The 68223-nt window shown below is 52.8% G+C and overlaps 6 non-coding genes across 6 annotated transcripts; all 6 read left to right on the forward strand.

Annotated features, from left to right (window-relative positions):
* Positions 1-22450: 22450 nt before the first annotated feature.
* On the forward strand, positions 22451-22524 carry TRNAN-GUU (transfer RNA asparagine (anticodon GUU)). Its single transcript has one exon. It is a non-coding gene; the product is annotated as a tRNA-Asn (tRNA).
* A 1107-nt stretch (positions 22525-23631) lies between these two features.
* TRNAN-GUU (transfer RNA asparagine (anticodon GUU)) lies at positions 23632-23708 on the forward strand. Its single transcript has one exon. It is a non-coding gene; the product is annotated as a tRNA-Asn (tRNA).
* A 17908-nt stretch (positions 23709-41616) lies between these two features.
* On the forward strand, positions 41617-41690 carry TRNAN-GUU (transfer RNA asparagine (anticodon GUU)). The gene has a single exon. It is a non-coding gene; the product is annotated as a tRNA-Asn (tRNA).
* An 18128-nt stretch (positions 41691-59818) lies between these two features.
* TRNAN-GUU (transfer RNA asparagine (anticodon GUU)) lies at positions 59819-59892 on the forward strand. The gene has a single exon. It is a non-coding gene; the product is annotated as a tRNA-Asn (tRNA).
* Positions 59893-63050: 3158 nt separating this feature from the next.
* On the forward strand, positions 63051-63124 carry TRNAN-GUU (transfer RNA asparagine (anticodon GUU)). Its single transcript has one exon. It is a non-coding gene; the product is annotated as a tRNA-Asn (tRNA).
* Positions 63125-64227: 1103 nt separating this feature from the next.
* Positions 64228-64301, forward strand: TRNAN-GUU (transfer RNA asparagine (anticodon GUU)). Its single transcript has one exon. It is a non-coding gene; the product is annotated as a tRNA-Asn (tRNA).
* Positions 64302-68223: the final 3922 nt, after the last annotated feature.

The raw sequence follows: 68223 nt of genomic DNA on the forward strand, positions 1-68223 counted from the left end.
AAGTTCGAGCCCACGAGGTGGTGGTGCGGAAATTTTTTTGGGGCCGATAGCTTTGAAGTTATGTTCTGATGGTGGTGAGAGTATAGTAGGACTGTCTCCGTGGAGCAATTTGCTAGCGCTATCGGCTGTTAACCGGAAGGTTGGAGGTTCGAGCCCTCTCGGGAGTGGTGTGTTGCTTTTTTCTTTGCGCTGATAGCTTTGAAGAAATGTTCTGACGGTGGTGAGAGTGGAGCACGACTGTCTCCGTGGCGAAATTGGCTAGCGCGTTCGGTAGTAACCGAATAGTTGGAGGTTCGAGCCCACCCGGTGGTGGTGCGGGCTTTTTTTCTATGGGCTGATAGCTTTGAAGATATGTTCTGATGGTGGTGAGAGAGGAGCAGGACTGTCTCCCTGGCGGAATTGGCTAGCGCGATCGGCTCTTAACCGAAAGGTTGGAGGTTCGAGCCCACCCGGTGGTGGTGCGGCGCTTTTTTTCTTTGGGCTGATAGCTTTGAAGATATGTTCTGATGGTGGTGAGAGTGGAGCAGGGCTGTCTCCGTGGCGCGATTGGCTAGTGCGATCGGCTGTTAACCGAAAGCTTGGAGTTTCGAGCCCACCCGGTAGTGGTGCGGTGCTTTCTTTTCTTTTGGCTGATTGCTTTGAAGATATGTTCTGATGGTGGTGAGAGTGGAGCACGACTGTCTCCGTGGCGCAATTGGCTAGCGCAATCGGCTGTTAACGGAAAGGTTTGAGGTTCGAGCCCTCCCGGGAGTGGTGTGTTGCTTTTTTTTCTTTGGGCTGATAGCTTTGAAGATGCGTTCTCATGGTGGTGAGATTGGAGCAGGACTGTCTCCGTGGCGCATTTGGCTAGCGCGATCGGCTGTTAACCGAAAGCTTGGAGTTTCGAGCCCACCCGGTAGTGGTGCGGCGCTTTTTTTTCTTTGCGCTGATGGCTTTGGAGAAATGTTCTGAAGGTGGTGAGATTGTAGCACGACTGTCTCCGTGGCGCAATTGGCTAGCACGTTCGGCTGTTAACCGAAAAATTGGAGTTTCAAGCCCTCCCGGGATTGGTGTGTTGCTTTTTTCTTTGCACTGATAGCTTTGAAGATATGTTCTGATGGTGGTGAGAGTGGAGCACGACTGTCTCCGTGGCGCAATTGGCTAGCGCGATCGGCTGTTAACCGAAAGGTTGGAGGTTCGAACCACCCGGTGGTGGTGCGGCTTTTTTTTCCTTTGGGCTGATAGCTTTGAAGAAATGTTCTGACGGTGGTGAGAGTGGAGCACGACTGTCTCCGTGGCGCAATTGGCTAGCGCGATCGGATGTTAACCGAAAGCTTGGAGTTTCGAGCCCACCCGGTAGTGGTGCAGCGCTTTTTTTCTTTGGGCTGATAGCTTTGAAGATATGTTCTCATGGTGGTGAGAGTGGAGCAGGACTGTCTCCGTAGCGCAATAGGGTAGCGCGATCGGCTGTTAACCGAAAGGTTGGAGGTTCGCGCCCACCCGGTGGTGGTGCGGCGTTGCTCTGAAGAAATGTTCTGACGGTGGTGAGAGTGGAGCACGACTGTCTCCGTGGCGCAATTGGGTAGCACGTTCGGCTGTTAACCGAAAAATTGGAGTTTCGAGCCCTCGCGGGAGTGGTGTGTTGCTTTTTTCTTTGCGCTGATAGCTTCGAAGATATGTTCTGATGGTGGTGAGAGAGGAGCAGGACTGTCTCCGTGGCGCAATTGGCTAGCGCGATCGGCTCTTAACCGACAGGTTGGAGGTTAGAGCCCACCCGGTGGTGGTGCGGCGCTTTTTTTTCTTTGGGCTGATAGCTTTGAAGATATGTTCTGGTGGTGGTGAGAGTGGAGCAGGACTGTCTCCGTGGCGCAATTGGCTAGCGCGATCGGCTGTTAACCGAAAGCTTAGAGTTTCGAGCCCACCGGGTAGTGGTGTGGCGCTTTTTTTTCTTTTGGCTGATAGCTTTGAAGATATGTTCTGATGGTGGTGAGAGTGGAGCAGGACTGTCTCCGTGGCGCAAGTGGCGAGCGTGATCGGCTGATAACCGAAAGGTTGGAGTTTCGAGCCCACCCGGTGGTGGTGCGGCGCTTTTTTTTCTTCGGGCTGATAGTTTTGAAGATATCTTCTGATGGTGGTGAGAGTGGAGCAGGACTGTCTCCGTGGCGCATTTGGCTAGCGCGATCGGCTGTTAACCGAAAGCTTGGAGTTTCGAGCCCACCCGGTATTGGTTTGTTGCTTTTTTCTTTGCTCTGATAGCTTTGAAGATATGTTCTGATGGTGGTGAGAGTGGAGCGCGACTGTCTCCGTGGCGCAATTGGCTAGCGCGATCGGCTGTTAACCGAAAGGTTGGTGGTTCGAACCACCCGGTGGTGGTGCGGCGCTTTTTTTTCTTTAGGCTGATAGCTTTGAAGATATGTTCTGATGGTGATGAGAGTGGAGCAGGACTGTCTCCGTGGCGCAGTTGGCTAGCGCGAAGGTTGGAGGTTCGCGCCCACCCGGTGGTGGTGCGGCGTTTTTTTTCTTTGGGCTGATAGCTCTGAAGAAATGTTCTGACGGTGGTGAGAGTGGAGCACGACTGTCTCCGTGTCGCAATTGGGTAGCACGTTCGGCTGTTAACCGAAAAATTGGAGTTTCGAGCCCTCGCGGGAGTGGTGTGTTGCTTTTTTCTTTGCGCTGATAGCTTCGAAGATATGTTCTGATGGTGGTGAGAGTGGAGCACGACTGTCTCCGTGGCGCAATTGGTTAGCGCGGTCAGCTGTTAACCGAAAGGTTGGAGGTTCGAGCCCTCCCGGGAGTGGTGTGTCGCGTTTTTCGGTGCGCTGATAGCTTTGAAAATATGTTCTGATGGTGGTGATACTGGAGCACGACTGTCTCCGTGGCGCAATTGGCTAGTGCGGTCTGCTGTTGACCGAAAGGTTGGAGGTTCGAGCCCACACGGTGGTGGTGCGGTGCTTCGTATTCTTTGGGCTGATAGCTCTGAAGGAATGTTCTGACGGTGGTGAGAGTGGAGCACGACTGTCTCCGTGGCGAAATTGGCTAGCGCGATCGGCAGTTAACCGAAAAGTTGGAGGTTCGAGCCCACGAGGTGGTGGTGCGGAAATTTTTTTTGGGCCGATAGCTTTGAAGTTATGTTCTGATGGTGGTGAGAGTATAGTAGGACTGTCTCCGTGGCGCAATTTGCTAGCGCTATCGGCTGTTAACCGGAAGGTTGGAGGTTCGAGCCCTCTCGGGAGTGGTGTGTTGCTTTTTTCTTTGCGCTGATAGCTTTGAAGAAATGTTCTGACGGTGGTGAGAGTGGAGCACGACTGTCTCCGTGGCGAAATTGGCTAGCGCGTTCGGTAGTAACCGAATAGTTGGAGGTTCGAGCCCACCCGGTGGTGGTGCGGGCTTTTTTCCTATGGGCTGATAGCTTTGAAGATATGTTCTGATGGTGGTGAGAGAGGAGCAGGACTGTCTCCGTGGCGCAATTGGCTAGCGCGATTGGCTCTTAACCGACAGGTTGGAGGTTAGAGCCCACCCGGTGGTGGTGCGGCGCTTTTTTTCTTTGGGCTGATAGCTTTGAAGATATGTTCTGGTGGTGGTGAGAGTGGAGCAGGACTGTCTCCGTGGCGCAATTGGCTAGCGCGATCGGCTGTTAACCGAAAGCTTGGAGTTTCGAGCCCACCCGGTAGTGGTGTGGCGCTTTTTTTTCTTTTGGCTGATAGCTTCGAAGATATGTTCTGATGGTGGTGAGAGTGGAGCAGGACTGTCTCCGTGGCGCAAGTGGCGAGCGTGATCGGCTGATAACCGAAAGGTTGTAGTTTCGAGCCCACCCGGTGGTGGTGCGGCGCTTTTTTTTCTTCGGGCTGATAGTTTTGAAGATATCTTCTGATGGTGGTGAGAGTGGAGCAGGACTGTCTCCGTGGCGCATTTGGCTAGCGCGATCGGCTGTTAACCGAAAGCTTGGAGTTTCGAGCCCACCCGGTATTGGTTTGTTGCTTTTTTCTTTGCTCTGATAGCTTTGAAGATATGTTCTGATGGTGGTGAGAGTGGAGCGCGACTGTCTCCGTGGCGCAATTGGCTAGCGCGATCGGCTGTTAACCGAAAGGTTGGTGGTTCGAACCACCCGGTGGTGGTGCGGCGCTTTTTTTTCTTTAGGCTGATAGCTTTGAAGATATGTTCTGATGGTGATGAGAGTGGAGCAGGACTGTCTCCGTGGCGCAGTTGGCTAGCGCGATCGGCTGTTAACCGAAAGATTGGAGGTTCGAGCCCACCCGGTGGTGGTGCGGGGCTTTTTTTCTATGGTCTGATAGCTTTGAAGATATATTCTGATGGTGGTGAGAGTTATGCAGGACTGTCTCCGTGGCGCAATTGGCTAGCGCGATCGACTGTTAACCGAAAGGTTGGAGGTTCGAGCCCACCCGGTGGTGGTGCGGCGCATTTTTTCTTTGGGCTGATAGCTTTGAAGATATGTTCTGATGGTGGTGAGAGTTGAGCACGACTGTCTCCATGGCGCAATTGGCGAGCGCGATCGGCTGTTAACCGAAAGGTTGGTAGTTCGAGCCCACCCGGGGACGGTGTGTCGCTTTTTTTGCTTTGCGCTGATAGCTTTGAAGATATGTTCTGATGGTGGTGAATGTGGAGCACGACTGTCTCCGTGGCGCAATTGGCTAGCGCGATCGGCTGTTAGCCGAAAGGTTGGAGGTTCGAGCCCACCCGGTGGTGGTGCGGCGCTTCTTTTTTTTGGGCTGATAGCTGTGAAGAAATGTTCTGACGGTGGTGAGAGTGGAGCACGACTGTCTCCGTGGCGCAGTTGGCTAGCGCGATTTGCAGTTAACCGAAAAGTTGGAGGTTCGAGCCCACCCGCTGGTGGGGCGGCACTTTTTTTTCTTTGGGCTGATAGCTTTGAAGATATGTTCTGATGGTGGTGAGAGTATATCAGGACTGTCTCCGTGGCGCAATTTGCTAGCGCGATCGGCTGTTAAGCGAAAGGTTGGAGGTTCGAGCCAACTTAGTGGTGGTGCGGCGCTTTTTTTCCTTCTGGGCTGAAAGCTCTGAAGAAATGTTCTGACGGTGGTGAGAGTGGAGCACGACTGTCACCGTGGCGCAATTGGCTAGCGCAATCGGCTGTTAACCGAAAGGTTGGAGGTTCGAGACCTACCCGGAGTGGTGTGTTGCTTTTTTTTCTTTGGGCTGATAGCTTTGAAGATATGTTCTGATGGTGGCTAGAGTGAAGCAGGACTGTCTCCGTGGCGCAATTGGCTAGTGCGTTCGGCCGTTAAACGAAAGGTTGAAGGTTCGAGCCCACCCGGTGGGTGGGCGGGCTTTTTTTTTCTTTGAGCTGATAGCTTTGAAGATATGTTCTTATGGTGGTGAGAGTGGAGCAGGACTGTCTCCGTGGCGCAATTGGCTAGCGCGATTCGGCTGTGAACCGAAAGGTTGGCGGTTCGAACCACCCGGTGGTGGTGCGGCGCTTTTTTTTCTTTAGGCTGATAGCTTTGAAGATATGTTCTGATGGTGGTGAGAGTGGAGCACGACTGTCTCCGTGGCGCGATTGGCTAGCGCGATCGGCTGTTAACCGAAAAGTTGGAGGTTCGAACCATGCGGTGGTGGTGCGGCGCTTTTTTTTCTTTAGGCTGATAGCTTTGAAGATATGTTCTGATGGTGGCGAGAGTGGAGCACGAATGTCTCCGTGGTGCAATTGGCTAGCGCTATATGCTGTTAACCGAAAAGTTGGAGGTTCGAGCCCACCCGGTGGTGGTGCGGCGCTTTTTTTTCTTTGGGCTGATAGCTTTGAAGATATGTTCTGTTGGTGGTGAGAGTGGAGCACGACTCTCTCCGTGGCGCAATTGGCTAGCGCGATCGGCTGTTAACCAAAAGGTTGGAGGTTCGAGCCCACCCGGTGGTGGTGCGGCGCTTTTTTTCCTTTGGGCTTATAGCTCTCAAGAAATGTTCTGACGGGGGTGAGAGTGGAGCACGACTGTCTCCGTGGCGCAGTTGGCTAGCGCAATCGGCTGTTAACCGAAAGGTTGGAGGTTCGAGCCCTCCCGGGAGTGGCGTGTTGCTTTTTTTTCTTTGGGCTGATAGCTTTAAGATATGTTCTGTTGGTGGCTAGAGTTGTGCAGGACTGTCTCCGTGGCGCAATTGGCTAGCGCGTTCGGCCGTTAACCGAAAGGGTAGATGTTCGAGCCCACCCGGTCGTGGTGCGGGCTTTTTTTCTATGGTCTGATAGCTTTGAAGATATGTTCTGATGGTGGTGAGAGTGATGCAGGACTGTCTCCGTGGCGCAATTGGCTAGCGCGATCGACTGTTAACCGAAAAGTTGGAGGTTCGAGACCACCCGGTGGTGGTGCGGCGCTTTTTTTCTTTGGGCTGCTAGCTTTGAAGATATGTTCTGATGGTGGTGAGAGTGGAGCACGGCTGTCTCCATGGCGCAATTGGCGAGCGCGATCGGCTGTTAACCGAAAGGTTGGAGGTTCGAACCCACCCGGGGACAGTGTGTCGCTTTTTTTTGTTTGCGCTGATAGCTTTGAAGAAATGTTCTGATGGTGGTGAATGTGGAGCACGACTGTCTCCGTGGCGCAATTGGCTAGCGCGATCAGCTGTTAGCCGAAAGGTTGGAGGTTTGAGCCCGCCCGGTGGTGGTGCGGCGCTTCTTTTTTTGGGCTGATAGCTGTGAAGAAATGTTCTGACGGTGGTGAGAGTGGAGCACGACTGTCTCCGTGGCGCAGTTGGCTAGCGCGATTTGCAGTTAACCGAAAAATTGGAGGTTCGAGCCCACTCGCTGGTGGTGCGGCACTTTTTTTCTTTGGGCTGATAGCTTTGAAGATATGTTCTGATGGTGGTGCGAGTATATCAGAACTGTCTCCGTGGCGCGATTTGCTAGCGCGATCGGCTGTTAAGCGGAAGGTTGGAGGTTCGAGCCCACCCGGTGGTGGTGCGGCGCTTTTTTTCCTTTGGGCTGATAGCTCTAAAGAAATGTTCTGACGGTGGTGAGAGGGGAGCACGACTGTCACCGTGGCGCAATTGGCTAGTGCTATCGGCTGTTAACCGAAAGGTTGGAGGTTCGAGCCCTCTCGGGAGTGGTGTGTTGCTTTTTTCTTTGCGCTGATAGCTTTGAAGAAATGTTCTGACGGTGGTGAGAATGGAGCACGACTGTCTCCGTGGCGCAATTGGCTAGCGCGATCGGCAGTTAACCGAAAAGTTGGAGGTTCGAGCCCAAGTGGTGGTGGTGGTGCGGAAACTTTTTTTGGGCCGATAGCTTTGAAGATATGTTCTGATGGTTGTGAGAGTGGAGCACGACTGTCTCCGTGGCGCAATTGGCTAGCGCAATCGGCTGTTAACGGAAAGGTTGGAGGTTCGAGCCCTCCCAGGAGTGGTGTGTTGCTTTTTTTTCTTTGGGCTGATAGCTTTGAAGATGTGTTCTCATGGTGGTGAGATTGGAGCAGGACTGTCTTCGTGGCGCAATTGGCTAGCGCGTTCGGCCGTTAACCGAATAGTTGGAGGTTCGAGCCCACCCGGTGGTGGTGCGGGCTTTTTTTCTATGGGCTGATAGCTTTGAAAATATGCTCTGATGGTGGTGAGGGAGGAGCAGGACTGTCTCCGTGGCGCAATTGGCTAGCGCGATCGGCTCTTAACCGAAAGGTTGGAGGTTCGAGCCCACCCGGTGGTGGTGCGGCGCTTTTTTTCTTTGGGCTGATAGCTTTGAAGATATGTTCTGATGGTGGTGAGAGTGGAGCAGGGCTGTCTCCGTGGCGCGATTGGCTAGCGCGATCGGCTGTTAACCGAAAGCTTGGAGTTTCGAGCCCACCCGGTAGTGGTGCGGTGCTTTCTTTTCTTTTGGCTCATTGCTTTGAAGATATGTTCTGATGGTGGTGAGAGTGGAGCACGACTGTCTCCGTGGCGCAATTGGCTAGCGCAATCGGCTGTTAACGGAAAGGTTTGAGGTTCGAGCCCTCCCGGGAGTGGTGTGTTGCTTTTTTTTTCTTTGGGCTGATAGCTTTGAAGATGCGTTCTCATGGTGGTGAGATTGGAGCAGGACTGTCTCCGTGGCGCATTTGGCTAGCGCGATCGGCTGTTAACCGAAAGCTTGGAGTTTCGAGCCCACCCGGTAGTGGTGCGGCGCTTTTTTTTCTTTGCGCTGATGGCTTTGGAGAAATGTTCTGAAGGTGGTGAGATTGTAGCACGACTGTCTCCGTGGCGCAATTGGCTAGCACGTTCGGCTGTTAACCGAAAAATTGGAGTTTCAAGCCCTCCCGGGATTGGAGTGTTGCTTTTTTCTTTGCACTGATAGCTTTGAAGATATGTTCTGATGGTGGTGAGAGTGGAGCACGACTGTCTCCGTGGCGCAATTGGCTAGCGCGATCGGCTGTTAACCGAAAGGTTGGAGGTTCGAACCACCCGGTGGTGGTGCAGCTTTTTTTTCCTTTGGGCTGATAGCTCTGAAGAAATGTTCTGACGGTGGTGAGAGTGGAGCACGACTGTCTCCGTGGCGCAATTGGCTAGCGCACTCAGCTGTTAACCGAAAGGTTGGAGGTTCGAGCCCTCCCGGGAGTGGTGTTGTGCTTTTTTCTTTGCGCTGACAGCTTTGAAGATATGTTCTAATGGTGGTGAGAGTGGAGCACGACTGTCTCCGTGACCCAATTGGCTAGCGCGATCGGATGTTTACCGAAAGCTTGGAGGTTTGAGCCCACCCGGTGTTGGTGCAGCGCTTTTTTTCTTTGGGCTGATAGCTTTGAAGATATGTTCTCATGGTGGTGAGAGTGGAGCAGGACTGTCTCCGTAGCGCAATAGGGTAGCGCGATCGGCTGTTAACCGAAAGGTTGGTGGTTCGAGCCCACCCGGTGGTGGTGCGGTGCTTCGTATTCTTTGGGCTGATAGCTCTGAAGGAATGTTCTGACGGTGGTGAGAGTGGAGCACGACTGTCTCCATGGCGCAGTTGGCTAGCGCTATATGCTGGTAACCGAAAAGTTGGAGGTTCGAGCCCACCCGGTGGTGGTGCGGCGCTTTTTTTTCTTTGGGGTGATAGCTTTGAAGATATGTTCTGCTTGTGGTGAGAGTGGAGCACGACTCTCTCCGTGGCGCAATTGGCTAGCGCGATCGGCTGTTAACCAAAAGGTTGGAGGTTCGAGCCCACCCGGTGGTGGTGCGGCGCTTTTTTTCCTTTGGGCTGATAGCTCTCAAGAAATGTTCTGACGGGGGTGAGAGTGGAGCATGACTGTCTCCGTGGCGCAATTGGCTAGCGCAATCGGCTGTTAACCGAAAGGTTGGAGGTTCGAGCCCTCCCGGGAGTGGCGTGTTGCTTTTTTTTCTTTGGGCTGATAGCTTTAAGATATGTTCTGTTGGTGGCTAGAGTTGTGCAGGACTGTCTCCGTGGCGCAATTGGCTAGCGCGTTCGGCCGTTAACCGAAAGGGTTGATGTTCGAGCCCACCCGGTGGTGGTGCAGAAATTTTTTTTTGGGCCGATAGCTTTGAAGATATGTTCTGATGGTTGTGAGAGTGGAGCACGACTGTCTCCGTGGCGCAATTGGCTAGCGCAATCGGCTGTTAACGGAAAGGTTGGAGGTTCGAGCCCTCCCGGGAGTGGTGTGTTGCTTTTTTTTCTTTGGGCTGATAGCTTTGAAGATGTGTTCTCATGGTGGTGAGATTGGAGCAGGACTGTCTCCGTGGCGCAATTGGCTAGCGCGTTCGGCCGTTAACCGAATAGTTGGAGGTTCGAGCCCACCCGGTGGTGGTGCGGGCTTTTTTTCTATGGGCTGATAGCTTTGAAAATATGCTCTGAAGGTGGTGAGATTGTAGCACGACTGTCTCCGTGGCGCAATTGGCTAGCACGTTCGGCTGTTAACCGAAAATTTGGAGTTTCAAGCCCTCCCGGGTTTGGAGTGTTGCTTTTTTCTTTGCACTGATAGCTTTGAAGATATGTTCTGATGGTGGTGAGACTGGAGCACGACTGTCTCCGTGTCGCAATTGGCTAGCGCGATCGGCTGTTAACCGAAAGGTTGGAGGTTCGAACCACCCGGTGGTGGTGCGGCTCTTTTTTCCTTTGGGCTGATAGCTCTGAAGAAATGTTCTGACGGTGGTGAGAGTGGAGCACGACTGTCTCCGTGGCGCAATTGGCTAGCGCACTCAGCTGTTAACCGAAAGGTTGGAGGTTCGAGCCCTCCCGGGAGTGGTGTTGTGCTTTTTTCTTTGCGCTGACAGCTTTGAAGATATGTTCTAATGGTGGTGAGAGTGGAGCACGACTGTCTCCGTGACCCAATTGGCTAGCGCGATCGGATGTTTACCGAAAGCTTGGAGGTTTGAGTCCACCCGGTGTTGGTGCAGCGCTTTTTTTCTTTGGGCTGATAGCTTTGAAGATATGTTCTCATGGTGGTGAGAGTGGAGCAGGACTGTCTCCGTAGCGCAATAGGGTAGCGCGATCGGCTGTTAACCGAAAGGTTGGAGGTTCGAGCCCACCCGGTGGTGGTGCGGCGTTTTTTTTCTTTGGGCTGATAGCTCTGAAGAAATGTTCTGACGGTGGTGAGAGTGGAGCACGACTGTCTCCGTGGCGCAATTGGCTAGCACGTTCGGCTGTTAACCGAAAAATTGGAGTTTCGAGCCCTCGCGGGAGTGGTGTGTTGCTTTTTTCTTTGCGCTGATAGCTTCGAAGATATGTTCTGATGGTGGTGAGAGTGGAGCACGACTGTCTCCGTGGCGCAATTGGTTAGCGCGGTCAGCTGTTAACCGAAAGGTTAACAGCTGACCGCGCTAACCTCCGTGGCGCAATTGGCTAGTGCGGTCTGCTGTTGACCGAAAGGTTGGAGGTTCGAGCCCACCCGGTGGTGGTGTGGTGCTTCGTATTCTTTGGGCTGATAGCTCTGAATGAATGTTCTGACGGTGGTGAGAGTGGAGCACGACTGTCTCCGTGGCGAAATTGGCTAGCGCGATCGGCAGTTAACCGAAAAGTTGGAGGTTCAAGCCCACGAGGTGGTGGTGCGGAAATTTTTTTTGGGCCGATAGCTTTGAAGTTATGTTCTGATGGTGGTGAGAGTATAGTAGGACTGTCTCCGTGGCGCAATTTGCTAGCGCTATCGGCTGTTAACCGGAAGGTTGGAGGTTCGAGCCCTCTCGGGAGTGGTGTGTTGCTTTTTTCTTTGCGCTGATAGCTTTGAAGAAATGTTCTGACGGTGGTGAGAGTGGAGCACGACTGTCTCCGTGGCGAAATTGGCTAGCGCGTTCGGTAGTAACCGAATATTTGGAGGTTCGAGCCCACCCGGTGGTGGTGCGGGCTTTTTTTCTATGGGCTGATAGCTTTGAAGATGTGTTCTGATGAACGGTGAGAGAGGAGCAGGACTGTCTCCGTGGCGCAATTGGCTAGCGCGATCGGCTCTTAACCGACAGGTTGGAGGTTAGAGCCCCCCCGGTGGTGGTGCGGCGCTTTTTTTTCTTTGGGCTGATAGCTTTGAAGATATGTTCTGATGGTGGTCAGAGTGTAGCAGGACTGTCTCCGTGGCGCAATTGGCGAGCGTGATCGGCTGATAACCGAAAGGTTGGAGTTTCGAGCCCACCCGGTGGTGGTGCGGCGCTTTTTTTTTCTTCGGGCTGATTGTTTTGAAGATATCTTCTGATGGTGGTGAGAGTGGAGCACTACTGTCTCCGTGGCGCAATTGGCTAGCGCGATCGGCTGTTAACCGAAAGGTTGGCGGTTCGAACCACCCGGTGGTGGTGCGGCGCTTTTTTTTCTTTAGACTGATAGTTTGAAGATATGTTCTCATGGTGATGAGAGTGGAGCAGGACTGTCTCCATGGCGCAGTTGGCTAGCGCTATATGCTGGTAACCGAAAAGTTGGAGGTTCGAGCCCACCCGGTGGTCGTGCGGCGCTTTTTTTTCTTTGGGGTGATAGCTTTGAAGATATGTTCTGCTTGTGGTGAGAGTGGAGCACGACTCTCTCCGTGGCGCAATTGGCTAGCGCGATCGGCTGTTAACCAAAAGGTTGGAGGTTCGAGCCCACCCGGTGGTGGTGCGGCGCTTTTTTTCCTTTGGGCTGATAGCTCTCAAGAAATGTTCTGACGGGGGTGAGAGTGGAGCATGACTGTCTCCGTGGCGCAATTGGCTAGCGCAATCGGCTGTTAACCGAAAGGTTGGAGGTTCGAGCCCTCCCGGGAGTGGCGTGTTGCTTTTTTTTCTTTGGGCTGATAGCTTTAAGATATGTTCTGTTGGTGGCTAGAGTTGTGCAGGACTGTCTCCGTGGCGCAATTGGCTAGCGCGTTCGGCCGTTAACCGAAAGGGTTGATGTTCGAGCCCACCCGGTGGTGGTGCGGAAATTTTTTTTTGGGCCGATAGCTTTGAAGATATGTTCTGATGGTTGTGAGAGTGGAGCACGACTGTCTCCGTGGCGCAATTGGCTTGCGCAATCGGCTGTTAACGGAAAGGTTGGAGGTTCGAGCCCTCCCGGGAGTGGTGTGTTGCTTTTTTTTCTTTGGGCTGATAGCTTTGAAGATGTGTTCTCATGGTGGTGAGACTGGAGCGGGACTGTCTCCGTGGCGCAATTGGCTAGCGCGTTCGGCCGTTAACCGAATAGTTGGAGGTTCGAGCCCACCCGGTGGTGGTGCGGGCTTTTTTTCTATGGGCTGATAGCTTTGAAAATATGTTCTGATGGTGGTGAGAGAGGAGCAGGACTGTCTCCGTGGCGCAATTGGCTAGCGCGATCGGCTCTTAACCGAAAGGTTGGAGGTTCGAGCCCACCCGGTGGTGGTGCGGCGCTTTTTTTCTTTGGGCTGATAGCTTTGAAGATATGTTCTGATGGTGGTGAGAGTGGAGCACGACTGTCTCCGTGGCGCAATTGGCTAGCGCAATCGGCTGTTAACGGAAAGGTTTGAGGTTCGAGCCCTCCCGGGAGTGGTATGTTGCTTTTTTTTTCTTTGGGCTGATAGCTTTGAACATGCGTTCTCATGGTGGTGAGATTGGAGCAGGACTGTCTCCGTGGCGCATTTGGCTAGCGCGATCGGCTGTTAACCGAAAGCTTGGAGTTTCGAGCCCACCCGGTAGTGGTGCGGCGCTTTTTTTTCTTTGCGCTGATGGCTTTGGAGAAATGTTCTGAAGGTGGTGAGATTGTAGCACGACTGTCTCCGAGGCGCAATTGGCTAGCACGTTCGGCTGTTAACCTGTTAACCGAAAAATTGGAGTTTCAAGCCCTCCCGGGATTGGAGTGTTGCTTTTTTCTTTGCACTGATAGCTTTGAAGATATGTTCTGATGGTGGTGAGAGTGGAGCACGACTGTCTCCGTGGCGCAATTGGCTAGCGCGATCGGCTGTTAACCGAAAGGTTGGAGGTTCGAACCACCCGGTGGTGGTGCGGCTCTTTTTTCCTTTGGGCTGATAGCTCTGAAGAAATGTTCTGACGGTGGTGAGAGTGGAGCACGACTGTCTCCGTGGCGAAATTGGCTAGCGCGTTCGGTAGTAACCGAATAGTTGGAGGTTCGAGCCCACCCGGTGGTGGTGCGGGCTTTTTTTCTATGGGCTGATAGCTTTGAAGATATGTTCTGATGGTGGTGAGAGAGGAGCAGGACTGTCTCCCTGGCGGAATTGGCTAGCGCGATCGGCTCTTAACCGAAAGGTTGGAGGTTCGAGCCCACCCGGTGGTGGTGCGGCGCTTTTTTTCTTTGGGCTGATAGCTTTGAAGATATGTTCTGATGGTGGTGAGAGTGGAGCAGGGCTGTCTCCGTGGCGCGATTGGCTAGTGCGATCGGCTGTTAACCGAAAGCTTGGAGTTTAGAGCCCACCCGGTAGTGGTGCGGTGCTTTCTTTTCTTTTGGCTGATTGCTTTGAAGATATGTTCTGATGGTGGTGAGAGTGGAGCACGACTGTCTCCGTGGCGCAATTGGCTAGCGCAATCGGCTGTTAACGGAAAGGTTTGAGGTTCGAGCCCTCCCGGGAGTGGTGTGTTGCTTTTTTTTCTTTGGGCTGATAGCTTTGAAGATGCGTTCTCATGGTGGTGAGATTGGAGCAGGACTGTCTCCGTGGCGCATTTGGCTAGCGCGATCGGCTGTTAACCGAAAGCTTGGAGTTTCGAGCCCACCCGGTAGTGGTGCGGCGCTTTTTTTTCTTTGCGCTGATGGCTTTGGAGAAATGTTCTGAAGGTGGTGAGATTGTAGCACGACTGTCTCCGTGGCGCAATTGGCTAGCACGTTCGGCTGTTAACCGAAAAATTGGAGTTTCAAGCCCTCCCGGGATTGGTGTGTTGCTTTTTTCTTTGCACTGATAGCTTTGAAGATATGTTCTGATGGTGGTGAGAGTGGAGCACGACTGTCTCCGTGGCGCAATTGGCTAGCGCGATCGGCTGTTAACCGAAAGGTTGGAGGTTCGAACCACCCGGTGGTGGTGCGGCTTTTTTTTCCTTTGGGCTGATAGCTTTGAAGAAATGTTCTGACGGTGGTGAGAGTGGAGCACGACTGTCTCCGTGGCGCAATTGGCTAGCGCGATCGGATGTTAACCGAAAGCTTGGAGTTTCGAGCCCACCCGGTAGTGGTGCAGCGCTTTTTTTCTTTGGGCTGATAGCTTTGAAGATATGTTCTCATGGTGGTGAGAGTGGAGCAGGACTGTCTCCGTAGCGCAATAGGGTAGCGCGATCGGCTGTTAACCGAAAGGTTGGAGGTTCGCGCCCACCCGGTGGTGGTGCGGCGTTGCTCTGAAGAAATGTTCTGACGGTGGTGAGAGTGGAGCACGACTGTCTCCGTGGCGCAATTGGGTAGCACGTTCGGCTGTTAACCGAAAAATTGGAGTTTCGAGCCCTCGCGGGAGTGGTGTGTTGCTTTTTTCTTTGCGCTGATAGCTTCGAAGATATGTTCTGATGGTGGTGAGAGTGGAGCACGACTGTCTCCGTGGCGCAATTGGTTAGCGCGGTCAGCTGTTAACCGAAAGGTTGGAGGTTCGAGCCCTCCCGGGAGTGGTGTGTCGCGTTTTTCGTTGCGCTGATAGCTTTGAAAATATGTTCTGATGGTGGTGATACTGGAGCACGACTGTCTCCGTGGCGCAATTGGCTAGTGCGGTCTGCTGTTGACCGAAAGGTTGGAGGTTCGAGCCCACACGGTGGTGGTGCGGTGCTTCGTATTCTTTGGGCTGATAGCTCTGAAGGAATGTTCTGACGGTGGTGAGAGTGGAGCACAACTGTCTCCCTGGCGAAATTGGCTAGCGCGATCGGCAGTTAACCGAAAAGTTGGAGGTTCGAGCCCACGAGGTGGTGGTGCGGAAATTTTTTTTGGGCCGATAGCTTTGAAGTTATGTTCTGATGGTGGTGAGAGTATAGTAGGACTGTCTCCGTGGCGCAATTTGCTAGCGCTATCGGCTGTTAACCGGAAGGTTGGAGGTTCGAGCCCTCTCGGGAGTGGTGTGTTGCTTTTTTCTTTGCGCTGATAGCTTTGAAGGAATGTTCTGACGGTGGTGAGAGTGGAGCACGACTGTCTCCATGGCGAAATTGGCTAGCGCGTTCGGTAGTAACCGAATAGTTGGAGGTTCGAGCCCACCCGGTGGTGGTGCGGGCTTTTTTCCTATGGGCTGATAGCTTTGAAGATATGTTCTGATGGTGGTGAGAGAGGAGCAGGACTGTCTCCGTGGCGCAATTGGCTAGCGCGATCGGCTCTTAACCGACAGGTTGGAGGTTAGAGCCCACCCGGTGGTGGTGTGGCGCTTTTTTTTCTTTGGGCTGATAGCTTTGAAGATATGTTCTGGTGGTGGTGAGAGTGGAGCAGGACTGTCTCCGTGGCGCAATTGGCTAGCGCGATCGGCTGTTAACCGAAAGCTTAGAGTTTCGAGCCCACCGGGTAGTGGTGTGGCGCTTTTTTTTCTTTTGGCTGATAGCTTTGAAGATATGTTCTGATGGTGGTGAGAGTGGAGCAGGACTGTCTCCGTGGCGCAAGTGGCGAGCGTGATCGGCTGATAACCGAAAGGTTGGAGTTTCGAGCCCACCCGGTGGTGGTGCGGCGCTTTTTTTTCTTCGGGCTGATAGTTTTGAAGATATCTTCTGATGGTGGTGAGAGTGGAGCAGGACTGTCTCCGTGGCGCATTTGGCTAGCGCGATCGGCTGTTAACCGAAAGCTTGGAGTTTCGAGCCCACCCGGTATTGGTTTGTTGCTTTTTTCTTTGCTCTGATAGCTTTGAAGATATGTTCTGATGGTGGTGAGAGTGGAGCGCGACTGTCTCCGTGGCGCAATTGGCTAGCGCGATCGGCTATTAACCGAAAGGTTGGTGGTTCGAACCACCCGGTGGTGGTGCGGCGCTTTTTTTTCTTTAGGCTGATAGCTTTGAAGATATGTTCTGATGGTGATGAGAGTGGAGCAGGACTGTCTCCGTGGCGCAGTTGGCTAGCGCGATCGGCTGTTAACCGAAAGATTGGAGGTTCGAGCCCACCCGGTGGTGGTGCGGGGTTTTTTTTCTATGGTCTGATAGCTTTGAAGATATGTTCTGATGGTGGTGAGAGTTATGCAGGACTGTCTCCGTGGCGCAATTGGCTAGCGCGATCGACTGTTAACCGAAAGGTTGGAGGTTCGAGCCCACCCGGTGGTGGTGCGGCGCATTTTTTCTTTGGGCTGATAGCTTTGAAGATATGTTCTGATGGTGGTGAGAGTTGAGCACGACTGTCTCCATGGCGCAATTGGCGAGCGCGATCGGCTGTTAACCGAAAGGTTGGTAGTTCGAGCCCACCCGGGGACGGTGTGTCGCTTTTTTTTCTTTGCGCTGATAGCTTTGAAGATATGTTCTGATGGTGGTGAATGTGGAGCACGACTGTCTCCGTGGCGCAATTGGCTAGCGCGATCGGCTGTTAGCCGAAAGGTTGGAGGTTCGAGCCCACTTGGTGGTGGTGCGGCGCTTCTTTTTTTTGGGCTGATAGCTGTGAAGAAATGTTCTGACGGTGGTGAGAGTGGAGCACGACTGTCTCCGTGGCGCAGTTGGCTAGCGCGATTTGCAGTTAACCGAAAAGTTGGAGGTTCGAGCCCACCCGCTGGTGGTGCGGCACTTTTTTTTCTTTGGGCTGATAGCTTTGAAGATATGTTCTGATGGTGGTGAGAGTATATCAGGACTGTCTCCGTGGCGCAATTTGCTAGCGCGATCGGCTGTTAAGCGAAAGGTTGGAGGTTCGAGCCCACCCAGTGGTGGTGCGGCGCTTTTTTTCCTTCTGGGCTGATAGCTCTGAAGAAATGTTCTGACGGTGGTGAGAGTGGAGCACGACTGTCACCGTGGCGCAATTGGCTAGCGCAATCGGCTGTTAACCGAAAGGTTGGAGGTTCGAGACGTACCCGGAGTGGTGTGTTGCTTTTTTTTTCTTTGGGCTGATAGCTTTGAAGATATGTTCTGATGGTGGCTAGAGTGAAGCAGGACTGTCTCCGTGGCGCAATTGGCTAGTGCGTTCGGCCGTTAAACGAAAGGTTGAAGGTTCGAGCCCACCCGGTGGGTGGGCGGGCTTTTTTTTTCTTTGAGCTGATAGCTTTGAAGATATGTTCTTATGGTGGTGAGAGTGGAGCAGGACTGTCTCCGTGGCGCAATTGGCTAGCGCGATTCGGCTGTGAACCGAAAGGTTGGCGGTTCGAACCACCCGGTGGTGGTGCGGCGCTTTTTTTTCTTTAGGCTGATAGCTTTGAAGATATGTTCTGATGGTGGTGAGAGTGGAGCACGACTGTCTCCGTGGCGCGATTGGCTAGCGCGATCGGCTCTTAACCGAAAAGTTGGAGGTTCGAACCATGCGGTGGTGGTGCGGCGCTTTTTTTTCTTTAGGCTGATAGCTTTGAAGATATGTTCTGATGGTGGCGAGAGTGGAGCACGACTGTCTCCGTGGCGCAATTGGCTAGCGCTATATGCTGTTAACCGAAAAGTTGGAGGTTCGAGCCCACCCGGTGGTGGTGCGTCGCTTTTTTTTCTTTGGGCTGATAGCTTTGAAGATATGTTCTGTTGGTGGTGAGAGGGGAGCACGACTCTCTCCGTGGCGCAATTGGCTAGCGCGATCGGCTGTTAACCAAAAGGTTGGAGGTTCGAGCCCACCCGGTGGTGGTGCGGCGCTTTTCTTCCTTTGGGCTTATAGCTCTCAAGAAATGTTCTGACGGGGGTGAGAGTGGAGCACGACTGTCTCCGTGGCGCAGTTGGCTAGCGCAATCGGCTGTTAACCGAAAGGTTGGAGGTTCGAGCCCTCCCGGGAGTGGCGTGTTGCTTTTTTTTCTTTGGGCTGATAGCTTTAAGATATGTTCTGTTGGTGGCTAGAGTTGTGCAGGACTGTCTCCGGGGCGCAATTGGCTAGCGCGTTCGGCCGTTAACCGAAAGGGTTGATGTTCGAGCCCACTCGGTCGTGGTGCGGGCTTTTTTTCTATGGTCTGATAGCTTTGAAGATATGTTCTGATGGTGGTGAGAGTGATGCAGGACTGTCTCCGTGGCGCAATTGGCTAGCGCGATCGACTGTTAACCGAAAAGTTGGAGGTTCGAGACCACCCGGTGGTGGTGCGGCGCTTTTTTTCTTTGGGCTGCTAGCTTTGAAGATATGTTCTGATGGTGGTGAGAGTGGAGCACGGCTGTCTCCATGGCGCAATTGGCGAGCGCGATCGGCTGTTAACCGAAAGGTTGGAGGTTCGAACCCACCCGGGGACGGTGTGTCGCTTTTTTTTGTTTGCGCTGATAGCTTTGAAGAAATGTTCTGATGGTGGTGAATGTGGAGCACGACTGTCTCCGTGGCGCAATTGGCTAGCGCGATCAGCTGTTAGCCGAAAGGTTGGAGGTTCGAGCCCGCCCGTTGGTGGTGCGGCGCTTCTTTTTTTGGGCTGATAGCTGTGAAGAAATGTTCTGACGGTGGTTAGAGTGGAGCACGACTGTCTCCGTGGCGCAGTTGGCTAGCGCGATTTGCAGTTAACCGAAAAATTGGAGGTTCGAGCCCACTCGCTGGTGGTGCGGCACTTTTTTTCTTTGGGCTGATAGCTTTGAAGATATGTTCTGATGGTGGTGCGAGTATATCAGAACTGTCTCCGTGGCGCGATTTGCTAGCGCGATCGGCTGTTAAGCGGAAGGTTGGAGGTTCGAGCCCACCCGGTGGTGGTGCGGCGCTTTTTTTCCTTTGGGCTGATAGCTCTAAAGAAATGTTCTGACGGTGGTGAGAGGGGAGCACGACTGTCACCGTGGCGCAATTGGCTAGCGCAATCGGCTGTTAACCGAAAGGTTGGAGGTTCGAGCCCTCCCGGGAGTGGTGTGTTGCTTTTTTTTCCTTGGGCTGATAGCTTTGAAGATATGTTCTGATGGTCGCTAGAGTGAAGCAGGACTGTCTCCGTGGCGCAATTGGCTAATGCGTTTGGCCGGTAAACGAAAGGTTGAAGGTTCGAGCCCACCCGGTGGGTGTGCGGGCTTTTTTTTCTTTGAGCTGATAGCTTTGAAGATATGTACTGATGGTGGTGAGAGTGGAGCAGGACTGTATCCGTGGCGCAATTGGCTTGCGCGATCGGCTGTTAACCGAAAGGTTGGAGTTTCGAGCCCACCCGGGGACGGTGTGTCGCTTTTTTTTTCTTTGCGCTGATAGCTTTGAAGATATGTTCTTATGGGGGTGAGACTGGAGCACGACTGTCTCCGGTGCGCAATTGGCTAGCGCGATCGGCTGTTAACAGAAAGGATGGAGGTTCGAGCCCACCCAGTGGTGGTGTGGCGCTTCTTTTTCTTTGGGCTGATAGCTCTGAAGAAATGTTCTGACGGTGGTGAGAGTGGAGCACGACTGTCTCCGTGGCGCAATTTGCTAGCGCGATCGGCTGTTAAGCGAAAGGTTGGAGGTTTGAGCCCTCCTGGGAGTGGTGTGTTGCTTTTTTCTTTGCGCTGATAACTTTGGAGACATGTTCTCACGGTGGTGAGATCTGAGCACGACTGTCTCTATGGTGCAATTGGCTAGCACCTTGGGCTGTTAACCGAAAAATTGTAGGTTTGAGCTCTCCCGGGAGTGGTGTGTTGCTTTTTTCTTTGCGCTGACAGCTTTGAAGATATTTTCTAATGGTGGTGAGAGTGGAGCACGTCTGTCTCCATGGCCAAATTGGCTAGCGCGATCGACTGTTTACTGAAAGGTTGGAGGTTCGAGCCCACCCGGTGGTTGTGCAGCGCTTTTTTTCTTTGGGCTGATAGCTCTGAAGAAATGTTCTCATGGTGGTGAGAGTGGAGCACGACTGTCTCTGTGGCGCAATTGGCTAGCGCGATCGGCTGTTAACCAAATAGTTTGAGGTTCGAGCCTACCCGGTGGTGGTGCGGCTCTTTTTTCCTTTGGGCTGATAGCTCTGAAGAAATGTTCTGACGGTGGTGAGAGTGGAGCACGACTGTCTCCGTGGCGCAATTGGCTAGTGCAATCGGCTGTTAACCGAAAGGTTGGAGGTTCGAGCCCTCCCGGGAGTGGTGTGGTGCTTTTTTCTTTGCGCTGACAGCTTTGAAAATATGTTCTAATGGTGGTGAGAGTAGAGCACGACTGTCTCCTGACCCAATTGGCTAGCGCGGTCAGCTGTTAACCGAAAGGTTGGAGGTTCGAGCCCTCCCGGGAGTGGTGTGTCGCGTTTTTCGTTGCGCTGATAGCTTTGAAATTATGTTCTGATGGTGGTGAGACTGGTGCATGACTGTCTCTGTGGCGCAATTGGCTAGTGCGGTCTGCTGTTGACCGAAAGGTTGGAGCTTCGAGCCCACCCGGTGGGGGTGCGGCGCTTCGTTTTCTTTGGGCTGATAGCTCTGCTGAAATGTTCTGACGGTGGTGAGAGTGGAGCACGACTGTCTCCGTGGCGCAATTGGCTAGCGCGATCGGCAGTTAACCGAAAAGTTGGAGGTTCGAGTCCACGTGTTGGTGGTGCGGAAATTTTTTTTTGGGCTGATAGCTTTGAAGATATGTTCCTATGGTTGTGAGAGTATAGCAGGACTGTCTCCGTGGCGCAATTTGCTAGTGCTATCGGCTGTTAACCGAAAGGTTGGAGGTTCGAGCCCTCTCGGGAGTGGTGTGTTGCTTTTTTCTTTGCGCTGATAGCTTTGAAGAAATGTTCTGACGGTGGTGAGAGTGGAGCACGACTGTCTCCGTGGCGCAATTGGCTAGCGCGATCGGCAGTTAACCGAGAAGTTGGAGGTTCGAGCCCACGTGGTGGTGGTGCGGAAATTTTTTTTTTGGGCCGATAGCTTTGAAGATATGTTCTGATGGTGGTGAGAGTGGAGCACGACTGTCTCCGTGGCGCAATTGGCTAGCGCAATCGGCTGTTAACGGAAAGGTTGGAGGTTCGAGCCCTCCCGGGAGTGGTGTGTTGCTTTTTTTTTCTTTGGGCTGATAGCTTTGAAGATGCGTTCTCATGGTGGTGAGATTGGAGCAGGACTGTCTCCGTGGCGCATTTGGCTAGCGCGATCGGCTGTTAACCGAAAGCTTGGAGTTTCGAGCCCACCCGGTAGTGGTGCGGCGCTTTTTTTTCTTTGCGCTGATGGCTTTGGAGAAATGTTCTGAAGGTGGTAAGATTGTAGCACGACTGTCTCCGTGGCGCAATTGGCTAGCACGTTCGGCTGTTAACCGAAAAATTGGAGTTTCAAGCCCTCCCGGGATTGGTGTGTTGCTTTTTTCTTTGCACTGATAGCTTTGAAGATATGTTCTGATGGTGGTGAGAGTGGAGCACGACTGTCTCCGTGGCGCAATTGGCTAGCGCGATCGTATGTTTACCGAAAGCTTGGAGGTTTGAGCCAGCCCGGTGGTGGTGCGGGCTTTTTTTCTATGGGCTGATAGCTTTGAAGATATGTTCTGATGGTGGTGAGAGAGGAGCAGGACTGTCTCCGTGGCGCAATTGGCTAGCGCGATCGGCTCTTAACCGACAGGTTGGAGGTTAGAGCCCACCCGGTGGTGGTGCGGCTTTTTTTTTGGGCTGATAGCTCTGAAGAAATGTTCTGACGGTGGTGAGAGTGGAGCACGACTGTCTCCGTGGCGCAATTGGCTAGCACGTTCGGCTGTTAACCGAAAAATTGGAGTTTCGAGCCCTCGCGGGAGTGGTGTGTTGCTTTTTTCTTTGCGCTGATAGCTTCGAAGATATGTTCTGATGGTGGTGAGAGTGGAGCACGACTGTCTCCGTGGCGCAATTGGTTAGCGCGGTCAGCTGTTAACCGAAAGGTTGGAGGTTCGAGCCCTCCCGGGAGTGGTGTGTCGCGTTTTTCGTTGCGCTGATAGCTTTGAAAATATGTTCTGATGGTGGTGATACTGGAGCACGACTGTCTCCGTGGCGCAATTGGCTAGCGAGATCGGCTGTTAACCGAAAGCTTGGAGTTTCGAGCCCACCCGGTATTGGTTTGTTGCTTTTTTCTTTGCTCTGATAGCTTTGAAGATATGTTCTGATGGTGGTGAGAGTGGAGCACGACTGTCTCCGTGGCGCAATTGGCTAGCGCGATCGGCTGTTAACCGAAAGGTTGGCGGTTCGAACCACCCGGTGGTGGTGCGGCGCTTTTTTTTTCTTTAGGCTGATAGCTTTGAAGATATGTTCTGATGGTGATGAGAGTGGAGCAGGACTGTCTCCGTGGCGCAGTTGGCTAGCGCGATCGGCTGTTAACCGAAAGATTGGAGGTTCGAGCCCACCCGGGGACTGTGTGTCGCTTTTTTTTCTTTGCGCTGATAGCTTTGAAGATATGTTCTCATGGTAGTGAATGTGGAGCACGACTGTCTCCGTGGCGCAATTGGCTAGCGCGATCGGCTGTTAGCCGAAAGGTTGGAGGTTCGAGCCCACCCGGTGGTGGTGCGGCGCTTCTTTTTTTTGGGCTGATAGCTGTGAAGAAATGTTCTGACGGTGGTGAGAGTGGAGCACGACTGTCTCCGTGGCGCAGTTGGCTAGCGCGATTTGCAGTTAACCGAAAAGTTGGAGGTTCGAGCCCACCCGCTTGTGGTGCGGCACTTTTTTTTCTTTGGGCTGATAGCTTTGAAGATATGTTCTGATGGTGATGAGAGTATATCAGGACTGTCTCCGTGGCGCTATTTTCTAGCGCGATCGGCGGTTAAGCGAAAGGTTGGAGGTTCGAGCCCACCCGGTGGTGGTGCGGCGCTTTTTTTCCTTCTGGGCTGATAGCTCTGAAGAAATGTTCTGACGGTGGTGAGAGTGGAGCACGACTGTCACCATGGCGCAATTGGCTAGCGCAATCGGCTGTTAACCGAAAGGTTGGAGGTTCGAGACCTCCCGGGAGTGGTGTGTTGCTTTTTTTTCTTTGGGCTGATAGCTTTGAAGATATGTTCTGATGGTGGCTAGAGTGAAGCAGGACTGTCTACGTGGCGCAACTGGCTAGTGCGTTCGGCCGTTAACCGAAAAGTTGGAGGTTCGAACCACGCGGTGGTGGTGCGGCGCTTTTTTTTTCTTTAGGCTGATAGCTTTGAAGATATGTTCTGATGGTGGCGAGAGTGGAGCACGACTGTCTCCGTGGCGCAATTGGCTAGCGCTATATGCTGTTAACCGAAAAGTTGGAGGCTCGAGCCCACCCGGTGGTGGTGCGGCTCTTTTTTTTCTTTGGGCTGATAGCTTTGAAGATATGTTCTGTTTGTGGTGAGAGTGAAGCACGACTCTCTCCGTGGCGCAATTGGCTAGCGCGATCGGCTGTTAACCAAAAGGTTGGAGGTTCGAGCCCACCCGGTGGTGGTGCGGCACTTTTTTTCCTTTGGGCTGATAGCTCTCAAGAAATGTTCTGACGGGGGTGAGAGTGGAGCACGACTGTCTCCGTGGCGCAATTGGCTAGCGCAATCGGCTGTTAACCGAGAGGTTGGAGGTTCGAGCCCTCCCGGGAGTGGCGTGTTGCTTTTTTTTCTTTGGGCTGATAGCTTTAATATATGTTCTGTTGGTGGCTAGAGTTGTGCAGGACTGTCACCGTGGCGCAATTGGCTAGCGCGTTCGGCCGATAACCGAAAGGGTTGAGGTTCGAGCCCACCCGGTGGTGGTGCGGGCTTTTTTTCTATGGTCTGATAGCTTTGAAGATATGTTCTGATGGTGGTGAGAGTGATGCAGGACTGTCTCCGTGGCGCAATTGGCTAGCGCGATCGACTGTTAACCGAAAGGTTGGAGGTTCGAGCCCACCCGGTGGTGGTGCGGCGCATTTTTTCTTTGGGCTGATAGCTTTGAAGATATGTTCTGATGGTGGTGAGAGTTTAGCACGACTGTCTCCATGGCGCAATTGGCGAGCGCGATCGGCTGTTAACCGAAAGGTGGGTAGTTCGAGCCCACCCGGGGACGGTGTGTCGCTTTTTTTTCTTTGCGCTGATAGCTTTGAAGATATGTTCTGATGGTGGTGAATGTGGAGCACGACTGTCTCCGTGGCGCAATTGGCTAGCGCGATCGGCTGTTAGCCGAAAGGTTGGAGGTTCGAGCCCACCCGGTGGTGGTGCGGCGCTTCTTTTTTTTGGGCTGATAGCTGTGAAGAAATGTTCTGACGGTGGTTAGAGTGGAGCACGACTGTCTCCGTGGCGCAGTTGGCTAGCGCGATTTGCAATTAACCGAAAAGTTGGAGGTTCAAGCCCACCCGCTGGTGGTGCGGCACTTTTTTTTCTTTGGGCTGATAGCTTTGAAGATATGTTCTGATGGTGGTGAGAGTATATCAGGACTGTCTCCGTGGCGCAATTTGCTAGCGCGATCGGCTGTTAAGCGAAAGGTTGGAGGTTCGAGCCCACCCGGTGGTGGTGCGGCGCTTTTTTTCCTTCTGGGCTGATAGCTCTGAAGAAATGTTCTGAGGGTGGTGAGAGTGGAGCACGACTGTCACCGTGGCGCAGTTGGCTAGCGCAATCGGCTGTTAACCGAAAGATTGGAGGTTCGAGACCTCCCGGGGGTGTTGTGTTGCTTTTTTTTCTTTGGGCTGATAGCTTTGAAGATATGTTCTGATGGTGGCTAGAGTGAAGCAGGACTGTCTCCGTGGCGCAATTGGCTACTGCGTTCGGCCATTAAACGAAAGGTTGAAGGTTCGAGCCCACCCGGTGGGTGTGCGGGCTTTTTTTTCTTTGAGCTGATAGCTTTGAAGATATGTTCTTGTGGTGGTGAGAGTGGAGCAGGACTGTCTCCGTGGCGCAATTGGCTTGCGCGATCGGCTGTTAACCGAAAGGTTGGAGTTTCGAGCCCACCCGGGGACGGTGTGTCGCTTTTTTTTTCTTTGCGCTGATAGCTTTGAAGATATGTTCAGATAGTGATGAGAGTGGAGCAGGACTGTCTGCGTGGCGCAGTTGGCTAGCGCGATCGGCTGTTAACCGAAAGATTGGAGATTCGACCCCTCCCGGGAGTGGTGTGTTCTTTTTTCTTTGCGCTGATAGCTTTTAAGATATGTTCTGATGGTGGTGAGAGTGGAGCACGACTGTCTCCGTGGCGCAATTGGCTAGCGCGATCGGCTGTTAACCGAAAAGTTGGAGGTTCGAACCACGCGGTGGTGGTGCGGCGCTTTTTTTTCTTTAGGCTGATAGCTTTGAAGATATGTTCTGATGGTGGCGAGAGTGGAGCACGACGGTCTCCGTGGCGCAATTGGCTAGCGCTATATGCTGTTAACCGAAAAGTTGGAGGCTCGAGCCCACCCGGTGGTGGTGCGGCTCTTTTTTTTCTTCGGGCTGATAGCTTTGAAGATATGTTCTGTTGGTGGTGAGAGTGAAGCACGACTCTCTCCGTGGCGCAATTGGCTAGCGCTATCGGCTGTTAACCAAAAGGTTGGAGGTTCGAGCCCACCCGGTGGTGGTGCGGCACTTTTTTTCGTTTGGGCTGATAGCTCTCAAGAAATGTTCTGACGGGGGTGAGAGTGGAGCACGACTGTCTCCGTGGCGCAATTGGCTAGCGCAATCGGCTGTTAACCGAAAGGTTGGAGGTTCGAGCCCTCCCGGGAGTGGCGTGTTGCTTTTTTTTCTTTGGGCTGATAGCTTTAAGATATGTTCTGTTGGTGGCTAGAGTTGTGCAGGACTGTCTCCGTGGCGCAATTGGCTAGCGCGTTCGGCCGATAACCGAAAGGGTTGAGGTTCGAGCCCACCCGGTGGTGGTTCGGGCTTTTTTTCTATGGTCTGATAGCTTTGAAGATATGTTCTGATGGTGGTGAGAGTGATGCAGGACTGTCTCCGTGGCGCAATTGGCTAGCGCGATCGACTGTTAACCGAAAGGTTGGAGGTTCGAGCCCACCCGGTGGTGGTGCGGCGCATTTTTTCTTTGGGCTGATAGCTTTGAAGATATGTTCTGATGGTGGTGAGAGTTGAGCACGACTGTCTCCATGGCGCAATTGGCGAGCGCGATCGGCTGTTAACCGAAAGGTGGGTAGTTCGAGCCCACCCGGGGACGGTGTGTCGCTTTTTTTTCTTTGCGCTGATAGCTTTGAAGATATGTTCTGATGGTGGTGAATGTGGAGCACGACTGTCTCCGTGGCGCAATTGGCTAGCGCGATCGGCTGTTAGCCGAAAGGTTGGAGGTTCGAGCCCACCCGGTGGTGGTGCGGCGCTTCTTTTTTTGGGCTGATAGCTGTGAAGAAATGTTCTGACGGTGGTTAGAGTGGAGCACGACTGTCTCCGTGGCGCAGTTGGCTAGCGCGATTTGCAGTTAACCGAAAAGTTGGAGGTTCGAGCCCACCCGCTGGTGGTGCGGCAGTTTTTTTTCTTTGGGCTGATAGCTTTGAAGATATGTTCTGATGGTGGTGAGAGTATATCAGGACTGTCTCCGTGGCGCAATTTGCTAGCGCGATCGGCTGTTAAGCGAAAGGTTGGAGGTTCGAGCCCACCCGGTGGTGGTGCGGCGCTTTTTTTCCTTCTGGGCTGATAGCTCTGAAGAAATGTTCTGAGGGTGGTGAGAGTGGAGCACGACTGTCACCGTGGCGCAGTTGGCTAGCGCAATCGGCTGTTAACCGAAAGGTTGGAGGTTCGAGACCTCCCGGGGGTGGTGTGTTGCTTTTTTTTCTTTGGGCTGATAGCTTTGAAGATATGTTCTGATGGTGGCTAGAGTGAAGCAGGACTGTCTCCGTGGCGCAATTGGCTAGTGCGCTCGGCCGTTAAACGAAAGGTTGAAGGTTCGAGCCCACCCGGTGGGTGTGCGGGCTTTTTTTTCTTTGAGCTGATAGCTTTGAAGATATGTTCTTATGGTGGTGAGAGTGGAGCAGGACTGTCTCCGTGGCGCAATTGGCTTGCGCGATCGACTGTAACCGAAAGGTTGGAGTTTCGAGCCCACCCGGGGACGGTGTGTCGCTTTTTTTTTCTTTGCGCTGATAGCTTTGAAGATATGTTCGGATGGTGATTAGAGTGGAGCAGGACTGTCTGCGTGGCGCAGTTGGCTAGCGCGATCGGCTGTTAACCGAAAGATTGGAGATTCGACCCCTCCCGGGAGTGGTGTGTTCTTTTTTCTTTGCGCTGATAGCTTTTAAGATATGTTCTGATGGTGGTGAGAGTGGAGCACGACTGTCTCCGTGGCGCAATTGGCTAGCGCGATCGGCTGTTAACCGAAAAGTTGGAGGTTCGAACCACGCGGTGGTGGTGCGGCACTTTTTTTCCTTTGGGCTGATAGCTCTCAAGAAATGTTCTGACGGGGGTGAGAGTGGAGCACGACTGTCTCCGTGGCGCAATTGGCTAGCGCAATCGGCGGTTAACCGAAAGGTTGGAGGTTCGAGCCCTCCCGGGAGTGGCGTGTTGCTTTTTTTTCTTTGGGCTGATAGCTTTGGGATATGTTCTGTTGGTGGCTAGAGTTGTGCAGGACTGTCTCCGTGGCGCAATTGGCTAGCGCGTTCGGCCGATAACCGAAAGGGTTGAGGTTCGAGCCCACCCGGTGGTGGTGCGGGCTTTTTTTCTATGGTCTGATAGCTTTGAAGATATGTTCTGATGGTGGTGAGAGTGATGCAGGACTGTCTCCGTGGCGCAATTGGCTAGCGCGATCGACTGTTAACCGAAAGGTTGGAGGTTCGAGCCCACCCGGTGGTGGTGCGGCGCATTTTTTCTTTGGGCTGATAGCTTTGAAGATATGTTCTGATGGTGGTGAGAGTTGAGCACGACTGTCTCCATGGCGCAATTGGCGAGCGCGATCGGCTGTTAACCGAAAGGTGGGTAGTTCGAGCCCACCCGGGGACGGTGTGTCGCTTTTTTTTCTTTGCGCTGATAGCTTTGAAGATATGTTCTGATGGTGGTGAATGTGGAGCACGACTGTCTCCGTGGCGCAGTTGGCTAGCGCGATTTGCAGTTAACCGAAAAGTTGGAGGTTCGAGCCCACCCGCTGGTGGTGCGGCACTTTTTTTTCTTTGGGCTGATAGCTTTGAAGATATGTTCTGATGGTGGTGAGAGTATATCAGGACTGTCTCCGTGGCGCAATTTGCTAGCGCGATCGGCTGTTAAGCGAAAGGTTGGAGGTTCGAGCCCACCCGGTGGTGGTGCGGCGCTTTTTTTCCTTCTGGGCTGATAGCTCTGAAGAAATGTTCTGAGGGTGGTGAGAGTGGAGCACGACTGTCACCGTGGCGCAGTTGGCTAGCGCAATCGGCTGTTAACCGAAAGGTTGGAGGTTCGAGACCTCCCGGGGGTGGTGTGTTGCTTTTTTTTCTTTGGGCTGATAGCTTTGAAGATATGTTCTGATGGTGGCTAGAGTGAAGCAGGACTGTCTCCGTGGCGCAATTGGCTAGTGCGTTCGGCCGTTAAACGAAAGGTTGAAGGTTCGAGCCCACCCGGTGGGTGTGCGGGCTTTTTTTTCTTTGAGCTGATAGCTTTGAAGATATGTTCTTATGGTGGTGAGAGTGGAGCAGGACTGTCTCCGTGGCGCAATTGGCTTGCGCGATCGGCTGTTAACCGAAAGGTTGGAGTTTCGAGCCCACCCGGGGACGGTGTGTCGCTTTTTTTTCTTTGCGCTGATAGCTTTGAAGATATGTTCGGATGGTGATGAGAGTGGAGCAGGACTGTCTGCGTGGCGCAGTTGGCTAGCGCGATCGGCTGTTAACCGAAAGATTTGAGATTCGACCCCTCCCGGGAGTGGTGTGTTCTTTTTTCTTTGCGCTGATAGCTTTTAAGGTATGTTCTGATGGTGGTGAGAGTGGAGCACGACTGTCTCCGTGGCGCAATTGGCTAGCGCGATCGGCTGTTAACCGAAAAGTTGGAGGTTCGAACCACGCGGTGGTGGTGCGGCGCTTTTTTTTTTCTTTAGGCTGATAGCTTTGAAGATATGTTCTGATGGTGGCGAGAGTGGAGCACGACTGTCTCCGTGGCGCAATTGGCTAGCGCTATATGCTGTTAACCGAAAAGTTGGAGGCTCGAGCCCACCCGGTGGTGGTGCGGCTCTTTTTTTTCTTTGGGCTGATAGCTTTGAAGATATGTTCTGTTGGTGGTGAGAGTGAAGCACGACTCTCTCCGTGGCGCAATTGGCTAGCGCGATCGGCTGTTAACCAAAAGGTTGGAGGTTCGAGCCCACCCGGTGGTGGTGCGGCACTTTTTTTCCTTTGGGCTGATAGCTCTCAAGAAATGTTCTGACGGGGGTGAGAGTGGAGCACGACTGTCTCCGTGGCGCAATTGGCTAGCGCAATCGGCGGTTAACCGAAAGGTTGGAGGTTCGAGCCCTCCCGGGAGTGGCGTGTTGCTTTTTTTTCTTTGGGCTGATAGCTTTGGGATATGTTCTGTTGGTGGCTAGAGTTGTGCAGGACTGTCTCCGTGGCGCAATTGGCTAGCGCGTTCGGCCGATAACCGAAAGGGTTGAGGTTCGAGCCCACCCGGTGGTGGTGCGGGCTTTTTTTCTATGGTCTGATAGCTTTGAAGATATGTTCTGATGGTGGTGAGAGTGATGCAGGACTGTCTCCGTGGCGCAATTGGCTAGCGCGATCGACTGTTAACCGAAAGGTTGGAGGTTCGAGCCCACCCGGTGGTGGTGCGGCGCATTTTTTCTTTGGGCTGATAGCTTTGAAGATATGTTCTGATGGTGGTGAGAGTTGAGCACGACTGTCTCCATGGCGCAATTGGCGAGCGCGATCGGCTGTTAACCGAAAGGTGGGTAGTTCGAGCCCACCCGGGGACGGTGTGTCGCTTTTTTTTCTTTGCGCTGATAGCTTTGAAGATATGTTCTGATGGTGGTGAATGTGGAGCACGACTGTCTCCGTGGCGCAATTGGCTAGCGCGATCGGCTGTTAGCCGAAAGGTTGGAGGTTCGAGCCCACCCGGTGGTGGTGCGGCGCTTCTTTTTTTTTGGGCTGATAGCTGTGAAGAAATGTTCTGACGGTGGTTAGAGTGGAGCACGACTGTCTCCGTGGCGCAGTTGGCTAGCGCGATTTGCAGTTAACCGAAAAGTTGGAGGTTCGAGCCCACCCGCTGGTGGTGCGGCACTTTTTTTTCTTTGGGCTGATAGCTTTGAAGATATGTTCTGATGGTGGTGAGAGTATATCAGGACTGTCTCCGTGGCGCAATTTGCTAGCGCGATCGGCTGTTAAGCGAAAGGTTGGAGGTTCGAGCCCACCCGGTGGTGGTGCGGCGCTTTTTTTCCTTCTGGGCTGATAGCTCTGAAGAAATGTTCTGAGGGTGGTGAGAGTGGAGCACGGCTGTCACCGTGGCGCAGTTGGCTAGCGCAATCGGCTGTTAACCGAAAGGTTGGAGGTTCGAGACCTCCCGGGGGTGGTGTGTTGCTTTTTTTTCTTTGGGCTGATAGCTTTGAAGATATGTTCTGATGGTGGCTAGAGTGAAGCAGGACTGTCTCCATGGCGCAATTGGCTCGTGCGTTCGGCCGTTAAACGAAAGGTTGAAGGTTCGAGCCCACCCGGTGGGTGTGCGGGCTTTTTTTTCTTTGAGCTGATAGCTTTGAAGATATGTTCTTATGGTGGTGAGAGTGGAGCAGGACTGTCTCCGTGGCGCAATTGGCTTGCGCGATCGGCTGTTAACCGAAAGGTTGGAGTTTCGAGCCCACCCGGGGACGGTGTGTCGCTTTTTTTTTCTTTGCGCTGATAGCTTTGAAGATATGTTCGGATGGTGATGAGAGTGGAGCAGGACTGTCTGCGTGGCGCAGTTGGCTAGCGCGATCGGCTGTTAACCGAAAGATTGGAGATTCGACCCCTCCCGGGAGTGGTGTGTTCTTTTTTCTTTGCGCTGATAGCTTTTAAGATATGTTCTGATGGTGGTGAGAGTGGAGCACGACTGTCTCCGTGGCGCAATTGGCTAGCGCGATCGGCTGTTAACCGAAAAGTTGGAGGTTCGAACCACGCGGTGGTGGTGCGGCGCTTTTTTTTCTTTAGGCTGATAGCTTTGAAGATATGTTCTGATGGTGGCGAGAGTGGAGCACGACTGTCTTCGTGGCGCAATTGGCTAGCGCTATATGCTGTTAACCGAAAAGTTGGAGGCTCGAGCCCACCCGGTGGTGGTGCGGCTCTTTTTTTTCTTTGGGCTGATAGCTTTGAAGATATGTTCTGTTGGTGGTGAGAGTGAAGCACGACTCTCTCCGTGGCGCAATTGGCTAGCGCGATCGGCTGTTAACCAAAAGGTTGGAGGTTCGAGCCCACCCGGTGGTGGTGCGGCACTTTTTTTCCTTTGGGCTGATAGCTCTCAAGAAATGTTCTGACGGGGGTGAGAGTGGAGCACGACTGTCTCCGTGGCGCAATTGGCTAGCGCAATCGGCGGTTAACCGAAAGGTTGGAGGTTCGAGCCCTCCCGGGAGTGGCGTGTTGCTTTTTTTTCTTTGGGCTGATAGCTTTGGGATATGTTCTGTTGGTGGCTAGAGTTGTGCAGGACTGTCTCCGTGGCGCAATTGGCTAGCGCGTTCGGCCGATAACCGAAAGGGTTGAGGTTCGAGCCCACCCGGTGGTGGTGCGGGCTTTTTTTCTATGGTCTGATAGCTTTGAAGATATGTTCTGATGGTGGTGAGAGTGATGCAGGACTGTCTCCGTGGCGCAATTGGCTAGCGCGATCGACTGTTAACCGAAAGGTTGGAGGTTCGAGCCCACCCGGTGGTGGTGCGGCGCATTTTTTCTTTGGGCTGATAGCTTTGAAGATATGTTCTGATAGTGGTGAGAGTTGAGCACGACTGTCTCCATGGCGCAATTGGCGAGCGCGATCGGCTGTTAACCGAAAGGTGGGTAGTTCGAGCCCACCCGGGGACGGTGTGTCGCTTTTTTTTCTTTGCGCTGATAGCTTTGAAGATATGTTCTGATGGTGGTGAATGTGGAGCACGACTGTCTCCGTGGCGCAATTGGCTAGCGCGATCGGCTGTTAGCCGAAAGGTTGGAGGTTCGAGCCCACCCGGTGGTGGTGCGGCGCTTCTTTTTTTTGGGCTGATAGCTGTGAAGAAATGTTCTGACGGTGGTTAGAGTGGAGCACGACTGTCTCCGTGGCGCAGTTGGCTAGCGCGAATTGCAGTTAACTGAAAAGTTGGAGGTTCGAGCCCACCCGCTGGTGGTGCGGCACTTTTTTTTCTTTGGGCTGATAGCTTTGAAGATATGTTCTGATGGTGGTGAGAGTATATCAGGACTGTCTCCGTGGCGCAATTTGCTAGCGCGATCGGCTGTTAAGCGAAAGGTTGGAGGTTCGAGCCCACCGGTGGTGGTGCGGCGCTTTTTTTCCTTCTGGGCTGATAGCTCTGAAGAAATGTTCTGAGGGTGGTGAGAGTGGAGCACGACTGTCACCGTGGCGCAGTTGGCTAGCGCAATCGGCTGTTAACCGAAAGGTTGGAGGTTCGAGACCTCCCGGGGGTGGTGTGTTGCTTTTTTTTCTTTGGGCTGATAGCTTTGAAGTTATGTTCTGATGGTGGTGAATGTGGAGCACGACTGTCTCCGTGGTGCAATTGGCTAGTGCGTTCGGCCGTTAAACGAAAGGTTGAAGGTTCGAGCCCACCCGGTGGGTGTGCGGGCTTTTCTTTCTTTGAGCTGATAGCTTTGAAGATATGTTCTTATGGTGGTGAGAGTGGAGCAGGACTGTCTCCGTGGCGCAATTGGCTTGCGCGATCGGCTGTTAACCGAAAGGTTGGAGTTTCGAGCCCACCCGGGGACGGTGTGTCGCTTTTTTTTTCTTTGCGCTGATAGCTTTGAAGATATGTTCTTATGGGGGTGAGAGTGGAGCACGACTGTCTCCGGTGCGCAATTGGCTTGCGCGATCGGCTGTTAACAGAAAGGATGGAGGTTTGAGCCCACCCTGGGACGGTGTGTCGCTTTTTTTTCTTTTCGCTGATTGCTTTGAAGATATGTTCTGATGGTGGTGAGAGTGGAGCACGACTTTCTCCGGTGCGCAATTGGCTAGCGCGATCGGCTGTTAACAGAAAGGATGGAGGTTCGAGCCCACCCGGGGGTGGTGCGGCGCTTTTTTTTCTTTGGGCTGATAGCTTTGAAGATATGTTCTGATGTTGGTGAGAGTGGAGCACGACTGTCTCCAAGACACAATTGGCTAGTGCGATCTGCTGTTGACCGAAAGGTTGGTGGTTCGAGGCCACCCGGTGGTGGTGTGGCGCTTCTTTTTCTTTGGGCTGATAGCTCTGAAGAAATGTTCTGACGGTGGTGAGAGTGGAGCACGACTGTCTCCGTGGCGCAGTTGGCAAGCGCGATTTAGAGTTAACTGAAAAGTTGGAGGTTCGAGCCCACCCGGTGGTGGTGCGGCACTTTTTTTTGGGCTGATAGCTTTGAAGATGTGTTCTCATGGTGGTGAGACTGGAGCAGGACTGTCTCCGTGGCGCAATTGGCTAGCGCGTTCAGCCGTTAACCGAATAGTTGGAGGTTCGAGCCCACCCGTTGGTGGTGTGGGCTTTTTTTCTATGGGCTGATAGCTTTGAAGATATGTTCTGATGGTGGTGAGAGTGGAGCAGGACTGTCTCTGTGGCGCAATTGGCTAGCGCGATCGGCTGTTAACCGAAAGCTTGGAGTATCGAGCCCACCCGGTGGTGGTGTGGCGCTTCTTTTTCTTTGGGCTGATAGCTCTGAAGAAATGTTCTGACGGTGGTGAGAGTGGAGCACGACTGTCTCCGTGGCGCAGTTGGCTAGCGCGATTTAGAGTTAACTGAAAAGTTGGAGGTTCGAGCCCACCCGGTGGTGGTGCGGCACTTTTTTTGGGCTGATAGCTTTGAAGATGTGTTCTGATGGTGGTGAGACTGGAGCCCGACTGTCTCCGTGGCGCAATTGGCTAGTGCGGTCTGCTGTTGATCGAAAGGTTGGAGGTTCGAGCCCACTCGGTGGTGGTGCGGCGCTTCGTTTTCTTTGGGCTGATAGCTCTGAAGAAATGTTCTGACGGTGGTGAGAGTGGAGCACGACTGTCTCCGTGGCCAATTGGCTAGCGCGATCGGCAGTTAACCGAAAAGTTGGAGGTTCGAGGCCACGTGGTGGTGGTGCGGAAATTTTTTTTGTGCCGATAGCTTTGAAGATATGTTCTGATGGTGGTGAGAGTGGAGCACGACGGTCTCCGTGGCGCAATCGGCTAGCGCAATCGGCTAGCGCAATCGGCTGTTAACGGAAAGGTTGGAGGTTCGAGCCCTCCCGGGAGTGGTGTGTTGCTTTTTTTTCTTTGGGCTGATAGCTTTGAAGATGTGTTCTCATGGTGGTGAGATTGGAGCAGGACTGTCTCCGTGGCGCAATTGGCTAGCGCATTCGGCCGTTAACCGAAAAGTTGGAGGTTCAAGCCCACCCGGTTGTGGTGCGGGCTTTTTTTTCTATGGGCTGATAGCTTTGAAGATATGTTCTGATGGTGGTGAGAGAGGAGCAGGAGTGTCTCCGTGGCGCAATTGGCTAGCGCGATCGGCTTTTAACCGAAACGTTGGAGGTTTGAGCCCACCCGGTGGTGGTGCGGCGCCTCTTTTTCTTTGGGCTGATAGCTTTGAAGATATGTTCTGACGGTGGTGAGATTGTAGCACGACTGTCTCCGTGGCGCAATTGGCTAGCACGTTCGGCTGTTAACCGAAAAATTGGAGTTTCAAGCCCTCCCGGGAATGGTGTGTTGCTTTTTTCTTTGCGCTGATAGCTTTGAAGATATGTTCTGATGGTGGTGAGAGTGGAGCACGACTGTCTCCGTGACACAATTGGCTAGTGCGATCTGCTTTTGACCGAAAGGTTGGAGGTTCGAGCCCACCCGGTGGTGGTGTGGTGCTTCTTTTTCTTTGGGCTGATAGCTCTGAAGAAATGTTCTGACGGTGGTGAGAGTGGAGCACGACTGTCACCATGGCGCAATTGGCTAGCGCAATCGGCTGTTAACCGAAAGGTTGGAGGTTCGAGACCTCCCGGGAGTGGTGTGTTGCTTTTTTTTCTTTGGGCTGATAGCTTTGAAGATATGTTCTGATGGTGGCAAGAGTGAAGCAGGACTGTCTCCGTGGCGCAATTGGCTAGTGCGTTCGGCCGTTAAACGTAAGGTTGAAGGTTCAAGCCCACCCGGTGGGTGTGCGGGCTTTTTTTTCTTTGAGCTGATAGCTTTGAAGATATGTTCTGATGGTGGCGAGAGTGGAGCACGACTGTCTTCGTGGCGCAATTGGCTAGCGCTATATGCTGTTAACCGAAAAGTTGGAGGCTCGAGCCCACCCGGTGGTGGTGCGGCTCTTTTTTTTCTTTGGGCTGATAGCTTTGAAGATATGTTCTGTTGGTGGTGAGAGTGAAGCACGACTCTCTCCGTGGCGCAATTGGCTAGCGCGATCGGCTGTTAACCAAAAGGTTGGAGGTTCGAGCCCACCCGGTGGTGGTGCGGCACTTTTTTTCCTTTGGGCTGATAGCTCTCAAGAAATGTTCTGACGGGGGTGAGAGTGGAGCACGACTGTCTCCGTGGCGCAATTGGCTAGCGCAATCGGCGGTTAACCGAAAGGTTGGAGGTTCGAGCCCTCCCGGGAGTGGCGTGTTGCTTTTTTTTCTTTGGGCTGATAGCTTTGGGATATGTTCTGTTGGTGGCTAGAGTTGTGCAGGACTGTCTCCGTGGCGCAATTGGCTAGCGCGTTCGGCCGATAACCGAAAGGGTTGAGGTTCGAGCCCACCCGGTGGTGGTGCGGGCTTTTTTTCAATGGTCTGATAGCTTTGAAGATATGTTCTGATGGTGGTGAGAGTGATGCAGGACTGTCTCCGTGGCGCAATTGGCTAGCGCGATCGACTGTTAACCGAAAGGTTGGAGGTTCGAGCCCACCCGGTGGTGGTGCGGCGCATTTTTTCTTTGGGCTGATAGCTTTGAAGATATGTTCTGATGGTGGTGAGAGTTGAGCACGACTGTCTCCATGGCGCAATTGGCGAGCGCGATCGGCTGTTAACCGAAAGGTGGGTAGTTCGAGCCCACCCGGGGACGGTGTGTCGCTTTTTTTTCTTTGCGCTGATAGCTTTGAAGATATGTTCTGATGGTGGTGAATGTGGAGCACGACTGTCTCCGTGGCGCAATTGGCTAGCGCGATCGGCGTTTAGCCGAAAGGTTGGAGGTTCGAGCCCACCCGGTGGTGGTGCGGCGCTTCTTTTTTTTGGGCTGATAGCTGTGAAGAAATGTTCTGACGGTGGTTAGAGTGGAGCACGACTGTCTCCGTGGCGCAGTTGGCTAGCGCGATTTGCAGTTAACTGAAAAGTTGGAGGTTCGAGCCCACCCGCTGGTGGTGCGGCACTTTTTTTTCTTTGGGCTGATAGCTTTGAAGATATGTTCTGATGGTGGTGAGAGTATATCAGGACTGTCTCCGTGGCGCAATTTGCTAGCGCGATCGGCTGTTAAGCGAAAGGTTGGAGGTTCGAGCCCACCGGTGGTGGTGCGGCGCTTTTTTTCCTTCTGGGCTGATAGCTCTGAAGAAATGTTCTGAGGGTGGTGAGAGTGGAGCACGACTGTCACCGTGGCGCAGTTGGCTAGCGCAATCGGCTGTTAACCGAAAGGTTGGAGGTTCGAGACCTCCCGGGGGTGGTGTGTTGCTTTTTTTTCTTTGGGCTGATAGCTTTGAAGTTATGTTCTGATGGTGGTGAATGTGGAGCACGACTGTCTCCGTGGTGCAATTGGCTAGTGCGTTCGGCCGTTAAACGAAAGGTTGAAGGTTCGAGCCCACCCGGTGGGTGTGCGGGCTTTTTTTTCTTTGAGCTGATAGCTTTGAAGATATGTTCTTATGGTGGTGAGAGTGGAGCAGGACTGTCTCCGTGGCGCAATTGGCTTGCGCGATCGGCTGTTAACCGAAAGGTTGGAGTTTCGAGCCCACCCGGGGACGGTGTGTCGCTTTTTTTTTCTTTGCGCTGATAGCTTTGAAGATATGTTCTTATGGGGGTGAGAGTGGAGCACGACTGTCTCCGGTGCGCAATTGGCTAGCGCGATCGGCTGTTAACAGAAAGGATGGAGGTTTGAGCCCACCCTGGGACGGTGTGTCGCTTTTTTTTCTTTTCGCTGATTGCTTTGAAGATATGTTCTGATGGTGGTGAGAGTGGAGCACGACTTTCTCCGGTGCGCAATTGGCTAGCGCGATCGGCTGTTAACAGAAAGGTTGGAGGTTCGAGCCCACCCGGGGGTGGTGCGGCGCTTTTTTTTCTTTGGGCTGATAGCTTTGAAGATATGTTCTGATGTTGGTGAGAGTGGAGCACGACTGTCTCCAAGACACAATTGGCTAGTGCGATCTGCTGTTGACCGAAAGGTTGGTGGTTCGAGGCCACCCGGTGGTGGTGTGGCGCTTCTTTTTCTTTGGGCTGATAGCTCTGAAGAAATGTTCTGACGGTGGTGAGAGTGGAGCACGACTGTCTCCGTGGCGCAGTTGGCAAGCGCGATTTAGAGTTAACTGAAAAGTTGGAGGTTCGAGCCCACCCGGTGGTGGTGCGGCACTTTTTTTTGGGCTGATAGCTTTGAAGATGTGTTCTCATGGTGGTGAGACTGGAGCAGGACTGTCTCCGTGGCGCAATTGGCTAGCGCGTTCAGCCGTTAACCGAATAGTTGGAGGTTCGAGCCCACCCGTTGGTGGTGTGGGCTTTTTTTCTATGGGCTGATAGCTTTGAAGATATGTTCTGATGGTGGTGAGAGTGGAGCAGGACTGTCTCTGTGGCGCAATTGGCTAGCGCGATCGGCTGTTAACCGAAAGCTTGGAGTATCGAGCCCACCCGGTGGTGGTGTGGCGCTTCTTTTTCTTTGGGCTGATAGCTCTGAAGAAATGTTCTGACGGTGGTGAGAGTGGAGCACGACTGTCTCCGTGGCGCAGTTGGCTAGCGCGATTTAGAGTTAACTGAAAAGTTGGAGGTTCGAGCCCACCCGGTGGTGGTGCGGCACTTTTTTTTGGGCTGATAGCTTTGAAGATGTGTTCTGATGGTGGTTAGACTGGAGCCCGACTGTCTCCGTGGCGCAATTGGCTAGTGCGGTCTGCTGTTGATCGAAAGGTTGGAGGTTCGAGCCCACTCGGTGGTGGTGCGGCGCTTCGTTTTCTTTGGGCTGATAGCTCTGAAGAAATGTTCTGACGGTGGTGAGAGTGGAGCACGACTGTCTCCGTGGCCAATTGGCTAGCGCGATCGGCAGTTAACCGAAAAGTTGGAGGTTCGAGGCCACGTGGTGGTGGTGCGGAAATTTTTTTTGGGCCGATAGCTTTGAAGATATGTTCTGATGGTGGTGAGAGTGGAGCACGACGGTCTCCGTGGCGCAATCGGCTAGCGCAATCGGCTGTTAACGGAAAGGTTGGAGGTTCGAGCCCTCCCGGGAGTGGTGTGTTGCTTTTTTTTCTTTGGGCTGATAGCTTTGAAGATGTGTTCTCATGGTGGTGAGATTGGTGCAGGACTGTCTCCGTGGCGCAATGGGCTAGCGCATTCGGCCGTTAACCGAAAAGTTGGAGGTTCAAGCCCACCCGGTTGTGGTGCGGGCTTTTTTTTCTATGGGCTGATAGCTTTGAAGATATGTTCTGAAGGTGGTGAGAGAGGAGCAGGAGTGTCTCCGTGGCGCAATTGGCTAGCGCGATCGGCTCTTAACCGAAACGTTGGAGGTTTGAGCCCACCCGGTGGTGGTGCGGCGCCTCTTTTTCTTTGGGCTGATAGCTTTGAAGATATGTTCTGAAGGTGGTGAGATTGTAGCACGACTGTCTCCGTGGCGCAATTGGCTAGCACGTTCGGCTGTTAACCGAAAAATTGGAGTTTCAAGCCCTCCCGGGAATGGTGTGTTGCTTTTTTCTTTGCGCTGATAGCTTTGAAGATATGTTCTGATGGTGGTGAGAGTGGAGCACGACTGTCTCCGTGACACAATTGGCTAGTGCGATCTGCTTTTGACCGAAAGGTTGGAGGTTCGAGCCCACCCGGTGGTGGTGTGGTGCTTCTTTTTCTTTGGGCTGATAGCTCTGAAGAAATGTTCTGACGGTGGTGAGAGTGGAGCACGACTGTCACCATGGCGCAATTGGCTAGCGCAATCGGCTGTTAACCGAAAGGTTGGAGGTTCGAGACCTCCCGGGAGTGGTGTGTTGCTTTTTTTTCTTTGGGCTGATAGCTTTGAAGATATGTTCTGATGGTGGCAAGAGTGAAGCAGGACTGTCTCCGTGGCGCAATTGGCTAGTGCGTTCGGCCGTTAAACGAAAGGTTGAAGGTTCAAGCCCACCCGGTGGGTGTGCGGGCTTTTTTTTCTTTGAGCTGATAGCTTTGAAGGTATGTTCTTATGGTGGTGAGAGTGGAGCAGGACTGTCTCCGTGGCGCAATTGGCTTGCGCGATCGGCTGTTAACCGAAAGGTTGGAGTTTCGAGCCCACCCGGGGACGATGTGTCGCTTTTTTTTTCTTTGCGCTGATAGCTTTGAAGATATGTTCTTATGGGGGTGAGAGTGGAGCACGACTGTCTCCGGTGCGCAATTGGCTAGCGCGATCGGCTGTTAACAGAAAGGATGGAGGTTTGAGCCCACCGGGGGACGGTGTGTCGCTTTTTTTTCTTTTCGCTGATTGCTTTGAAGATATGTTCTGATGGTGGTGAGAGTGGAGCACGACTTTCTCCGGTGCGCAATTGGCTAGCTCGATCGGCTGTTAACAGAAAGGATGGAGGTTCGAGCCCACCCGGGGGTGGTGCGGCGCTTTTTTTTCTTTGGGCTGATAGCTTTGAAGATATGTTCTGATGTTGGTGAGAGTGGAGCACGACTGTCTCCATGACACAATTGGCTAGTGCGATCTGCTGTTGACCGAAATGTTGGAGGTTCGAGCCCACCCGGTGGTGGTGTGGCGCTTCTTTTTCTTTGGGCTGATAGCTCTGAAGAAATGTTCTGACGGTGGTGAGAGTGGAGCGCGGCTGTCTCCGTGGTGCAGTTGGCTAGTGCGATTTAGAGTTAACTGAAAAGTTGGAGGTTCAAGCCCACCCGGTGGTGGTGCGGCACTTTTTTTTGGGCTGATAGCTTTGAAGATGTGTTCTCATGGTGGTGAGATTGGAGCAGGACTGTCTCCGTGGCGCAATTGGCTAGCGCGTTCAGCCGTTAACCGAATAGTTGGAGGTTCGAGCCCACCCGTTGGTGGTGTGGGCTTTTTTTCTAAGGGCTGATAGCTTTGAAGATATGTTCTGATGGTGGTGAGAGTGGAGCAGGACTGTCTATGTGGCGCAATTGGCTAGCGCGATCGGCTGTTAACCGAAAGCTTGGAGTATCGAGCCCACCCGGTGGTGGTGTGGCGCTTCTTTTTCTTTGGGCTGATAGCTCTGAAGAAATGTTCTGACGGTGGTGAGAGTGGAGCACGACTGTCTCCGTGGCGCAGTTGGCTAGCGCTATTTAGAGTTAACTGAAAAGTTGGAGGTTCGAGCCCAACCGGTGGTGGTGCGGCACTTTTTTTTGGGCTGATAGCTTTGAAGATGTGTTCTGATGGTGGCGAGACTGGAGGACGACTGTCTCCGTGGTGCAATTGGCTAGTGCGGTCTGCTGTTGACCGAAAGGTTGGAGGTTCGAGCCCACCCGGTGGTGGTGCGGCGCTTCGTTTTCTTTGGGCTGATAGCTCTGAAGAAATGTTCTGACGGTGGTTAGAGTGGAGCACGACTGTCTCCGTGACCAATTGGCTAGCGCGATCGGCAGTTAACCGAAAAGTTGGAGGTTCGAGCCCACGTGGTGGTGCTGCGGAAATTTTTTTTGGGCCGATAGCTTTGAAGATATGTTCTGAATGTGGTGAGAGTGGAGCACGACTGTCTCCGTGGCGCAATTGCCTAGCGCAATCGGCTGTTAACGGAAAGGTTGGAGGTTCGAGCCCTCCCGGGAGTGGTGTGTTGCTTTTTTTTCTTTGTGCTGATAGCTTTGAAGATGTGTTCTCATGGTGGTGAGATTGGAGCAGGACTGTCTCCGTGGCGCAATTGGCTAGCGCGTTCGGCCGTTAACCGAAAGGTTGGAGGTTCGAGCCCACCCGGTTGTGGTGCGGGCTTTTTTTTCTATGGGCTGATAGCTTTGAAGATATGTTCTGATGGTGGTGAGAGAGGAGCAGGACTGTCTCCGTGGCGCAATTGGCTAGCGCGATCGGCTCTTAACCGAAAGGTTGGAGGTTTGAGCCCACCCGGTGGTGGTGCGGCGCCTATTTTTCTTTGGGCTGATAGCTTTGAAGATATGTTCTGAAGGTGGTGAGATTGTAGCACGACTGTCTCCGTGGCGCAATTGGCTAGCACGTTCGGCTGTTAACCAAAAAATTGGAGTTTCAAGCCCTCCCGGGATTGGTGTGTTGCTTGTATCTTTGCGCAGATAGCTTTGAAGATAAGTTCTAGATATGTTCTAATGGTGGTGAGAGTGGAGCACGACTTTCTCCGTGGCGCAATTGGCTAGCGCGATCGGCTGTTAACCAAAAGGTTGGAGGTTCGAACCACCTGGTGGTGGTATGGCGCTTTTTTTTCTTTAAGCTGATAGCTTTGAAGATATGTTCTGATGGTGATGAGAGTGGAGCAGGACTGTCTCCGTGGCGCAATTGGCTAGCGCGATCGGTTGTTAACCGAGAGGTTGGAGGTTTGAGCCCACCCGGGGACGGTGTGTCGCTTTTTTTTCTTTTCGCTGATTGCTTTGAAGATATGTTCTGATGGTGGTGAGAGTGGAGCACGACTTTCTCCGGTGCGCAATTGGCTAGCGCGATCGGCTGTTAACAGAAAGGATGGAGGTTCGAGCCCACCCGGGGGTGGTGCGGCGCTTTTTTTTCTTTGGGCTGATAGCTTTGAAGATATGTTCTGATGTTGGTGAGAGTGGAGCACGACTGTCTACATGACACAATTGGCTAGTGCGATCTGCTGTTGACCGAAAGGTTGAAGGTTCGAGCCCACCCTGTGGTGGTGTGGCGCTTCTTTATCTTTGGGCTGATAGCTCTGAAGAAATGTTCTGACGGTGGTGAGAGTGGAGCACGACCGTCTCCGTGGCGCAGTTGGCTAGCGCGATTTAGAGTTAACTGAAAAGTTGGAGGTTCGAGCCCACCCGGTGGTGGTGCGGCACTTTTTTGGGGCTGATAGCTTTGAAGATGTGTTCTCATGGTGATGAGATTGGAGCAGGACTGTCTCCGTGGCGCAATTGGCTAGCGCGTTCAGCCGTTAACCGAATAGTTGGAGGTTAGAGCCCACCCGGTGGTGGTGCGGGCTTTTTTTCTATGGGCTGATAGCTTTGAAGATATGTTCTGATGGTGGTGAGAGTGGAGCAGGACTGTCTCCGTGGCGCAATTGGCTAGCGCGATCGGCTGTTAACCGAAAGCTTGGAGTATCGAGCCCACCCGGTGGTGGTGTGGCGCTTCTTTTTCTTTGGGCTGATAGCTCTGAAGAAATGTTCTGACGGTGGTGAGAGTGGAGCACGACTGTCTCCGTGGCGCAGTTGGCTAGCGCGATTTAGAGTTAACTGAAAAGTTGGAGGTTCGAGCCCACCCGGTGGTGGTGCGGCACTTTTTTTTGGGCTGATAGCTTTGAAGATGTGTTCTGATGGTGGTGAGACTGGAGCACGACTGTCTCCGAGGCGCAATTGGCTAGTGCGGTCTGCTGTTGACCGAAAGGTTGGAGGTTCGAGCCTACCCGGTGGTGGTGTGGCGCTTTTTTTTCTTTGGGCTGATAGCTCTGAAGAAATGTTCTGACGGTGGTGAGAGTGGAGCACGACTGTCTCCGTGGCGCAATTGGCTAGCACGTTCGGCTGGTAACCGAAAAATTGGAGGTTCGAGCCCTCCCGGGAGTGGTGTGTTGCTTTTTTTTCTTTGGGCTGATAGCTTTGAAGATGTGTTCTCATGGTGGTGAGATTGGAGCAGGACTGTCTCCGTGGCGCAATTGGCTAGCACGTTCGGCTGTTAACCGAAAAATTGGAGTTTCAAGCCCTCCCGGGATTGGTGTGTTGCTTTTTTTTGCACTGATAGCTTTGAAGATATGTTCTGATGGTGGTGAGAGTGGAGCACGACTGTCTCCGTGGCGCAATTGGCTAGCGCGATCGGCTGTTAACCGAAAGGTTGGAGGTTCGAACCACCCGGTGGTGGTGCGGCTCTTTTTTCTTTTGGGCTAATGGCTCTGAAGAAATGTTCTGACGGTGGTGAGAGTGGAGCACGACTGTCTCCGTGGCGCAATTGGCTAGCGCGTTCGGCCGTTAACCGAAAGGTTGGAGGTTCGAGCCCACCCGGTTGTGGTATGGCGCTTTTTTTTCTTTAGGCTGATAGCTTTGAAGATATGTTCTGGTGGTGATGAGAGTGGAGCAGGACTGTCTCCGTGGCGCAGTTGGCTAGCGCGATCGGCTGTTAACCGTAAGGTTGGAGATTCGACCCCTCCCGGGAGTGGTGTGTTCTTTTTTCTTTGCGCTGATAGCTTTGAAGATATGTTCTGATGGTGGCGAGAGTGGAGCAGGACTGTCTCCGTGGCGCAATTGGCTAGCACGTTCGGCTGTTAACCGAAAAATTGGCGTTTCAAGCCCTCCCGGGATTGGTGTGTTGCTTTTTTTTTGCACTGATAGCTTTGAAGATATGTTCTGATGGTGGTGAGAGTGGAGCACGACTGTCTCCGTGGCGCAATTGGCTAGCGCGATCGGCTGTTAACCGAAAGGTTGGAGGTTCGAACCACCCGGTGGTGGTGCGGCTCTTTTTTCTTTTGGGCTAATAGCTCTGAAGAAATGTTCTGACGGTGGTGAGAGTGGAGCACGACTGTCTCCGTGGCGCAATTGGCTAGCGCAATCGGCTGTTAACCGAAAGGTTGGAGGTTCGAGCCCTCCCGGGAGTGGTGTTGTGCTTTTTTATTTGCGCTGACAGCTTTGAAGATATGTTCTAATGGTGGTGAGAGTGGAGCACGACTGTCTCCGTGACCCAATTGGCTAGCGCGATCGGATGTTTACCGAAAGCTTGGAGGTTTGAGCCCACCCGGTGTTGGTGCAGCGCTTTTTTTCTTTGGGCTGATAGCTTTGAAGATATGTTCTCATGGTGGTGAGAGTGGAGCAGGACTGTCTCCGTAGCGCAATAGGGTAGCGCGATCGGCTGTTAACCGAAAGGTTGGAGGTTCGAGCCCACCCGGTGGTGGTGCGGCGTTTTTTTTCTTTGGGCTGATAGCTCTGAAGAAATGTTCTGACGGTGGTGAGAGTGGAGCACGACTGTCTCCGTGGCGCAATTGGCTAGCACGTTCGGCTGTTAACCGAAAAATTGGAGTTTCGAGCCCTCGCGGGAGTGGTGTGTTGCTTTTTTCTTTGCGCTGATAGCTTCGAAGATATGTTCTGATGGTGGTGAGAGTGGAGCACGACTGTCTCCGTGGCGCAATTGGTTAGCGCGGTGAGCTGTTAACCGAAAGGTTGGAGGTTCGAGCCCTCCCGGGAGTGGTGTGTCGCGTTTTTCGTTGCGCTGATAGCTTTGAAAATATGTTCTGACGGTGGTGATACTGGAGCACGACTGTCTCCGTGGCGCAATTGGCTAGTGCGGTCTGCTGTTCACCGAAAGGTTGGAGGTTCGAGCCCACCCGGTGGTGGTGCGGTGCTTCGTATTCTTTGGGCTGATAGCTCTGAAGGAATGTTCTGACGGTGGTGAGAGTGGAGCACGACTGTCTCCGTGGCGAAATTGGCTAGCGCGATCGGCAGTTAACCCAAAAGTTGGAGGTTCGAGCCCACGAGGTGGTGGTGCGGAAATTTTTTTTTGGGCCGATAGCTCTGAAGTTATGTTCTGATGGTGGTGAGAGTATAGTAGGACTGTCTCCGTGGCGCAATTTGCTAGCGCTATCGGCTGTTAACCGGAAGGTTGGAGGTTCGAGCCCTCTCGGGAGTGGTGTGTTGCTTTTTTCTTTGCGCTGATAGCTTTGAAGAAATGTTCTGACGGTGGTGAGAGTGGAGCACGACTGTCTCCGTGGCGAAATTGGCTAGCGCGTTCGGTAGTAACCGAATAGTTGGAGGTTCGAGCCCACCCGGTGGTGGTGCGGGCTTTTTTTCTATGGGCTGATAGCTTTGAAGATATGTTCTGATGGTGGTGAGAGAAGAGCAGGACTGTCTCTGTGGCGTAATTGGCTAGCGCGATCGGCTCTTAACCGACAGGTTGGAGGTTAGAGCCCACCCGGTGGTGGTGCGGCGCTTTTTTTCTTTGGGCTGATAGCTTTGATGATATGTTCTGATGGTGGTGAGAGTGGAGCAGGACTGTCTCGGTGGCGCAATTGGCTAGCGCGATCGGCTATTAACCGAAAGCTTGGAGTTTCGAGCCCACCCGGTAGTGGTGCGGCGCTTTTTTTTCTTTTGGCTGATAGCTTTGAAGATATGTTCTGATGGTGGTGAGAGTGGAGCAGGACTGTCTCCGTGGTGCAATTGGCGAGCGTGATCGGCTGTTAACCGAAAGGTTGGTAGTTCGAGCCCACCCGGGGACGGTTTGTCGCTTTTTTTTCTTTGCGCTGATAGCTTTGAAGATATGTTCTGATGGTGGTGAATGTGGAGCACGACTGTCTCCGTGGCGCAATTGGCTAGCACGATCGGCTGTTAGCTGAAAGGTTGGAGGTTCGAGCCCACCCGGTGGTGGTGCGGCTCTTCTTTTTTTTGGGCTGATAGCTGTGAAGAAATGTTCTGACGGTGGTGAGAGTGGAGCACGACTGTCTCCGTGGCGCAGTTGGCTAGCGCGATTTGCAGTTAACCGAAAAGTTGGAGGTTTGAGCCCACCCGCTGGTGGTGCGGCACTTTTTTTTCTTTGGGCTGATAGCTTTGAAGATATGTTCTGATGGTGGTGAGAGTATATCAGGACTGTCTCCGTGGCGCAATTTGCTAGCACGATCGGCTGTTAAGCGAAAGGTTGGAGGTTCGAGCCCACCCCGTGGTGGTGCGGCGCTTTTTTTCCTTCTGGGCTGATAGCTCTGAAGAAATGTTCTGACGGTGGTGAGAGTGGAGCACGACTGTCACCGTGGCGCAATTGGCTAGCGCAATCGGCTGTTAACCGAAAGGTTGGAGGTTCGAGACCTCCCGGGAGTGGTGTGTTGCTTTTTTTTCTTTGGGCTGATAGCTTTGAAGATATGTTCTGATGGTGGCTAGAGTGAAGCAGGACTGTCTCCGTGGCGCAATTGGCTAGTGCGTTCGGCTGTTAACCGAAAGGTGGGAGTTTCGAGCCCACCCGGGGACGTTGTGTCGCTTTTTTTTTCTTTGCGCTGATAGCTTTGAAGATGTGTTCTCATGGTGATGAGATTGGAGCAGGACTGTCTCCGTGGCGCAATTGGCTAGCGCGTTCAGCCGTTAACCGAATAGTTGGAGGTTAGAGCCCACCCGGTGGTGGTGCGGGCTTTTTTTCTATGGGCTGATAGCTTTGAAGATATGTTCTGATGGTGGTGAGAGTGGAGCAGGACTGTCTCCGTGGCGCAATTGGCTAGCGCGATCGGCTGTTAACCGAAAGCTTGGAGTATCGAGCCCACCCGGTGGTGGTGTGGCGCTTCTTTTTCTTTGGGCTGATAGCTCTGAAGAAATGTTCTGACGGTGGTGAGAGTGGAGCACGACTGTCTCCGTGGCGCAGTTGGCTAGCGCGATTTAGAGTTAACTGAAAAGTTGGAGGTTCGAGCCCACCCGGTGGTGGTGCGGCACTTTTTTTTGGGCTGATAGCTTTGAAGATGTGTTCTGATGGTGGTGAGACTGGAGCACGACTGTCTCCGAGGCGCAATTGGCTAGTGCGGTCTGCTGTTGACCGAAAGGTTGGAGGTTCGAGCCTACCCGGTGGTGGTGTGGCGCTTTTTTTTCTTTGGGCTGATAGCTCTGAAGAAATGTTCTGACGGTGGTGAGAGTGGAGCACGACTGTCTCCGTGGCGCAATTGGCTAGCACGTTCGGCTGGTAACCGAAAAATTGGAGGTTCGAGCCCTCCCGGGAGTGGTGTGTTGCTTTTTTTTCTTTGGGCTGATAGCTTTGAAGATGTGTTCTCATGGTGGTGAGATTGGAGCAGGACTGTCTCCGTGGCGCAATTGGCTAGCACGTTCGGCTGTTAACCGAAAAATTGGAGTTTCAAGCCCTCCCGGGATTGGTGTGTTGCTTTTTTTTGCACTGATAGCTTTGAAGATATGTTCTGATGGTGGTGAGAGTGGAGCACGACTGTCTCCGTGGCGCAATTGGCTAGCGCGATCGGCTGTTAACCGAAAGGTTGGAGGTTCGAACCACCCGGTGGTGGTGCGGCTCTTTTTTCTTTTGGGCTAATGGCTCTGAAGAAATGTTCTGACGGTGGTGAGAGTGGAGCACGACTGTCTCCGTGGCGCAATTGGCTAGCGCGTTCGGCCGTTAACCGAAAGGTTGGAGGTTCGAGCCCACCCGGTTGTGGTATGGCGCTTTTTTTTCTTTAGGCTGATAGCTTTGAAGATATGTTCTGGTGGTGATGAGAGTGGAGCAGGACTGTCTCCGTGGCGCAGTTGGCTAGCGCGATCGGCTGTTAACCGTAAGGTTGGAGATTCGACCCCTCCCGGGAGTGGTGTGTTCTTTTTTCTTTGCGCTGATAGCTTTGAAGATATGTTCTGATGGTGGCGAGAGTGGAGCAGGACTGTCTCCGTGGCGCAATTGGCTAGCACGTTCGGCTGTTAACCGAAAAATTGGCGTTTCAAGCCCTCCCGGGATTGGTGTGTTGCTTTTTTTTTGCACTGATAGCTTTGAAGATATGTTCTGATGGTGGTGAGAGTGGAGCACGACTGTCTCCGTGGCGCAATTGGCTAGCGCGATCGGCTGTTAACCGAAAGGTTGGAGGTTCGAACCACCCGGTGGTGGTGCGGCTCTTTTTTCTTTTGGGCTAATAGCTCTGAAGAAATGTTCTGACGGTGGTGAGAGTGGAGCACGACTGTCTCCGTGGCGCAATTGGCTAGCGCAATCGGCTGTTAACCGAAAGGTTGGAGGTTCGAGCCCTCCCGGGAGTGGTGTTGTGCTTTTTTATTTGCGCTGACAGCTTTGAAGATATGTTCTAATGGTGGTGAGAGTGGAGCACGACTGTCTCCGTGACCCAATTGGCTAGCGCGATCGGATGTTTACCGAAAGCTTGGAGGTTTGAGCCCACCCGGTGTTGGTGCAGCGCTTTTTTTCTTTGGGCTGATAGCTTTGAAGATATGTTCTCATGGTGGTGAGAGTGGAGCAGGACTGTCTCCGTAGCGCAATAGGGTAGCGCGATCGGCTGTTAACCGAAAGGTTGGAGGTTCGAGCCCACCCGGTGGTGGTGCGGCGTTTTTTTTCTTTGGGCTGATAGCTCTGAAGAAATGTTCTGACGGTGGTGAGAGTGGAGCACGACTGTCTCCGTGGCGCAATTGGCTAGCACGTTCGGCTGTTAACCGAAAAATTGGAGTTTCGAGCCCTCGCGGGAGTGGTGTGTTGCTTTTTTCTTTGCGCTGATAGCTTCGAAGATATGTTCTGATGGTGGTGAGAGTGGAGCACGACTGTCTCCGTGGCGCAATTGGTTAGCGCGGTGAGCTGTTAACCGAAAGGTTGGAGGTTCGAGCCCTCCCGGGAGTGGTGTGTCGCGTTTTTCGTTGCGCTGATAGCTTTGAAAATATGTTCTGACGGTGGTGATACTGGAGCACGACTGTCTCCGTGGCGCAATTGGCTAGTGCGGTCTGCTGTTCACCGAAAAGTTGGAGGTTTGAGCCCACCCGGTGCTGGTGCGGCGCCTCTTTTTCTTTGGGCTGATAGCTTTGAAGATATGTTCTGAAGGTGGTGAGATTGTAGCACGACTGTCTCTGTGGCGCAATTGGCTAGCACGTTCGGCTGTTAACCGAAAAATTGGAGTTTCAAGCCCTCCCGGGATTGGTGTTTGCTTTTTTCTTTGCGCTGATAGCTTTGAAGATATGTTCTGATGGTGGTGAGAGTGGAGCACGACTGTCTCCGTGGCGCAATTGGCTAGCACGATCGGCTGTTAACCAAAAGGTTGGAGGTTCGAACCATCCGGTGGTGGTATGGCGCTTTTTTTTCTTTAGGCTGATAGCTTTGAAGATATGTTCTGGTGGTGATGAGAGTGGAGCAGGACTGTCTCCGTGGCGCAGTTGGCTAGCGCGATCGGCTGTTAACCGTAAGGTTGGAGATTCGACCCCTCCCGGGAGTGGTGTGTTCTTTTTTCTTTGCGCTGATAGCTTTGAAGATATGTTCTGATGGTGGCGAGAGTGGAGCACGACTGTCTCCGTGGCGCAATTGGCTAGCGCAATCGGCTGTTAACCGAAAGGTTGGAGGTTCGAGCCCTCCCGGGAGTGGTGTTGTGCTTTTTTCTTTGCGCTGACAGCTTTGAAGATATGTTCTAATGGTGGTGAGAGTGGAGCACGACTGTCTCCGTGACCCAATTGGCTAGCGCGATCGGATGTTTACCGAAAGCTTGGAGGTTTGAGCCCACCCGGTGTTGGTGCAGCGCTTTTTTTCTTTGGGCTGATAGCTTTGAAAATATGTTCTGATGGTGGTGATACTGGAGCACGACTGTCTCCGTGGCGCAATTGGCTAGTGCGGTCTGCTGTTGACCGAAAGGTTGGAGGTTCGAGCCCACCCGGTGGTGGTGCGGTGCTTCGTATTCTTTGGGCTGATAGCTCTGAAGGAATGTTCTGACGGTGGTGAGAGTGGAGCACGACTGTCTCCGTGGCGAAATTGGCTAGCGCGATCGGCAGTTAACCCAAAAGTTGGAGGTTCGAGCCCACGAGGTGGTGGTGCGGAAATTTTTTTTTGGGCCGATAGCTCTGAAGTTATGTTCTGATGGTGGTGAGAGTATAGTAGGACTGTCTCCGTGGCGCAATTTGCTAGCGCTATCGGCTGTTAACCGGAAGGTTGGAGGTTCGAGCCCTCTCGGGAGTGGTGTGTTGCTTTTTTCTTTGCGCTGATAGCTTTGAAGAAATGTTCTGACGGTGGTGAGAGTGGAGCACGACTGTCTCCGTGGCGAAATTGGCTAGCGCGTTCGGTAGTAACCGAATAGTTGGAGGTTCGAGCCCACCCGGTGGTGGTGCGGGCTTTTTTTCTATGGGCTGATAGCTTTGAAGATATGTTCTGATGGTGGTGAGAGAAGAGCAGGACTGTCTCTGTGGCGTAATTGGCTAGCGCGATCGGCTCTTAACCGACAGGTTGGAGGTTAGAGCCCACCCGGTGGTGGTGCGGCGCTTTTTTTTCTTTGGGCTGATAGCTTTGATGATATGTTCTGATGGTGGTGAGAGTGGAGCAGGACTGTCTCGGTGGCGCAATTGGCTAGCGCGATCGGCTATTAACCGAAAGCTTGGAGTTTCGAGCCCACCCGGTAGTGGTGCGGCGCTTTTTTTTCTTTTGGCTGATAGCTTTGAAGATATGTTCTGATGGTGGTGAGAGTGGAGCAGGACTGTCTCCGTGGTGCAATTGGCGAGCGTGATCGGCTGTTAACCGAAAGGTTGGTAGTTCGAGCCCACCCGGGGACGGTTTGTCGCTTTTTTTTCTTTGCGCTGATAGCTTTGAAGATATGTTCTGATGGTGGTGAATGTGGAGCACGACTGTCTCCGTGGCGCAATTGGCTAGCACGATCGGCTGTTAGCTGAAAGGTTGGAGGTTCGAGCCCACCCGGTGGTGGTGCGGCTCTTCTTTTTTTTGGGCTGATAGCTGTGAAGAAATGTTCTGACGGTGGTGAGAGTGGAGCACGACTGTCTCCGTGGCGCAGTTGGCTAGCGCGATTTGCAGTTAACCGAAAAGTTGGAGGTTTGAGCCCACCCGCTGGTGGTGCGGCACTTTTTTTTCTTTGGGCTGATAGCTTTGAAGATATGTTCTGATGGTGGTGAGAGTATATCAGGACTGTCTCCGTGGCGCAATTTGCTAGCACGATCGGCTGTTAAGCGAAAGGTTGGAGGTTCGAGCCCACCCCGTGGTGGTGCGGCGCTTTTTTTCCTTCTGGGCTGATAGCTCTGAAGAAATGTTCTGACGGTGGTGAGAGTGGAGCACGACTGTCACCGTGGCGCAATTGGCTAGCGCAATCGGCTGTTAACCGAAAGGTTGGAGGTTCGAGACCTCCCGGGAGTGGTGTGTTGCTTTTTTTTCTTTGGGCTGATAGCTTTGAAGATATGTTCTGATGGTGGCTAGAGTGAAGCAGGACTGTCTCCGTGGCGCAATTGGCTAGTGCGTTCGGCTGTTAACCGAAAGGTGGGAGTTTCGAGCCCACCCGGGGACGTTGTGTCGCTTTTTTTTTCTTTGCGCTGATAGCTTTGAAGATATGTTCTTATGGGGGTGAGAGTGGAGCACGACTGTCTCCGGTGCGCAATTGGCTAGCGCGATCGGCTGTTAACAGAAAGGATGGAGGTTCGAGCCCACCCGTTGGTGGAGTGGGCTTTTTTTCTATGGGCTGATAGCTTTGAAGATATGTTCTGATGGTGGTGAGAGTGGAGCAGGACTGTCTCTGTGGCGCAATTGGCTAGCGCAATCGGCTGTTAACCGAAAGCTTGGAGTATCGAGCCTACCCGGTGGTTGTGTGGTGCTTCTTTTTCTTTGGGCTGATAGCTCTGAAGAAATGTTCTGACGGTGGTGAGAGTGGAGCACGACAGTCTCCGTGGCGCAGTTGGCTAGCGCGATTTAGAGGTAACTGAAAAGTTGGAGGTTCGAGCCCACCCGGTGGTGGTGCGGCACTTTTTTTTGGGCTGATAGCTTTGAAGATGTGTTCTGATGGTGGTGAGACTAGAGCACGACTGTCTCCGTGGCGCAATTGGCTTGTGCGGTCTGCTGTTGACCGAAAGGTTGGAGGTTCCAGCCCACCCGGTGGTGGTGCGGCGCTTCGTTTTCTTTGGGCTGATAGCTCTGAAGAAATGTTCTGACGGTGGTGAGAGTGGAGCACGACTGTCTCCGTGACCAATTGGCTAGCGCGATCGGCAGTTAACCGAAAAGTTGGAGGTTCGAGCCCACGTGGAAGTGGTGCGGAAATTTTTTTTGGGGCCGATAGCTTTGAAGATATGTTCTGATGGTGGTGAGAGTGGAGGACGACGGTCTCCGTGGCGCAATCGGCTAGCGCAATCGGCTGTTAACGGAAAGGTTGGAGGTTCGAGCCCTCCCGGGAGTGGTGTGTTGCTTGTTTTTCTTTGGGCTGATAGCTTTGAAGATGTGTTCTCATGGTGGTGAGATTGGAGCAGGACTGTCTCCGTGGCGCAATTGGCTAGCGCGTTCGGCCGTTAACCGAAAGGTGGGAGGTTCGAGCCCACCCGGTTGTGGTGCGGGCTTTTTTTTCTATGGGCTGATAGCTTTGAAGATATGTTCTGATGGTGGTGAGAGAGGAGCAGGACTGTCTCCGTGGCGCAATTGGCTAGCGCGATCGGCTCTTAACCGAAAGGTTGGAGGTTTGAGCCCACCCGGTGGTGGTGCGGCGCCTCTTTTTCTTTGGGCTGATAGCTTTGAAGATATGTTCTGAAGGTGGTGAGATTGTAGCACGACTGTCTCCGTGGCGCAATTGGCTAGCACGTTCGGCTGTTAACCGAAAAATTGGAGTTTCAAGCCCTCCCGGGATTGGTGTGTTGCTTTTTTCTTTGCGCTGATAGCTTTGAAGATATGTTCTGATGGTGGTGAGAGTGGAGCACGACTGTCTCCGTGACACAATTGGCTAGTGCGATCTGCTGTTGACTGAAAGGTTGGAGGTTCGAGCCCACCCGGTGGTGGTGTGGCGCTTCTTTTTCTTTGGGCTGATAGCTCTGAAGAAATGATCTGATGGTGGTGAGAATGGAGCACGACTGTCACCGTGGCGCAATTGGCTAGCGCAATCGGCTGTTAACCGAAAGGTTGGAGGTTCGAGACCTCCAGGGTGTGGTGTGTTGCTTTTTTTTCTTTGGGCTGATAGCTTTGAAGATATGTTCTGATGGTGGCTAGAGTGAAGCAGGACTGTCTCCGTGGCGCAATTGGCTAGTGCGTTCGGCCGTTAAACGAAAGGTTGAAGGTTCGAGCCTGCCCGGTGGGTGTGCAGGTTTTTTTTCTTTGAGCTGATAGCTTTGAAGATATGTTCTTATGGTGGTGAGAGTGGAGCAGGACTGTCTCCGTGGCGCAATTGGCTTGCGCGATCGGCTGTTAACCGAAATGTTGGAGTTTCGAGCCCACCCGGGGACGGTGTGTCGCTTTTTTTTTCTTTGCGCTGATAGCTTTGAAGATATGTTCTTATGGGGGTGAGAGTGGAGCACGACTTTCTCCGGTGCGCAATTGGCTAGCGCGATCGGCTGTTAACAGAAAGGATGGAGGTTCGAGCCCACCCGGGGGTGGTGCGGCGCTTTTTTTTCTTTGGGCTGATAGCTTTGAAGATATGTTCTGATGTTGGTGAGAGTGGAGCACGACTGTCTCCATGACACAATTGGCTAGTGCGATCTGCTGTTGACCGAAAGGTTGGAGGTTCGAGCCCACCCGGTGGTGGTGTGGCGCTTCTTTTTCTTTGGGCTGATAGCTCTGAAGAAATGTTCTGACGGTGGTGAGAGTGGAGCACGACTGTCTCCGTGGCGCAGTTGGCTAGCGCGATTTAGAGTTAACTGAAAAGTTGGAGGTTCGAGCCCACCCGGTGGTGGTGCGGCACTTTTTTTTGGGCTGATAGCTTTGAAGATGTGTTCTCATGGTGGTGAGATTGGAGCAGGACTGTCTCCGTGGCGCAATTGGCTAGCGCGTTCAGCCGTTAACCGAATAGTTGGAGGTTCGAGCCCACCCGTTGGTGGTGTGGGCTTTTTTTCTATGGGCTGATAGCATTGAAGATATGTTCTGATGGTGGAGAGAGTGGAGCAGGACTGTCTCTGTGGCGCAATTGGCTAGCGCGATCGGCTGTTAACCGAAAGCTTGGAGTATCGAGCCCACCCGATGGTGGTGTGGCGCTTCTTTTTCTTTGGGCTGATAGCTCTGAAGAAATGTTCTGACGGTGGTGAGAGTGGAGCACGACTGTCTCCGTGGCGCAGTTGGCTAGCGCGATTTAGAGTTAACTGAAAAGTTGGAGGTTCGAGCCCAACCGGTGGTGGTGCGGCACTTTTTTTTGGGCTGATAGCTTTGAAGATGTGTTCTGATGGTGGTGAGACTGGAGCACGACTGTCTCCGTGGCGAAATTGGCTAGTGCGGTCTGCTGTTGACCGAAAGGTTGGAGGTTCGGGCCCACCCGGTGGTGGTGCGGCGCTTCGTTTTCTTTGGGCTGATAGCTCTGAAGAAATGTTCTGACGGTGGTGAGAGTAGAGCACGACTGTCTCCATGACCAATTGGCTAGCGCGATCCGCAGTTAACCGAAAAGTTGGAGGTTCGAGCCCACGTGGTGGTGGTGCGGAAATTGTTTTTTGGGCCGATAGCTTTGAAGATATGTTCTGATGGTGGTGAGAGTGGAGCACGACTGTCTCCGTGGCGCAATTGGCTAGCGCAATCGGCTGTTAACGGAAAGGTTGGAGGTTCGAGCCCTCCCGGGAGTGGTGTGTTGCTTTTTTTTCTTTGGGCTGATAGCTTTGAAGATGTGTTCTCATGGTGGTGAGATTGGAGCAGGACTGTCTCCGTGGCGCAATTGGCTAGCGCGTTCGGCCGTTAACCGAAAGGTTGGAGGTTCGAGCCCACCCGGTTGTGGTGCGGGCTTTTTTTTCTATGGGCTGATAGCTTTGAAGATATGTTCTGATGGTGGTGAGAGAGGAGCAGGACTGTCTCCGTGGCGCAATTGGCTAGCGCGATCGGCTCTTAACCGAAAGGTTGGAGGTTTGAGCCCACCCGGTGGTGGTGCGGCGCCTCTTTTTCTTTGGGCTGATAGCTTTGAAGATATGTTCTGAAGGTGGTGAGATTGTAGCACGACTGTCTCCGTGGCGCAATTGGCTAGCACGTTCGGCTGTTAACCGAAAAATTGGAGTTTCAAGCCCTCCCGGGATTGGTGTGTTGCTTTTATCTTTGCGCTGATAGCTTTGAAGATATGTTCTAATGGTGGTGAGAGTGGAGCACGACTGTCTCCGTGGCACAATTGGCTAGCGCGATCGGCTGTTAACCAAAAGGTTGGAGGTTCGAACCACCCGGTGGTGGTATGGCGCTTTTTTTTCTTTAGGCTGATAGCTTTGAAGATATGTTCTGATGGTGATGAGAGTGGAGCAGGACTGTCTCCGTGGCGCAATTGGCTAGCGCGATCGGTTGTTAACCGAGAGGTTGGAGGTCTGAGCCCACCCGGGGACGGTGTGTCGCTTTTTTTTCTTTTCGCTGATTGCTTTGAAGATATGTTCTGATGGTGGTGAGAGTGGAGCACGACTTTCTCCGGTGCGCAATTGGCTAGCGTGATCGGCTGTTAACAGAAAGGATGGAGGTTCGAGCCCACCCGGGGGTGGTGCGGCGCTTTTTTTTCTTTGGGCTGATAGCTTTGAAGATATGTTCTGAAGGTGGTGAGATTGTAGCACGACTGTCTCTGTGGCGCAATTGGCTAGCACGTTCGGCTGTTAACCGAAAAATTGGAGTTTCAAGCCCTCCCGGGATTGGTGTGTTGCTTTTTTCTTTGCGCTGATAGCTTTGAAGATATGTTCTGATGGTGGTGAGAGTGGAGCACGACTGTCTCCGTGGCGCAATTGGCTAGCGCGATCGGCTGTTAACCAAAAGGTTGGAGGTTCGAACCACCCGGTGGTGGTATGGCGCTTTTTTTTCTTTAGGCTGATAGCTTTGAAGATATGTTCTGATGGTGATGAGAGTGGAGCAGGACTGTCTCCGTGGCGCAGTCGGCTAGCGCGATCGGCTGTTAACCGTAAGGTTGGAGATTCGACCCCTCCCGGGAGTGGTGTGTTCTTTTTTCTTTGCGCTGATAGCTTTGAAGATATGTTCTGATGGTGGCGAGAGTGGAGCACGACTGTCTCCGTGGCGCAATTGTCTAGCGCTATATGCTGTTAACCGAAAAGTTGGAGGTTCGAGCCCACCCAGTGGTGGTGCGGCGCTTTTTTTTCTTTGGGCTGTTAGCTTTGAAGATATGTTCTGATGTTGGTGAGAGTGGAGCACGACTGTCTCCATGGCGCGATTGGCGAGTGCGATCGGCTGTTAACCGAAAGGTTGGAGGTTCGAGCCCACCGTGTGGTAGTACGGCGCTTTTTTTTTCTTTGAGCTGATAGCTTTGAAGATATGTTCTGATGGTGGTGAGAGTGGAGCAGGACTGTCTCCGTGGCGCAATTGGCTAGCGCGATCGGATGTTAACCGAGAGGTTGGAGGTTTGAGCCCACCCGGGGACGGTGTGTCGCTTTTTTTTCTTTTCGCTGATTGCTTTGAAGATATGTTCTGATGGTGGTGAGAGTGGAGCACGACTTTCTCCGGTGCGCAATTGGCTAGCGCGATCGGCCGTTAACAGAAAGGATGGAAGTTCGAGCCCACCCGGGGGTGGTGCGGCGCTTTTTTTTCTTTGGGCTGATAGCTCTGAAGAAATGTTCTGACGGTGGTGAGAGTAGAGCACGACTGTCTCCATGACCAATTGGCTAGCGCGATCCGCAGTTAACCGAAAAGTTGGAGGTTCGAGCCCACGTGGAAGTGGTGCGGAAATTTTTTTTTGGGCCGATAGCTTTGAAGATATGTTCTGATGGTGGTGAGAGTGGAGGACGACGGTCTCCGTGGCGCAATCGGCTAGCGCAATCGGCTGTTAACGGAAAGGTTGGAGGTTCGAGCCCTCCCGGGAGTGGTGTGTTGCTTTTTTTCTTTGGGCTGATAGCTTTGAAGATGTGTTCTCATGGTGGTGAGATTGGAGCAGGACTGTCTCCGTGGCGCAATTGGCTAGCGCGTTCGGCCGTTAACCGAAAGGTGGGAGGTTCGAGCCCACCCGGTTGTGGTGCGGGCTTTTTTTTCTATGGGCTGATAGCTTTGAAGATATGTTCTGATGGTGGTGAGAGAGGAGCAGGACTGTCTCCGTGGCCTAATTGGCTAGCGCGATCGGCTCTTAACCGAAAGGTTGGAGGTTTGAGCCCACCCGGTGGTGGTGCGGCGCCTCTTTTTCTTTGGGCTGATAGCTTTGAAGATATGTTCTGAAGGTGGTGAGATTGTAGCACGACTGTCTCCGTGGCGCAATTGGCTAGCACGTTCGGCTGTTAACCGAAAAATTGGAGTTTCAAGCCCTCCCGGGATTGGTGTGTTGCTTTTTTCTTTGCGCTGATAGCTTTGAAGATATGTTCTGATGGTGGTGAGAGTGGAGCACGACTGTCTCCGTGACACAATTGGCTAGTGCGATCTGCTGTTGACCGAAAGGTTGGAGGTTCGAGCCCACCCGGTGGTGGTGTGGCGCTTCTTTTTCTTTGGGCTGATAGCTCTGAAGAAATGTTCTGACGGTGGTGAGAATGGAGCACGACTGTCACCGTGGCGCAATTGGCTAGCGCAATCGGCTGTTAACCGAAAGGTTGGAGGTTCGAGACCTCCAGGGTGTGGTGTGTTGCTTTTTTTTCTTTGGGCTGATAGCTTTGAAGATATGTTCTGATGGTGGCTACAGTGAAGCAGGACTGTCTCCGTGGCGCAATTGGCTAGTGCGTTCGGCCGTTAAACGAAAGGTTGAAGGTTCGAGCCCACCCGGTGGGTGTGTAGGTTTTTTTTCTTTGAGCTGATAGCTTTGAAGTAATGTTCTTATGGTGGTGAGAGTGGAGCAGGACTGTCTCCGTGGCGCAATTGGCTTGCGCGTTCGGCTGTTAACCGAAATGTTGGAGTTTCGAGCCCACCCGGGGACATTGTGTCGCTTTTTTTTCTTTGCGCTGATAGCTTTGAAGATATGTTCTTATGGGGGTGAGAGTGGAGCACGACTTTCTCCGGTGCGCAATTGGCTAGCGCGATCGGCTGTTAACAGAAAGGATGGAGGTTCGAGCCCACCCGGGGGTGGTGCGGCGCTTTTTTTTCTTTGGGCTGATAGCTTTGAAGATATGTTCTGATGTTGGTGAGAGTGGAGCACGACTGTCTCCATGACACAATTGGCTAGTGCGATCTGCTGTTGACCGAAAGGTTGGAGGTTCGAGCCCACCCGGTGGTGGTGTGGCGCTTCTTTTTCTTTGGGCTGATAGCTCTGAAGAAATGTTCTGACGGTGGTGAGAGTGGAGCACGACTGTCTCCGTGGCGCAGTTGGCTAGCGCGATTTAGAGTTAACTGAAAAGTTGGAGGTTCGAGCCCACCCGGTGGTGGTGCGGCACTTTTTTTTGGGCTGATAGCTTTGAAGATGTGTTCTCATGGTGGTGAGATTAGAGCAGGACTGTCTCCGTGGCGCAATTGGCTAGCGCGTTCAGCCGTTAACCGAATAGTTGGAGGTTCGAGCCCACCCGTTGGTGGTGTGGGCTTTTTTTCTATGGGCTGATAGCATTGAAGATATGTTCTGATGGTGGAGAGAGTGGAGCAGGACTGTCTCTGTGGCGCAATTGGCTAGCGCGATCGGCTGTTAACCGAAAGCTTGGAGTATCGAGCCCACCCGTTGGTGGTGTGGCGCTTCTTTTTCTTTGGGCTGATAGCTCTGAAGAAATGTTCTGACGGTGGTGAGAGTGGAGCACGACTGTCTCCGTGGCGCAGTTGGCTAGCGCGATTTAGAGTTAACTGAAAAGTTGGAGGTTCGAGCCCAACCGGTGGTGGTGCGGCACTTTTTTTTGGGCTGATAGCTTTGAAGATGTGTTCTGATGGTGGTGAGACTGGAGCACGACTGTCTCCGTGGCGAAATTGGCTAGTGTGGTCTGCTGTTGACCGAAAGGTTGGAGGTTCGAGCCCACCCGGTGGTGGTGCGGCGCTTCGTTTTCTTTGGGCTGATAGCTCTGAAGAAATGTTCTGACGGTGGTGAGAGTAGAGCACGACTGTCTCCATGACCAATTGGCTAGCGCGATCCGCAGTTAACCGAAAAGTTGGAGGTTCGAGCCCACGTGGTGGTGGTGCGGAAATTGTTTTTTGGGCCGATAGCTTTGAAGATATGTTCTGATGGTGGTGAGAGTGGAGCACGACTGTCTCCGTGGCGCAATTGGCTAGCGCAATCGGCTGTTAACGGAAAGGTTGGAGGTTCGAACCCTCCCGGGAGTGGTGTGTTGCTGTTTTTTCTTTGGGCTGATAGCTTTGAAGATGTGTTCTCATGGTGGTGAGATTGGAGCAGGACTGTCTCCGTGGCGCAATTGGCTAGCGCGTTCTGCCGTTAACCAAAAGGTGGGAGGTTCGAGCCCACCCGGTTGTGGTGCGGGCTTTTTTTCTATGGGCTGATAGCTTTGAAGATATGTTCTGATGTTGGTGAGAGAGGAGCAGGACTGTCTCCGTGGCGCAATTGGCTAGCGCGATCGGCTCTTAACCGAAAGGTTGGAGGTTTGAGCCCACCCGGTGGTGGTGCGGCGCCTCTTTTTCTTTGGGCTGATAGCTTTGAAGATATGTTCTGAAGGTGGTGAGATTGTAGCACGACTGTCTCCGTGGCGAAATTGGCTAGCACGTTCGGCTGTTAACCGGAAAATTGGAGTTTCAAGCCCTCCCGGGATTGGTGTGTTGCTTTTATCTTTGCGCTGATAGCTTTGAAGATATGTTCTAATGGTGGTGAGAGTGGAGCACGACTGTCTCCGTGGCACAATTGGCTAGCGCGATCGGCTGTTAACCGAAAAGTTGGAGGTTCGAGCCCACCCAGTGGTGGTGCGGCGCTTTTTTTTCTTTGGGCTGATAGCTTCGAAGATATGTTCTGATGTTGGTGAGAGTGGAGCACGACTGTCTCCATGGCGCGATTGGCGAGTGCGATCGGCTGTTAACCGAAAGGTTGGAGGTTCGAGCGCACCGTGTGGTAGTACGGCGCTTTTTTTTTCTTTGAGCTGATAGCTTTGAAGATATGTTCTGATGGTGGTGAGAGTGGAGCAGGACTGTCTCCGTGGCGCAATTGGCTAGCGCGATCGGTTGTTAACCGAGAGGTTGGAGGTTTGAGCCCACCCGGGGACGGTGTGTCGCTTTTTTTTCTTTTCGCTGATTGCTTTGAAGATATGTTCTGATGGTGGTGAGAGTGGAGCACGACTTTCTCCGGTGCGCAATTGGCTAGCGCGATCGGCTGTTAACAGAAAGGATGGAAGTTCGAGCCCACCCGGGGGTGGTGCGGCGCTTTTTTTTCTTTGGGCTGATAGCTCTGAAGAAATGTTCTGACGGTGGTGAGAGTAGAGCACGACTGTCTCCATGACCAATTGGCTAGCGCGATCCGCAGTTAACCGAAAATTTGGAGGTTCGAGCCCACGTGGAAGTGGTGCGGAAATTTTTTTTTGGGCCAATAGCTTTGAAGATATGTTCTGATGGTGGTGAGAGTGGAGGACGACGGTCTCCGTGGCGCAATCGGCTAGCGCAATCGGCTGTTAACGGAAAGGTTGGAGGTTCGAGCCCTCCAGGGAGTGGTGTGTTGCTTTTTTTCTTTGGGCTGATAGCTTTGAAGATATGTTCTGATGGTGGTGAGAGAGGAGCAGGACTGTCTCCGTGGCGAAATTGGCTAGCGCGATCGGCTCTTAACCGAAAGGTTGGAGGTTTGAGCCCACCCGGTGGTGGTGCGGCGCCTCTTTTTCTTTGGGCTGATAGCTTTGAAGATATGTTCTGAAGGTGGTGAGATTGTAGCACGACTGTCTCCGTGGCGCAATTGGCTAGCACGTTCGGCTGTTAACCGAAAAATTGGAGTTTCAAGCCCTCCCGGGATTGGTGTGTTGCTTTTTTCTTTGCGCTGATAGCTTTGAAGATATGTTCTGATGGTGGTGAGAGTGGAGCACGACTGTCTCCGTGACACAATTGGCTAGTGCGATCTGCTGTTGACCGAAAGGTTGGAGGTTCGAGCCCACCCGGTGGTGGTGTGGCGCTTCTTTTTCTTTGGGCTGATAGCTCTGAAGAAATGTTCTGACGGTGGTGAGAATGGAGCACGACTGTCACCGTGGCGCAATTGGCTAGCGCAATCGGCTGTTAACCGAAAGGTTGGAGGTTCGAGACCTCCAGGGTGTGGTGTGTTGCTTTTTTTTCTTTGGGCTGATAGCTTTGAAGATATGTTCTTATGGTGGTGAGAGTGGAGCAGGACTGTCTCCGTGGCGCAATTGGCTTGCGCGTTCGGCTGTTAACCGAAATGTTGGAGTTTCGAGCCCACCCGGGGACGGTGTGTCGCTTTTTTTTTCTTTGCGCTGATAGCTTTGAAGATATGTTCTTATGGGGGTGAGAGTGGAGCCCGACTTTCTCCGGTGCGCAATTGGCTAGCGCGATCGGCTGTTAACAGAAAGGATGGAGGTTCGAGCCCACCCGGGGGTGGTGCGGCGCTTTTTTTTCTTTGGGCTGATAGCTTTGAAGATATGTTCTGATGTTGGTGAGAGTGGAGCACGACTGTCTCCATGACACAATTGGCTAGTGCGATCTGCTGTTGACCGAAAGGTTGGAGGTTCGAGCCCACCCGGTGGTGGTGTGGCGCTTCTTTTTCTTTGGGCTGATAGCTCTGAAGAAATGTTCTGACGGTGGTGAGAGTGGAGCACGACTGTCTCTGTGGCGCAGTTGGCTAGCGCGATTTAGAGTTAACTGAAAAGTTGGAGGTTCGAGCCCACCCGGTGGTGGTGCGGCACTTTTTTTTGGGCTGATAGCTTTGAAGATGTGTTCTCATGGTGGTGAGATTGAAGCAGGACTGTCTCCGTGGCGCAATTGGCTAGCGCGTTCAGCCGTTAACCGAATAGTTGGAGGTTCGAGCCCACCCGTTGGTGGTGTGGGCTTTTTTCCTATGGGCTGATAGCATTGAAGATATGTTCTGATGGTGGAGAGAGTGGAGCAGGACTGTCTTTGTGGCGCAATTGGCTAGCGCGATCGGCTGTTAACCGAAAGCTTGGAGTATCGAGCCCACCCGGTGGTGGTGTGGCGCTTCTTTTTCTTTGGGCTGATAGCTCTGAAGAAATGTTCTGACGGTGGTGAAAGTGGAGCACGACTGTCTCCGTGGCGCAGTTGGCTAGCGCGATTTAGAGTTAACTGAAAAGTTGGAGGTTCGAGCCCAACCGGTGGTGGTGCGGCACTTTTTTTTGGGCTGATAGCTTTGAAGATGTGTTCTGATGGTGGTGAGACTGGAGCACGACTGTCTCCGTGGCGAAATTGGCTAGTGCGGTCTGCTGTTGACCGAAAGGTTGGAGGTTCGAGCCCACCCGGTGGTGGTGCGGCGCTTCGTTTTCTTTGGGCTGATAGCTCTGAAGAAATGTTCTGACGGTGGTGAGAGTAGAGCACGACTGTCTCCATGACCAATTGGCTAGCGCGATCCGCAGTTAACCGAAAAGTTGGAGGTTCGAGCCCACGTGGTGGTGGTGCGGAAATTGTTTTTTGGGCCGATAGCTTTGAAGATATGTTCTGATGGTGGTGAGAGTGGAGCACGACTGTCTCCGTGGCGCAATTGGCTAGCGCAATCGGCTGTTAACGGAAAGGTTGGAGGTTCGAGCCCTCCCGGGAGTGGTGTGTTGCTTTTTTTTCTTTGGGCTGATAGCTTTGAAGATGTGTTCTCATGGTGGTGAGATTGGAGCAGGACTGTCTCCGTGGCGCAATTGGCTAGCGCGTTCGGCCGTTAACCAAAAGGTTGGAGGTTCGAGCCCACCCGGTTGTGGTGCGGGCATTTTTTTCTATGGGCTGATAGCTTTGAAGATAGGTTCTGATGGTGGTGAGAGAGGAGCAGGACTGTCTCCGTGGCGCAATTGGCTAGCGCGATCGGCTCTTAACCGAAAGGTTGGAGGTTTGAGCCCACCCGGTGGTGGTGCGGCGCCTCTTTTTCTTTGGGCTGATAGCTTTGAAGATATGTTCTGAAGATGGTGAGATTGTAGCACGACTGTCTCCGTGGCGCAATTGGCTAGCACGTTCGGCTGTTAACCGAAAATTTGGAGTTTCAAGCCCTCCCGGGATTGGTGTGTTGCTTTTATCTTTGCGCTGATAGCTTTGAAGATTTGTTCTAATGGTGGTGAGAGTGGAGCACGACTGTCTCCGTAGCACAATTGGCTAGCGCGATCGGCTGTTAACCAAAAGGTTGGAGGTTCGAACCACCCGGTGGTGGTATGGCGCTTTTTTTTCTTTAGGCTGATAGCTTTGAAGATATGTTCTGATGGTGATGAGAGTGGAGCAGGACTGTCTCCGTGGCGCAATTGGCTAGCGCGATCGGTTGTTAACCGAGAGGTTGGAGGTTTGAGCCCACCCGGGGACGGTGTGTCGCTTTTTTTTCTTTTCGCTGATTGCTTTGAAGATATGTTCTGATGGTGGTGAGAGTGGAGCACGACTTTCTCCGGTGCGCAATTGGCTAGCGCGATCGGCTGTTAACAGAAAGGATGGAGGTTCGAGCCCACCCGGGGGTGGTGCGGCGCTTTTTTTTCTTTGGGCTGATAGCTTTGAAGATATGTTCTGAAGGTGGTGAGATTGTAGCACGACTGTCTCTGTGGCGCAATTGGCTAGCACGTTCGGCTGTTAACCGAAAAATTGGAGTTTCAAGCCCTCCCGGGATTGGTGTGTTGCTTTTTTCTTTGCGCTGATAGCTTTGAAGATATGTTCTGATGGTGGTGAGAGTGGAGCACGACTGTCTCCGTGGCGCAATTGGCTAGCGCGATCGGCTGTTAACCAAAAGGTTGGAGGTTCGAACCACCCGGTGGTGGTATGGCGCTTTTTTTTCTTTAGGCTGATAGCTTTGAAGATATGTTGTGATGGTGGTGAGAGTGGAGAACGACTGTCTCCGTGGCGCAATTGGCTAGCGCGATGGGCTGTTAATTGAAAGGTTTGAGGTTCGAGCTCTCCCGGGAGTGGTGTGTTGCTTTTTTCTTTGCGCTGATAGCTTTGAAGATATGTTCTGAATGTGGTGTTAGTGGAGCACGACTGTCTCCGTGGCGCAATTTGCTAGCGCGATCGGCTGTTAACCGAAAGGTTGGAGGTTCGAGCCCTCCCGGGAGTGGTGTGTTCTTTTTTCTTTGCGCTGATAGCTTTGAAGATATGTTCTGATGGTGGCGAGAGTGGAGCACGACTGTCTCCGTGGCGCAATTGTCTAGCGCTATATGCTGTTAACCGAAAAGTTGGAGGTTCGAGCCCACCCAGTGGTGGTGCGGCGCTTTTTTTTCTTTGGGCTGATAGCTTTGAAGATATGTTCTGATGTTGGTGAGAGTGGAGCACGACTGTCTCCATGGCGCGATTGGCGAGTGCGATCGGCTGTTAACCGAAAGGTTGGAGGTTCGAGCCCACCGTGTGGTAGTACGGCGCTTTTTTTTTCTTTGAGCTGATAGCTTTGAAGATATGTTCTGATGGTGGTGAGAGTGGAGCAGGACTGTCTCCGTGGCGCAATTGGCTAGCGCGATCGGTTGTTAACCGAGAGGTTGGAGGTTTGAGCCCACCCGGGGACGGTGTGTCGCTTTTTTTTCTTTTCGCTGATTGCTTTGAAGATATGTTCTGATGGTGGTGAGAGTGGAGCACGACTTTCTCCGGTGCGCAATTGGCTAGCGCGATCGGCTGTTAACAGAAAGGATGGAAGTTCGAGCCCACCCGGGGGTGGTGCGGCGCTTTTTTTTCTTTGGGCTGATAGCTTTGAAGATATGTTCTGATGTTGGTGAGAGTGGAGCACGACTGTCTCCATGACACAATTGGCTAGTGCGATCTGCTTTTGACCGAAAGGTTGGAGGTTCGAGCCCACCCGGTGGTGGTGTGGCGCTTCTTTTTCTTTGGGCTGATAGCTCTGAAGAAATGTTCTGACGGTGGTGAGAGTGGAGCACGACTGTCTCCGTAGCGCAATGGGGTAGCGCGATCGGCTGTTAACCGAAAGGTTGGAGGTTCGAGCCTTCCCGGGAGTGGTGTGTCGCGTTTTTCGTTGCGCTGATAGCTTTGAAAATATGTTCTGATGGTGGTGAGACTGGAGCACGACTGTCTTCGTGGCGCAATTGGCTAGTGTGGTCTGCTGTTGACCGAAAGGTTGGAGGTTCGAGCCCACCCGGTGGTAGTGCGGCGCTTCGTTTTCTATGGGCTGACAGCTTTGAAGATAAGTTCTGAAGGTGGTGAGAGAGGAGCAGGACTGTCTCCGTGGCGCAATTGGCTAGCGCGATCGGCTCCTAACCGAAAGGTTGGAGGTTCGAGCGCGCCTGGTGGTGGTGCGGCACTTTTTTTCTTTGGGCTGATAGCTTTGAAGATATGTTCTGAAGGTGGTGAGATTGTAGCACGACTGTCTCCGTGGCGCAATTGGCTAGCACGTTCGGCTGTTAACCGAAAAATTGGAGTTTCGAGCCCTCCCGGGATTGGTGTGTTGCTTTTTTTTGCGCTGATAGCTTTGAAGATATGTTCTTGTGGTGGTGAGAGTGGAGCACGACTGTCTCCGTGGCGCAATTGGCTAGCGCGATCGGCTGTTAACCAAAAGGTTGGAGGTTCGAACCACCCGGTAGTGGTATGGCGCTTTTTTTTTCTTTAGGCTGATAGCTTTGAAGATATGTTCTGATGGTGATGAGAGTGGAGCAGGACTGTCTCCGTGGCGCAGTTGGCTAGCGCGATCGCCTGTTAACCGTAAGGTTGGAGATTCGACCCCTCCCGGGAGTGGTGTGTTCTTTTTTCTTTGCGCTGATAGCTTTGAAGATATGTTCTGATGGTGGCGAGAGTGGAGCAGGACTGTCTCCGTGGCGCAGTTGGCTAGCGCGATCGGCTGTTAACCGTAAGGTTGGAGATTCGACCCCTCCCGGGAGTGGTGTGTTCTTTTTTCTTTGCGCTGATAGCTTTGAAGATATGTTCTGATGGTGGCGAGAGTGGAGCACGACTGTCTCCGTGGCGCAATTGTCTAGCGCTATATGCTGTTAACCGAAAAGTTGGAGGTTCGAGCCCACCCGGTGGTGGTGCGGCGCTTTTTTTTCCTTTGGGCTGATAGCTCTCAAGAAATGTTCTGACGGGGGTGAGAGTGGAGCACGACTGTCTCCGTGGCGCAATTGGCTAGCGCGATCGGCTGTTAACCAAAAGGTTGGAGGTTCGAGCCCACCCGGTGGTGGTGCGGCGCTTTTTTTCCTTTGGGCTGATAGCTCTCAAGAAATGTTCTGACGGGGGTGAGAGTGGAGCACGACTGTCTCCGTGGCGCAATTGGCTAGCGCAATCAGCTGTTAACCGAAAGGTTGGAGGTTCCAGCCCTCCCGGGAGTGGCGTGTTGCTTTTTTTTCTTTGGGCTGATAGCTTTAAGATATGTTCTGTTGGTGGCTAGAGTTGTGCAGGACTGTCTCCGTGGCGCAACTGTCTAGCGCGTTCGGCCGTTAACCGAAAGGGTTGGGGTTCGAGCCCACCCGGTGGTGGTGCGGGCTTTTTTTCTATGGTCTGATAGCTTTGAAGATATGTTGTGATGGTGGTGAGAGTGATGCAGGACTGTCTCCGTGGCGCAATTGGCTAGCGCGATCGACTGTTAACCGAAAGGTTGGAGGTTCGAGCCCACCCGGTGGTGGTGCGGCGCTTTTTTTCTTTGGGCTAATAGCTTTGAAGATATGTTCTGATGGTGGTGAGAGTGGAGCACGACTGTCTCCGGTGCGCAATTGGCTAGCGCGATCGGCTGTTAACAGAAAGGATGGAGAGTCGAGCTCACCCGGGGGTGGTGCGGCGCTTTTTTTTTCTTTGGGTCAATAGCTTTGAAGATATGTTCTGATGTTGGTGAGAGTGGAGCACGACTGTCTCCATGGCACAATTGGCTAGTGCGATCTGCTGTTGACCGAAAGGTTGGAGGTTGGAGCCCACCCGGTGGTGGTGTGGCACTTCTTTTTCTTTGGGCTGATAGCTCTGAAGAAATGTTCTGACGGTGGTGAGAGTGGAGCACGACTGTCTCCGTGGCGCAGTTGGCTAGCGCGATTTGCAGTTAACTGAAAAGTTGGAGGTTCGAGTCCACCCGGTGGTGTTGCGGCACTTTTTTGGGGCTGATAGCGTTGAAGATATGTTCTGATGGTGGTGAGAGTATAGCAGGACTGTCTCCGTGGCGCAATTGGCTAGCGCGATCGGCTGTTAAGCGAAAGGTTGGAGGTTTGAGCCCTCCCGGGAGTGGTGTGTTGCTTTTTTCTTTGCGCTGATAACTTTGGAGACATGTTCTCACGGTGGTGAGACTGGAGCACGACTGTCTCCGTGGCGCAATTGGCTAGTGCGGTCTGCTGTTGACCGAAAGGTTGGAGGTTTGAGCCCACCCGGTGGTGGTGCGGCGCTTCGTTTTCTATGGGCTGACAGCTTTGAAGATAAGTTCTGAAGGTGGTGAGAGAGGAGCAGGACTGTCTCCGTGGCGCAATTGGCTAGCGCGATCGGCTCCTAACCGAAAGGTTGGAGGTTCGAGCCCGCCCGGTGGTGGTGCGGCACTTTTTTTTCTTTGGGCTGATAGCTTTGAAGATATGTTCTGAAGGTGGTGAGATTGTAGCACGACTGTCTCCGTGGCGCAATTGGCTAGCACGTTCGGCTGTTAACCGAAAAATTGGAGTTTCAAGCCCTCCCGGGATTGGTGTGTTGCTTTTTTCTTTGCGCTGATAGCTTTGAAGTTATGTTCTGGTGGTGGGGAGAGTGGAGCACGACTGTCTCCGTGGCGCAATTGGCTAGCGCGATCGGCTGTTAACCAAAAGGTTGGAGGTTCGAACCACCCGGTGGTGGTATGGCGCTTTTTTTTCTTTAGGCTGATAGCTTTGAAGATATGTTCTGATGGTGATGAGAGTGGAGCAGGACTGTCTCCGTGGCGCAGTTGGCTAGCGCGATCGCCTGTTAACCGTAAGGTTGGAGATTCGACCCCTCCCGGGAGTGGTGTGTTCTTTTTTCTTTGCGCTGATAGCTTTGAAGATATGTTCTGATGGTGGCGAGAGTGGAGCAGGACTGTCTCCGTGGCGCAGTTGGCTAGCGCGATCGGCTGTTAACCGTAAGGTTGGAGATTCGACCCCTCCCGGGAGTGGTGTGTTCTTTTTTCTTTGCGCTGATAGCTTTGAAGATATGTTCTGATGGTGGCGAGAGTGGAGCACGACTGTCTCCGTGGCGCACTTGTCTAGCGCTATATGCTGTTAACCGAAAAGTTGGAGGTTCGAGCCCACCAGGTGGTGGTGCGGCGCTTTTTTTCCTTTGGGCTGATAGCTCTCAAGAAATGTTCTGACGGCGGTGAGAGTGGAGCGCGACTGTCTCCGTGGCGCAATTAGCTAGCGCGATCGGCTGTTAACCAAAAGGTTGGAGGTTCGAGCCCACCCGGTGGTGGTGCGGCGCTTTTTTTCCTTTGGGCTGATAGCTCTCAAGAAATGTTCTGACGGGGGTGAGAGTGGAGCACGCCTGTCTCCGTGGCGCAATTGGCTAGCGCAATCA

The sequence above is a fragment of the Rhipicephalus microplus genome, chromosome 9, assembly GCF_043290135.1.
Source record: "Rhipicephalus microplus isolate Deutch F79 chromosome 9, USDA_Rmic, whole genome shotgun sequence".
Lineage (NCBI taxonomy): Eukaryota > Metazoa > Arthropoda > Arachnida > Ixodida > Ixodidae > Rhipicephalus > Rhipicephalus microplus.